This window comes from Equus caballus, chromosome 6 (genome assembly GCF_041296265.1).
Source record: "Equus caballus isolate H_3958 breed thoroughbred chromosome 6, TB-T2T, whole genome shotgun sequence".
NCBI lineage: Eukaryota > Metazoa > Chordata > Mammalia > Perissodactyla > Equidae > Equus > Equus caballus.
This window is the reverse complement of record NC_091689.1, coordinates 59374888-59441889: the sequence shown is the minus strand read 5'-3', so window position 1 is coordinate 59441889 and position 67002 is coordinate 59374888. Positions and strand designations below refer to the sequence as shown.

General features: G+C 38.9%; 1 long non-coding RNA gene across 2 annotated transcripts; it reads right to left on the bottom strand.

The window, feature by feature from the left end:
• Positions 1-20885: 20885 nt before the first annotated feature.
• On the bottom strand, positions 20886-43455 carry LOC102148025 (uncharacterized). Of its 2 annotated transcripts, none has more exons than XR_290451.4 (4): positions 43281-43455; positions 29777-29861; positions 26139-26296; positions 20886-21963 (listed from the first exon to the last, which is right to left on the bottom strand). It is a non-coding gene; the product is annotated as an uncharacterized lncRNA (long non-coding RNA). The 2 variants fall into 2 exon arrangements; XR_011439990.1 differs by lacking the exon at positions 43281-43455 and adding an exon at positions 30665-30777.
• Positions 43456-67002: the final 23547 nt, after the last annotated feature.

Below are 67002 nucleotides of genomic sequence, written 5' to 3'. Positions count from 1 at the left end.
CATGCAAAAAAATAGATGATCTGAAATAATCCTGTATCTATTAAAGAAACTGAATCAATAATTAATAACCTTCCAAAACAAAAAGCACCAAGCACTGATGGTTTCTCTGATGAATTCTACCAAGCATTTCAGGAAGAAGTTATGCCAATTCTTTACAATACCTTTCAGAGGATAGAAGCAGAGGGGATACTTGCTAACTCATTCTATAAGGCCAGCATTACCCTAATACCAAAACCAGACACAGACATTACAAGAAAACTACAGATTAATATCTCTCATAAACATAGCTGCAAATATCCTCAACAGAATCTTGACAAATCAAATCCAACAATATTAAAAAATAATTGTGTGCCATGACTAAGTGAGATCTATCCCAGGTAGGCAAGGCTGATTTAACAATCAAAAATCAATTAATGCAATCCATCGCATCAACAGGCTAAAGAAGAAAAATCACATTATCATATTAATAAATATAGAAAAAGCATCTGACAATATGCAGCAAACATTCGTGATACAATATCTCAGCAAACTAGGAGTAGAGAGGAATTTCATTAACTTGATAAAGAATATCTACAAAAAAGCACAGCTAACATCATACTTAATGGTGAGAAACTCAAAGCTTTCCCACTAAGATCAAGTACAAGGCAAGGATGTCCTCTCACACCACTCCTTTTCAACATCATACTGGAAGTCCTTGTTGATGCAATAAGATAAGAAATGCAAATAAAAGATATACATATTGAGAAGGAAGACAAATTGCCTTTGTTCGCAGATGACACTATCATCTATGTAGAAAATCTAAAAAAGTCAAACAAAAAAACCTACTGGAACTAATAAGCAATTTTAGCAATGTTGCAGGATACAAGATTAACATACAAAAGTTAATCATTTTCCTATATACAAAAAATAAACAAGTAGGATTTGAAATTAAAAATACAAACTATTTACATTAGCACCAAAAACAAAGAAATAAATATAAATCTAACAAAACATGTACAAGATCTATACGAGGAAAACTAAAAAACTCTGAAGAATGAAATCCAAAAAAACTAAATAAGTAGAGAGATATTCCATGTTTATGGATAAGAAAACTCAATATTGTTAAGATGTCTTCCCAGCTTGATCTATAGATCCAACATAATCCCAATCAAAATCTCAGCAAGTTATTTTATGGATACTGACAAACTGACTCTAAAGTTTACACCGAGAGGCAAAAGACCCGGAACAGCCAACAAGACACTGAAGGAGAAGAACAAGCAGGACTGCGGCTATCTGACTTCAAGATTCACTATAAAGTTACAGTAACTAAGACAGTATGCTATTGGTAAAAGAGAGACAATACATCACTAGAACAGAATTAAGAGCCCAGAAAAAAAATAAGTAAATAGAGTCAACTGATCTTTGACAAAAGAGCAAAGGCAATACAATGGAAAAAAGATAGTCTCTTCAACAAATGGTGCTGGAACAATTGGACATCTGCATACAAAAATAGTGAATCTAGACACAGACTTTACACCCTTCACAAAACTTAACTCAAAATGGATCACAGACCTAAACGTAAAATACAAAACTACCAAACTCCTAGAAGACGACATGGGAGAAAAGCTAGATGACCTTGGGTATGGTAATGTCTTTTTAGAAATAACACCAAAGACATGATCCATGAAAAAAATAATTGATAAGCTAGATTTCATTAAAATTAAAAATTATGCTCTGTGAAAGACACTGTCGAGAATGAGAAGACAAACAACAGATTGGGAGAAAATATCTGCAAAATATACATCTGATAAAGGATTATTATCTAAAATACACAAAGAACTATTAAAACTCAACAAAAAGAAAAAAAAAGCTGATTAAAAAATGGGCCAAAGACCTTACTGACATCTCACCAAACAAGATATGTTGATGGCAAGCGAGCATATGAAAAGATCCTCCACATCATGTCATAAGGGAAAAGCAAATTAAAATATCAATGAGATACTACTACACACCTATTAGAATGACCAAAACCCAAAATGCTGACAATACAAAATGCTGACAAAGATGGAGAGCAACAGGAACTTGCATTCATTGCTAGTGGGAATGCAAAACGGTACAACCACTTTGGAAGGGAGTTTGTCAGTTTCTTACAAAACTAAACATACTTTTACTATCTGATCTGGCAACCACACTCTTGGTATTTACCCAAAGGAGTTGAAAACACATGTTCACACAAAAATTTGCATACAGATGTTTCTAGCAGCTTTATTCAGAATTGCCAAAACTTGGAAGCAACCAAGATGCCCTTCAGTAGGTGAGTGGACAAGTAAACTGTTGTACATCCAGACAACGGAATATTTTCAGCATTAAAAAAAAAGAGCTACCAAGCCATGAAAAGACATAAATAAACGTATTTATAACTAAGGGAAAGAAGCCAATCTGAAAAGGCTACGTACTGTAAGATTCCAACCATATGACATCCTGGAAAGGGCAAAACTATGGAGATAATAAAAAGATCAATGGCTGCCAGGGGTGGGGAGATGAATAGGCAGAGCACAGAGGATTTTTAGGGCAGTAAAAATACTCTGTTTGATATTAAAATGAAGAATACATGTCATTATACATTTGTCCAAACTCATAGAATGTAGAACACCAAGAGTGAACCCTAAGATAAGCTACGGGCTGTGGGGTGATTATGAGGTGTCAATGTAGGCTCATCATTGGTTAAAAAAAAATGGATTCAATGCAATCCCAATCAGAATCCCAATGACATTCTTCACAGAAATAGAACAAAGAATCCTAAAATTCATATGGGCAACAAAAGACCCTGAATAGCTAAAGCAATCCTAAGAAAAAGAACACAGCTGAAAGCATCACAATCCTCGACTTCAAAATGTGCTGCAAAGCCATAGTAATCAAAACAGCACGGTACTGGTACAAAAACAGACACATAGATCAATGGAACAGAACTGAGAGCCCAGAAATAAAACGACACATCTATGGACAAATAATCTTCGACAAAGGAGCAAAGAACATTGGATGGAGAAAGGAAAGTCTCCTAAATAAACCTTGTTGAGAAAACTGGACAGCCACACGCAAAAGAATGAAAGTAGACCATTATCTTTCCCCATACACAAAAATTAATTCAAAATGGATCAAAGACTTGAAAGTAAGACCTGAAACCATAAAACTCCTAGAAGACAATATAGGCAGTACACAATTTGACTTCAGTCTTAGAAGGATCTTCTAAAATACCATGTCTACTTGGACAAGGGAAACAAAAGAAAAAATAAACAAGTGGGATTTCATCAGTCTAAAGAGCTTCTGCAAGGTAAAGGAAACAAGGAAAACAAAAAGACAACCCACCAACTGGGAGAAAATATTTACAAATCATATATCCAATAAGGGGTTTATCTCCAAAATATATAAAGAACTCACACAACTCAACAACAAAAAAACAGACAACCCACTCAAAAACGGGCAGAGGATATGAACAGATATTTTTCCAAAGAAGATATACGGATGGTGAGTGGGCACATGAAAAGATGTTCATCATCACTAATCATCAGGGAAATGCAAATCAAAACTACACAAAGATATCACCTTACACCTGTTAGAATGGCTATAATCACCAAAACAAAAAAAAAAAAAACCAAATATTGGAGAGGATGTGGAGAAAAGGGAACTCTCTTACACTGCTGGTAGGAATGCAAACTGGTGCAGCTACTATGGAAAACAGTATGGAAATTTCTCAAAAAACTAAAAATAGAAATACCATATGACCCAGCTATCCCACTACTAGGTATTTATCCAAAGAACTTGAAAGCAACAATTCTAACAGTCTTATGCACCCTTATGTTCATTGCAGCATTATTCACAATAGCCAAGACGTAGAAGCAATCCAAGTACCCATCGACTGATGATTGGATAAAGATGTTGGGTATGTATATGTGTATGTGTATATATATATATATATATACACATACACAATAGAATATTACTCAGCCATAAAAAAGACAAAATCATTCCATTCTCAACTACGTGGATGGACCTTGAGGGTATTGTGTTAAGCAAAATAAGCCAGACAGAGAAAGACAAACATTGTATGACTCTACTCATATGTGGAAGATAAACCAACACAGGGGCAAAGAGAACAGTTTAGTGGTTACTAGAGGGGAAGGGGTTGGGGGGTGGGCACAAGGGATGAAGGGGCACATTTATATGGTGACTGATGAATAATAATGTACAACTGAAATTTCACAATGTTATAAACTATTAAGACCTCAATACAAAAAAAAGTACCATCTGGTGAGCGATGTTGATAATGCGGGAGGCTATGCATGTGTGGGAGCCTGGGGTAAATGGGAAATCCCTGTACCTTCCTCTCAATTTTATTGTAAACCTAACACTGCTTTTAAAAAATACTTTGCTAAAAAAAAAAAGACAGAATATTTTTAGATATAAAGCCAAAGTATTTTCACATCAATAATACCTAGTTCCCAGTTCTCCCAAGGTTCTTCCTCTTATTGTACCCATGGTATTATTAATTACCTAAAAGGAGTCACCTTTAAGTTTTAGATTATATTTGAATATGACTAAGATAATTGGCTTTACTTTCAGGGAGATGAATTTTTTAATCCTAAAATCTTTCTTTTTCCTTTAAGAGCTTTAAGTTCTGAGCTTAGAATTTTACTGTAAGACATAAAGTAAAGAGGATACAGGCTACGACATCAAAGCAGCTTTCCTGTGCACAGAAAAGGAAATAAAAGTTCAAGTAGCCAGCAGAAGGGAGAAAGAATTAGAAAGTTAAAGACTAGGGCAACATGTTGCCTGGGATCCCAAAAAAGAAATCAGGGTCCACATACCACCTTCCTAGGCCACAGCTTGATAGGAACCCTGGGAAAAAAAACAAAAAAAACAGTGGAAGAAAAATCCAAGAACACTCAGACTGGAGCTCTCTTGCCCCCATGCCTGGCTAATTAGATGAGCCAAAAATAGTACTTCTATTTGCCCACAACTAGTTTTGCACGGCAAAGAGGATCCTAAAACTTGCATATGCCCCCATGGGAAGCATGGAAATTCTGAGAAGAACAATGGACTTATTAAAGGGTAATTTTTTTTCAGTATAATAATTTTATTTATAACATTTATAAGATTATTATATATCTCATACAAATATAAAGTGAACACTCAAAGATTGTATTTAACTCACTAATTAATGAGGTAACCAGTAAAATGGTACAACTGGTTCAAAGGATAATCCAGAGTGTATATATATATATATATATATATATACAGATGTTCATCGACTTACAATGGTTTAACTTACGATTTTTCAACTTTACGATGGTTTGAAAGCAATACCCATTCAGTAGAAACAGGGCTTCAAATTCTGAATTTTTATCTTTTCCCAGCCTAGGGATATGCAGTGCAATACTCTCTTGCGATGCAGGGCAGTGGGAGGAAGCTGCAGCTCCCAGCCAGCCACGCGATCATGACGGTAAACAATCCAAACACTTAGAACCTTTCTGTGCCTATGCCATCATTCTGTTTTTCACTTTCAAAACAGCAGTCAATAAATTACATGAGATATTCAATATTTTATTATAAAATAGGCTTTGTGTTAGATGATTTTGCCCATCTGTAGGCTAATGTAAGTGTTCTGAGCATCTTTAACGTAAGTTAGGCTAAGCTTAGATGTTCAGTAGGTTAGGTATATTAAATGAATTTTTGACGTACAATATTTTCAATTTACAATGGGGTTATCAGGATATAACCCCATCGTTAAGTCAGTGAAGAGCTGCATATGAATGCCTCAATAAATTTACAAATAGATGCAAAATGGATCTGTCCGCAGGGCAATGAACTATTGCATTTCATACAATTAATTTGCATTTCTATAGACAAGAATTATTTGCATCATTATTAGTTTTCTACAATTTACAGAATTGTAAAACAGTTCAAAGACAATAAAAGGGGCAGAGCTCCCACAGAATCAGATAACCAGAAGCGGATGCTAGACTATGCCTTGTTTTTCATTAAAGACACCTAGTGAACTTTTGGTCCAGTTCAAAATCTTCCCCAATGAATGGAAGAGGCCTGAGATCTGGAGAAGAAGGGAAGAGCCCGCAGAGACCTCACCTCCAGAGGTAACAGCAGATCTCATGCTCATTAGCAGCGGAGTCAGGAAGACACCCATGAACAGGTTCCAACCAGCTCACCATGAGGAGTACCTAGCTTATCAAGATATTAAGCTTCTGCTTGAATCTGGACACCATCTTGGGAAGGAAGCATGAGGAGAGACCCCTGGAGAAGTAGAAAGAGCTGGAAAGGTCAAACTTTTAAGGAATATTAATAGACATAGATTGTTTAAAAAAAAACAGGCTACTTTTAATTCATCAGTTTAAGGGGTTTTTTCCCTCCCATGCTAGTAAGAGCAAAAGCAATATGAGGTCAGTTATATAAAATGCAAAAAGTTACCTTTTAGTTTTGGACATCTGTGTAAATTTTATTCCTGTCATATTGGATGAGCTTTTCATAAATTTCAGACAAATTCCCATACCCAAAGTAGCTAATAATCTTTCCTAGTTACAATTCTTCAATGGAGCAAAGCCTCTTGACCAGCAAAACAATACGTCTCAAAAAACTCCATATCAGAAACACTTAAAAATTTGCAAAAAAAGAAAAAATAATGTTAATTGTGATTTCAAGAAAGCACCTGATGTAAGAATATCTTCTCTCCTATCTTACGCCTTCTTCTTCATAATTATCTTCCTCATCGTCTCCATTGCTCTCAAAGCTGCTTCCGCCAAAGCGTGACACTGAGAAGCCTCCAGAAGGTCTGGAAGTCTTTGTTTTAACTACTTTAACCTAACTTGATCTCATAGTACAATATACCAAGAAAGTAAGCACCACTCACTTTAGGACTACAGAGTCAGGTAAGAGCACAGTCAAGGGGCCACAGCAACAAAGGCATGTAACATGCCCATGCCGTGGACTTTATTTAATGTGGCAGAGTTTATTTCATAGTTTTATAAATGACTTTAATCTGCTATTTATACCAGCACTGGAGATCTAAGAAGATCACTTACATTTTGTGGTAATTTATTGAATCCTATCAGGGAAATGATGTTCTCTAGTGGTATTTCAGAACTCAAATTTCACAGAAGGGTTTGAGATACAGCCCTTCAAAGTTGGACAATCATCTCGACATTTATTATGAGTTTTTAAGTGAGACTCTTCCCCTCCAGGAGATAATGCCAGCACAGGCAGCAGGCCAGGCCTCCCAGGCACAGTAAATTGGAGCAATAAGACAATTACTTAAACTGCAAGTAAAAATTTAACTTTAATTTACAATTACCCTCATCTTTCTGTTCGTTAAGGTTCTGTGTTTCCAAGTTCCGAGGAAATATTTTGAAGAGCAATTCCTGGCGAAAAAAAAGATACCACCACATCTAGAAGCTAGTACTGTATACGTTAAAGGAAATGTCCAGATAAAAGATTGACAGGAGCCTAAGCCAAGTACTGCCCCAATTCTGCCTCTCGCTGAAGAAAGCTACTGTTAGATTCATGCCATCCAAACTGCGATTGAATATTTCAAAACAAGTCTACACCTGGTTAGTTCCAGGACAGGAAAAAAGATAGAATTACTGGATATATATCAGGCAACAAGATCAAAACATCCCCATATTGTTTTCTGCCCTAATTTAATTATTTATTCATTCATTTAATATACACTTATTGATGACGTACCTGACAGAAGAATGCTGTGCAATGCACTGGTGTTGGTTGGAAACTTCAGGAGTTTCCCTGGTAAAATTCAAAACTGGACCCCCATGTACAGAGGGAAAAGAGAGACCAAAGAAAGAGGCAAACCACTCCAGATCGGTAGGTAGTGGTATTAATGAGCAAGCAAACTAACATACAAGGCTTGTCTGGAGTGGCCACAAGACGAGTAGATCTCCGCTCTCGCCCACCAGAATCTTAAAGTTTATATAGAGGGCTTAACAGGGTTCAGTCACATATACACCCCAGATGGTCTTAACGACACATGACTCTCTCAAGGCTATGACCTTGAAAATGGCTCCCAGTACGGGAACAGTGGGCAAAATGTATATTCCAAGAACAGAGGAGGAGGTGAGGCGCCTCCAATTGCCCTGGTCCGGCTTGCAAGTCAACCAGTGGTCATGCGGTTTTGATGACCTCCTCCAACAACTGGGCGTGTAGTAAGAGTGAAAAAGAGAGTCCGCATTCCCAAGGTTACTTAAGGTTCGATGCAGCTGAAAACTAAGTGAATAAGCAATTTCAATATAGTGTTATAAATGCTAAGAAAGAGGTATGCATGGGGCTTTCCTAGAGATTTTGGTGGGGGGAGGGAGGTCACAGAGGTTTTCTGCAGGAGCAACTCTAAACAGGAATCTGAAGAATAGACTTTTCACCCGGTGATCAATAGACAAAACCCCATGAACTTTGGCCTGAACAAAGGTGTACCCAGGCAAAAGTGTCTGGTGTGTAAACAGTGCTATGGTAACTTCAGCAAGAAGAAAAACACAAATACTGTCTTTCCAAATTTAGTCAACTAGGGACATTGAGTCAAGCCACTTGAAACAGGCACAAAGTTTAGTCATTCCAAGGAGATGAGTATTGTCTCTTATCAACTAATCTAAAATTAAATTTCCCGTTTAGCTTTGACATAAAGCCTATTTATAGGCATTTTTTTTTTTAAAAGAAGAAGAAAAGAAGATGAAAAGCCTAAACCCAGGGCCTATTTCCTAAACCAAAAGCAATGAGAAGAAAGCGACATCTAATGGTTGGTCACTCCAAAACACCTCCAGTTTCTTCCCAAAACTCAAGGGACTAGAAAAGAGACTCTATGATACAAACTATGAGACAAAGACAGCCTCAAAAGTCAAAACTGTTGTCTAACCACCTTGGAAATGAGCTCAAGGCATTCAAGCTAATGTTGTGCTGAGCTGCTGAAAGTTTGACCAAAAGGTATTCTAAAGATTAACTGTAAACAGCTTAAATGCTTTTAGACTCCTCATAAGATTTTCCTCTTGTGAAAAACTAAAAACAATGATAAAACTACAAACATGTACCAGGTCCTCTTCTAAGGGCCTCATAGGTATTAATTCATTTGAAGATTTTTTTTTACACAATCTGTAACATTTATGCGAATGAATAAGCCATAAATTCTGTTAGAACCCTTAAGGTCAAAGGAGGAATAAATTAATGTTGTGAAAGACAAGAATATTAAATGGATTTTATTACTTCTTAGAAGAGAACTGCAAAGGAACTTGAGACGTCATAGTTTATATTTCGGTCCTAAGGAGTTGTTGAAAAATCTATCCCTCGAGAGGAAATGCCGCACTTTTATTTATTTTTACTTATTCCTTAATTCTTTCTATCCTGCTCTCTGCTTTCTTATCTTGCTCATCTGTGAAAAGTACTTTTTTCCAAGCTTCTTTATTCCATCATTAAATTTTACCAGGACTTTATAGACATAGGGTATACTCCCAAATAGTTTTTCTTCCCAAACATCATTCTTTCAATTCTTGAAACAGTTACCAGGCGAACAGTGGTGCCTGGCTTAAGTTTAATAGGTCAAACGGCCAATACCAAGAATGGGTACATAGTCACAATATATGTTTCTTCTATAGCAAAATGTCTTCCTATGAAAATGATATTATAAGCATTGTTCTATTTTGCCTACTGCAGGGAGATTTGTTAAATATTGTGCAATCACTTTAACTAGCTACTCACCAACCAATAAATACAAACTGCTTCTAAATTCAAACATAGTTTTATTTCTCATAAAAATGGTAGAAATCCCATTTGTTCTCACCCGCAGCTGTATTTGCTAATGAATTACATGTGGTCTCTTGCCTATATACAAACTCAGTCTGAGAGACAGCTTCAGGATGGAAGCTCATTACAGGACATTTTTGGTAATAACTATTCCATTGCAACTAATAAAAAAGACTAAGTGAGTCTTAAGGACTCATAATTGGTTCTGAAGCATCTTTTGTTGTTATGTAGATCATCTGCACACTCAAAGGCTAGACAGGTATGGAGTAGGGTTGACTGGTCTCCTGCTTTGAAATGTATCTTTGCTACACATGGAAGCTTCTTCTCTCATTTGTAGTAGTCAGAACAGAAAAGCATAGATTATATAACTTTACCAAAATGCACAAAACTCTTTGTTTTATGTTTTTCAAATCAAGAAAAGATTCTTTTAGGAATCAAAATTCTACATGACCCAATTGTCTTTGCTTAAAAATGAGTATTTTATGTATAATGTATTTTGCACAGAATATATTCAGATTATCCATTAACCAACCTGGTAATCTCCAGCCCCTTCCAAATCTCGTAAGGGAGTTGGTCATTCTGTAGTCCTCAGGAAAAAAGGAGCACACATTTTAGACATTTACCCCAGACGAAGCATGGAGAATTCAGCGGGGCCACTGCTGAATAGACAGAGCTCTGGCTCTATTATTTACTAGCCACTTCCAAGAGCACAAGCAGTAAGACTTTTTTTATTATTTCTCTCAAAGAGGGAGAATTGGAAAAGAAAAAGAATATCTATAGCTTTTCTTACTACACCTGTTAAACAGAGGAAGAAATGTTTCACTCAGACTTCTGACTGGAAAAAATAAGATGCTCCTGGCAAAAAGTTCAAGGATGAGCCCCACAAAATTCCCCTTCCTAGAATCCCCAAGCTCCTTCACTGCAATTCCAGACTCTGGAGTACATCTCTCAATTTCTTCCCAAATAAGGGCCTTTTCAATCTTCCTTATAAAGGTCCATCTTCCAGCCTTTACTCCAAGGATTGTTCCAGTATCTAAAAGAGTAGCTTGCATATATTAGGCCCTCAAAAGGTTCCTTGAATGTTTCTTGAGTTAATTAATTACAAGCATAGTTGTAAGTTTTTTTCCAACTTCTTTCACAGGTCCATTTCTCAAGCCACAGTCAGCCTATAAATACAGTAATTCAATTTCACAGTTAGTTTCTGGCTGTGTAGAGGGAAGCAATATACTGTTTAACCAAACTAACAACTGAGCCAGGCCTTACGTCAGAGAAAAAGGGAATGAGAGTGGCTAAGACCATTTCTCCCAAGACACTGTATAGTAAGGATTGAAAAGAATTAAACAAGGCAATAACTTGTTTGGTCATTAGAGGCCTTGGTTTTCACATCTGTGAAACAAAATTCTTGGTCTAGATGACTTCTGAAACACTGACATGACTCTTGCCACAGAGTTTAGGATAAAAACAAGAAATTAGCTATAGAAACCAGGGCGTTTTATGGTATATCCAAGAAGGAAATCTAATTCACCATTATTCAGAGTGGGAATGCTTCTCACGGGAAAAGAACTCTGAGAGACTAATTCCCCAAAATTTTCTCTTTGTGCAGCATGGCATGGATAAAGAGAAGGTTAACAGAGGACAAATACAGCAGTAAGGAAATTCTGTAGATGAAAAATCACCAAAAGACAAGCAACTTTTTCATGGCTGCCACAACAGTAAATTTTCAGAAAGGAGAAATGCTTCCTAAACTAGCCGTGGTAAACAACCAGGCTTAGAGTTTTTGTTTTTTGTTTTTAATTTCCAGTTTGTTACTAACTGATCTCTGATCTTTGTAAAAGGAGAGAGAAACATTGTGATACTTTATCCCTAAACTCTGAAAAGAAAGTAAACAGTATTGTGAACGCAATCATTACCTAGTGGCTTAGCCCCGTTCTAGAGGATTTTTGAAGAAATTTTGCAGAAGTGCATTAACAGTGAACACACTGTGAAGGGCCTACTTGCAAACTCAGAAGTTAGCCTGCTGGGGTTTTATCAATTCTGGCAGAAAACGTGACATTCCTGGATGTTGGAAACAAAAGACAAGTTATTACTCACTGCAACAGCAGTAGTCAGAGTACTAAAATCATCTATATCAATAATAAGAGGTTAAGGGACACAAAAAATTAAAAGAGGTAAAATATGATGCCAAAAACATAAAACGTGGGGGCCTAGCCCTGTAGCTGAGTGGTTCAAGTTCTGCACACTCCACTTTGGCAGCCCACGGCTATGGATCCCAGGCATATACTTACTCCACACACCAGCCACAGTGTCGAGGTGCCCCATATGCAAAAAAAGAAAGGAAGATTGGCACGGATATTAGCTCAGGGCTAATGTTCCTCAAGCAAAAAAAGAGGAGGATTGGCAATGGATGTTAACTCAGGGTGACTCTTCCTCAGGGAAAAAAAAACATAAAACATGGGAAAAGGAGTAAAACTGTACGACTTTTAGAATGTTTTTAAACTTAACAGACCATCAAGTTAATATAGACTGCTATATACATAGGTTGTCATATATGAACTTCATGGTAACCAAAAACCTGTAATAAACACACAAAAAATAAAAAGAAAAGAATCCACACATAACAAACACTAAAGAAAGTCAACAAATCACAAGAGAAGAGAGTGAGAGAAGAAGAAAGGAACAGAGAAGAACTACAAAAACATCCAGGAAAAAATGGCAATAAGAACATACCTATCAATAATTACTTTAAATGTAAATGGACTAAATGCTCCAATAGAAAGACATAGGGTGGCTGAATGAATAAAAAAAACAAGACTCATATACATGCTGCCAACAAAGTCACATTTCAGATCTAAAGACACTCACAGAATGAAAGTAAAGGGATTAAAAATATATTCTATGCAAATGGAAATGAAAAGCAAGCTGGGGTAGCTGATACTTATATCAGACAAAATAGACTTTAAAACAAAAATTGTAACAAGAGTCAAAGAAAGGTGCTATATGCCAAAGAGAACAATTCAACAGAGGACATAAAACTTGTAAATATCTATATGCCCAACACAGGAACATCTAAACACATAAAGCAAATATTAACAGACATAAAAGGAGAAATTGACAGTAATATAATAATAGTAGGGGACTCTAACACCCCACTTACATCAATGGATAGAAAATCATCCAGACAGAAAATCAGTAAGGAAACATTGGTCTTAAACAACACATTAGACCAGAAGGACTTAATAGATATGCACAGAGCATCCCATCCAAAAACAGCAGAATACACATTCTTTTCAAATACATATGGAACATTCTCCAGGATAAATCACATCTTAGGCCAAAAAACAAGTCTCAATAAATTTAAGGAGACTGAAATCATATCAAGCATCCTTTCTGACCACAATGCCATAAAACTAAAAATAAATTACAAGAAAAAAACTGGAAAAAACACAAACATATGGAGGCTAAACAACATGCTACTAAACAACCAATGGGTCAATGAAGCAATCAAAGAGGAAATTAAAAAATATCTTGAGACAAATGAAAATGGAAACACAATGGTCCAAAATCTATGGGACACAGCAAAAGCAGTTCTAAGAGGAAATTTTACAAGGATATAGGCCTATCTCAAGAAACAAGAAAAATCTCAAATAAACAATCTAACTTCGCATCGAAAGGAACTTGAAAAAGAACAAAGCCAAAGTTAGCAGAAGGAAGGAAATGATAAAGATCAGAGTGGAAATAAATGAAATAGAGACTAAAAAAGAACAATAGAAAAGATCAAGAAAACTAAGAGCTGGTTCTTTGAAAAGATAAGCAAAATTGATAAACCATTAGCCAGATTCATCAAGAAAAAAAGGGAGGGCTCAAATAAATAAAGTCAGAAATGAAAGAGAAGTTAAAACTAATACCACAGAAATACAAAGGATCATAAGAGATTATTATGAACAATTATATGCCAAGAAATTGGACAACCTAGAAGAAATGGATAAATTCCCAGAATCATACAGTCTTCCAAGACTGAATCAGAAACAAACAGAAAATCTGAACAGATAGATTACTAGTAATGAAATTGAGTCGGTAATCAAAAACTCCCAACAGACAAAAGTCCAAAACCAGATGGCTTCACGTGTGAATTCTACTAAACATTTAAAGAAGAGTTAATACTTATCCTGCTCAAACTGTTCAAAAAAATTGAAGATGAAGGATAATTCCCAAACTCATTCTATGAGGTCAGCATTACCCTGATACCAAAAGCAGACAAAGACATCACAAAAAATGAAAAGTACAGGCCAATAGCCCTAACAAACAGAGAAGCAAAAATCCTCAACAAGATATTACCAAACGAAATTCAATAACACATCAAAAAAACCATACGCCATAATCAAGTGGAATTTATTCCAGGAGTGCAGGATGGTTCAATATCTGCAAATCAATCAATGTGATACACAACATTAACAAAACAAAAGATAAAAATCATATGATCAGGGCCAGCCCAGTGGCATAGCGGTTAAGTTCATGCCCTCCACTTTGGCGGCCCAGGGTTCACTGGTTCAGATCCCGGGTGTAGACCTACAGACCACTTACCAAACCATGCTGTGGCGGGCATCCCACATACAAAGTGGAGAAAGATGGGCATGGATGTTAGCTCAGGGTCAACCTTCCTCAGCAAAGGGGAGGATTGGCAGTGGATGTTAGTTCAGGGCTAATCTTCCTCAAAAAAAAATCACATGATCATCTCAACAGATGCAGAAAAAGCATTTGACAAAATTCAACAACATATACAATAAAAAACCTCAAAAGTGGGTATAGAGGGAATATACATCAACATAATAAAGTCCATATACAATAAACCCACAGCTAACATCATATTCAACGGTAAAAAGCTGAAAGCCTTTCCTCTATAATGAGAAATAAGACAAGAATGTCCACTCTCACCACTCTTATTCAACAAAGTGTTGAAAGTCCTAGCTATAGCAATCAGACAAGAAAAAGAAATAGAAATAAAGGCATTCAAAATAAAGGCATTCAAAGTGGAAAGGAATAAGTCAAACTGTCACTATTTGCATATGACATGATACTATTCATAGAAAAACCTAAAAACCCTGCCAAAAAACTATTAGAATGAATAAATTCAGTAAATTTGCAGAATACAAAATAAATATTCAGAAATAAGTTGTGTTTCTATACAGTAACAATGAACTATCAGAAAGAGAAATTAAGAAAACAATTCCATTTACAATTACATCAAAAAGAATAAAATACCTAGGAATAAATTTAACAAAAGAGGAGAAGGACCTGTACACTAAAAACTAAAAGACACCAATGAAAGAAATTGAAGACAACACATATAAATGGAAAGATATACCATGCTCATGGATTAGAAGAATTAATATTATTAAAATGTCCATACTACCCAAAGCAATCTACAGATTGAATGCAATCCCTGTTAAAATGTCAATGGCATTTTTCACAGAGCTAGAACAAATAATCCTAAAATTTGTGTGGAACCACAAAAGACCCTGAATAGCCAAAGTAATCTTGAGAAAGAAGAACAAAGCTGGAGGTATCATTTCAAACTATATTACACAGCCATAGCAATCAAAACAGTATGGTATTGGCACAAAAACAGACACATAGATCAATGGAACAGAATATAGAGCCCAGAAATAAACCCACACCTATATGGTCAATTAATCTATGTCATAGGATGCAAGAATATACAATGAGATAAAGACAGTCCTTCAATAAATGGTGTTGGAAAAATTGGACAGATACCCACAAAAGAATGAAACTGGACCACTTTCTTACACCATAGACAAAAATAAACTCAAAATGGATTCAAGACTTAAATGTAAGAACAGCATAAAACTCTTAGAATAAAACACAGTCTTAGCAATATTTTTTTGGATCTGTCTCCTCAGGCTAGGACAACAAAAGCAAAAATAAACAAATGGGACTACACCAAACTAAAAAGCTTTAGCACCATGAAGGAAACCATCAACAAAACGAAAAGGCAACCTACTTAATGGGAGAAGATATTTGCAAATGATATATCCAATAATCAGTTAATATCCAAAATATATAAAGAACTCACACAACTCAATAGCAAAAAACCAAATAATCCCATGAAAAAATGGGAAGAGGACCTGAATAGACATTTTTCCAAAGATGACATACAGATGGCCAACAAGTACACGAAACAGTGCTCAACATCACTAATCATCAGGGAGATGCAAATCAAACCACAGTGAGTATCACCTCACACCCGTCAGAATGGCTGTTATCAATAAGATAAGAAATAAGTGTTGGTGAAGATGTGGAGAAAAGGGAACCTTGATGATCTGTTGGTGGGAATATAAATTGGTGCAACCACTATGGAAAATATATGGAGGTTACTCAAAAAATTAAAAATAGAACTACCATACGATCCGGCAATTCCACTTTTAGGTATTTATCTAAAGAAAACAAAAACACTAATTCAAAAAGATATATGCACCCCTATGTTCATTGCAGCATTATTTATATTAGCCAAAATATGGAAGCAACCTAAGTGTCCATCGACAGATGAATGAACAAAGAAGATGTGGTATATATACACAATGGAATATTACTCAGCCATAAAAAGAATGAAATCCTCCCATTTGCAACAACATGGATTAATCTAGAGGGTATTATGTTCAGTGAAATAAGCCAAACAGAGAAAGAACACCATGTGATTTCACTTATATGTGGAATCTAAAAAAAAAAACAAAACAAATGAACAAACGAAACAGAAACAGACTCATAGATACAGAAAGTAAACTGATGGTTGCAGGAGAGGAGGGGGATGGAGGGTGGGCGAAATAGGTAAAGGAGATTAAGAGGTACAACCTTCCAGTTACAAAAAAAAAAAATAATAAGTCATGGGGATATAATGTACAGCATAGGGAATATAGTCAATAATATTGTAATAATTTTGTTTGATGACAGATGGTAACTAGTCTTATCAGAGTGATCATTTTGCAATGTAAATAAATGTTGAATCACTGTGTTGTACATTAGAAACTAATGCAGCATTGTATGTCGACTATACTTCGATAGAAAAGAAAACCTGTTCTTTGCTCCAGAGGGAAACATAAGCTCCATCTTCCAGGGCTGTTAGCCATACAAACATCTTTGAGAAGATAATCCTGAACAAAGGGCAGTCAGCACTTTCCTTCACAAGACACGCAGAAAGGTGAGACGCTCATGGAAAATTCTTCCCCAAGGCCTACCACCACCTGCTACCCTTGTATATTTGCATAAGAAACTGAGTAAAGATTTTTAATTGCTTTAAATTATACATTTCCTCTCAGAACTGTTGTTTTTGTTTTATTTTGTTTTTAATATGAGATCTGAGAGAACTTGGATCACAAGGCTATATTGGGTTATAGCGGTTAAAAACGTTGGATAATTCCATGTGCCCGTGGAAAGAGAAATTACAACTCAATCTTTTTAGCAGAAGTTTCCTACTTTAATCAGGGACTAAGACTTAATCAACCAACATCAACTTGCAGAGATAATGAACACTTACAGAAAACAAGGCAGTTTAAACAACCCCACAAAGTTGGTTTGGTGGCCAGCATTGTGGGGAGGGTCCTTTGATATTTCATTCCAGTGCAAAAAAATTTCCTATGTCAGAAAATTCTTCATATTCAACCTTGAGTCTTGCTATTTGCAGCTTTAACCCGTCTCCTCTTAAAATGTCCTCAGGGATATTTCTTTCACATGATCCTTTGTACCTTCCAGAAGGAAGGAAAATAAAAGACTCTCATGATCCTCCTCCCTAATAAACTCTTCTGAAAGAAATTTGCCCTGTTGTTGATACACCAAGCCCAAAAAGAAGATTCTTTGGTAAACTTTAGTTTTCCAAATGAGATAAGTTCTATCCATATTAAGTTATTCTCACGGAAGTAAATGGAAAGGTGTTTATCACCTTTGGAGAAATATTTGCATTTCATATTTTATTTATAATAAAAGGCTAAAATAGAAGTTCCAGCTGAAGCGCCAAGATAAAAATAGGTGAAAAAAGTGGTATAAGACAATATGCAAAATTTACAACGGAGTAAGCCAAAAACCTGTTATGCGACTCTTGAAATTCTTTCTGAGCATTAAAATTATAAAAGATCAGATTGTTGGATATTGGTGAGAATTTGTGAAGAGGATTTCTTTGGAGATAGCTGTTGCTGCTCTGTGACCCCAGTCTTTCAATGTCCCCCTGGGTTTGGGGGAAGGCTGACCCTCATCTCACAGCGAGAGAGAGCTTTGAGGAGACTCTTCTGGAGGGAAGCAATCCTCCCAACTGATTTGCCAGCAGGGCGAACAAGAGTTTGCTGCCACATTTGGGATCAGCCTTCATTTTCAGAGTTTGTTTAAGCAAAGAACGTTTCCTATAGACCACATGTGGGCCTAGAGCCACCATGTGTGTTGTGCAGGTTGTGTGCTGTCAAGAATGCAACATCTAATGGTGGGTAAGGGGATAGATTCTTTTACATGGTAGTATATTTATTTTCTGGCACATGGCAGTAGAGGGTCTTGTTCTAACAAAACCAGTACGTATTACCACAATTTCCCAGCAGGTAGAAACAAAGTGTCTTGAAGAACATGCGCTTCTTTCTAATAAATACAAAAGCACCAGATGGGTCAGCAGTGGCACTATGTGGTCTTCATGTGGGTGTGTGTGTGAGAGAGAGGGAGAAAGAGAGAGAGAGCAGGCCAGCATAGGGATGGTCTTGAATCCATTCAATATAGCTACCTGGAGAGGTTCATGAGACCTCAGCAAACAGGCTAGAAGTAGACCACCGGATTGTAAGAGTCTGCAAATTGCGTAAGCAAGAACATTCAACTGGAACAAGAGAACTACAGATGAGAAACCCCCAACCATGAGAGGAAATGAGTGACAAAAGAAAGCATCCCAAGAGAGAAAGAGTTCATTTTGAATACTGGCAAATCTCCTGCAAGAGTAGATGTCAAGCAAGAACCTTCTTGCCTTCTTCCCCATCTCTCTTCCTTCCTTCCTGTTTCAACTGCCAGGGTCAGTCCCATGGGCTGGCAAGAAGAAAGAGTGAAGCCAGCACATATGTAATATGCTAACAAAGAGTGACTGGAAACCACTAGAGGAATGTTGGTCTCAAAGTTTTCTCTCATACATCTGACGCCCTCCCATGCTTAAATGACTTCTGCACAATTCCAGAATCTATCTCTCACACACACATGGAAATTATGAGTTACACTTTTCCTTCAATTTCTAAAATTTGGTAAATTTTGACATTATTTTTTATGGTGTGATCGTTACCAGCAGATAGAAAATCATGAAATAGTGCAAATTAAAACCTAGGAAGGAAAGGTAAAAAGCAATTAAGCCTAAAAGGGCAAAGAAGATGAAAAGGTAAATACTAATAGAGCAGAATAAATGGAAACAGACCGGAGCAGACAAAAAGGCCAGCTTTCCAAGTAGGACAGCAAAGTATTTTTTAACTTCATTAGTACCTTATGATAGAGTCAATGAAAGCAAGATGGCTGACAGGTGGACTGAAGACACCACCTCTAGCATCTATCTAGTGCCCCTGAGGGGATCATGGGCAGATGTGCCAATCTGGAAGGTGTATAATGGAAGATCAAGCTGTCATGTTAAATAGCTAGGAAGCCGGGCCAGCTCCAGTGGCCTAGGGGTTAACTTGGGTGCGCTCTGCTTCAGCAGCCTGGGTTTGGTTTCTAGGCACAGACCTACACCATTCATCAGTGGCCATACTTTGGTGGTGGCTCACATACAAAAAAAAGAGGAAGACTGGCAACAGATGCTAGCTCAGGGTGAATCTTCCTCAGCAAAAAAAGAAAAAAAAAAAACAAGAAAAAGAAAAAGAATAAAGCTAGGATGCCAAGGAAATGGCTGGGACAGGAGACTTGAAAACATCAGGAAGATAGTCAGATCCAGAATGGACACTGAATGGACCTACATTAACAGAAGGCAGAAAACAAGCAGCACCAGAGGTTTGCCAGTTTCTCTCAGTACAAACCAGTCAGCCACCAACATATTTGAGAGAAAGAAGGTAACTTTGAAACCCAGGCAATTAAGCGGCAATCTTCCAAGGAGGGCACATTTGCCCTGGAGGTGTGCAAAGGTTTTAGACTGGGTACAAGGTCACAGACAGTTTTAAAGGAATCAGTTTTCATATCCTCTACTTTTATAGGCACTCTTTCTATACCTGGTCTGACTGATAACACCCTCTCCCCTTTCACAGTCACTTTTCTCACAAGTTGCAAAAGAAAGGTCTACCTCTGACCCATCTCAAATTTTAAAATGGTCCAGGACCAAACAAAGAGACAATTCAATAATTCCTTTAACCAAGGCCCCACAAACAGTTTCACATACATACTCCTCGAAGGATCTAATTAAGAGATGCATTTCCTGTATATTTTTAATTTTTTAATAATTATCAAGTGTTTTAATATATCTATACCATTTTGAGCAGCTGCAGACTATTAATATAGTGATAATTCAATGCCAAAGAAATATTTTAACATAATAACTTATTATCACAGAAAAATATATGTAATTTTTAACTTCAATTTATTTTTTTTGTTGTTATTGCAGTTTACCAGGGTGAATGTATCAGTCAGGGTTCTAAAGAGAAACAGGACCAATAGGAGATATAAAGAAATTATTTTAAGGAAGTGGCTCACGTGATCATGGGGGCTGGCAAATTGAAAGGTGTAGGGCAGTCTGGCAGGCTGGCAACTCAGGCAGGAATTAATGTTGCAGTTTTGAGGCAGAATTTGCTCTTCAGGAAACCTCAATTATTGCTCTAAGAGCCTTCAGCTTAATGGATGAATCATGGCCCACATTACCGAGGGTAATCTCATTTACTTACAGCCAACCGATTATCACTGTTAACCACGTCTGTAAAAAACCTTCACGGCAACACCTAGACTAGTGTTTGATTGAATAACTGGGTACTATAGCCCAGCCATGTTGACATAGAAAGCTAACCATCACAACGAACAACAACAGAAGTGCAAAAATATGCTACATTAGGATTAAATTCCGTAAGAGAAGTGGAATGAAAATACAATTTCAAGGCATAAAAGGAATAATGCAACATTTTTTAATAGCATGAATATCAAATCTTTTAAAAGAATATTTTAAAACACGTTACATCTTTGCAAAATTTTTAACTTATGATGAAAAATCAGATGCCAACATAAAAGGATGCAAAGGACATAGTATTGATTATCAATATTCCTTTAGGGTTCATGCAAGCAAAAGGTTTGAAGACAAGCTCTAGGGCAATGGAGTGTAGGGAAACTTAGGAACTCAGTCAGCCTGTACTGTACAGACGTATTAGCTGTGTGACTTTAGGACAATTACTTAAATGGAGGTCCTTGGTTTGGAGGTGGTTGTTTTAACGTGTTATAATAATAGCACCTACTTTATCCGGTTTGGGAGATTAACTGAGATAATATTTGCAAAGCACTTAGCATTGCTAAGAGTAACTCCTCAACAAATGCTCTTATTATTATTCAGCAGGTAACATTTGCAGAATGTAATCCACCAAGACCTATAATGCAAGAGCTCACAATACCTGGCTTGTCCCACCAGACGTGCCTTTCTCTGGTTCTCCTTCCAGGTCAAACCCCAGTGTTCCATGGGTAGACACTAAAGGACTGGTCCTTAATCCCAGCCTCAGCTCATAATGTATGGGTGCTCTATTGGAATCCTCAGATTTCTTCAGCATACATTGAACATTAGTTCTCTCTCCTGTACTGGATACATAGTGCAACCAGGCCTCTTCCTAATGGTTGCTCTTGTTCCTTAAAAGATCTCTACTCACCATGACCTTAAAGCTCCTTTGCTGAGCTATTCAATTATGAGAGAGCTTGCACACTTTAAAAACAATTTTTTTCCAGCTCAAATGATTTTGTTTGTCTAGAGGAGCTGTTAATGCTTTCAGGTGGTGTGCAGTAAATGATCACTCCATTTCGACTGTCATCTTTGCAGACTGAGCATGTTTACTTTGATGATTCCTTTCCAGATTTTTCCTGACCTTTATCAAGTGTGCTGTTCTTCTCCAAACTCTTGATTGTCAGCCAAATTGTAGTTCTGTGAACTCCCTGGGGCTGCCACTCCCTCACAGGTCAAATTTTCCCTCTCAGGCCTTCTACCTATAAAAATGAGAAACTATTGAACTATCCAACTATTTTCTGGAATTTTGTCTATTCATCCTAATAGACACTTTTACTCATACTAAATTATTTCTCCAAATTTAAGATTTGCTGTATTGTCAAGTTGAGCCCAGGAAATAGGCCTCTTCAAAGAGAGAACACGCAAAATATCACTTATTTTGATTTCATCAAAGATTTCTGTCAATTTGATCTTCATAGGGCATGGATTTTCTGAATCAATCTTGTTCATTTCCCTATTTAAATTTTAAAATTAAATCTTTTTTTAAAAAATTGCTTGAGTAATAATGCACTTTGGAGAAACTTCAGAGAAATGGAACAAAGGGGGAAAAAATCACATTTCCATCACCCAAAGACAACCATTGTTAACATTTTTGGATCTTTGAGCGAAAAACAAATCACCTCCCCCACTACATACACACACACACACACACACACACACTTTAAAAATAAAGGAGGAGAGAAAAAAACAGATCCCAATGTGACTTTCTGACTTTAAACCTTTGCAAACATTTGCACTTATTACCCCACAACCTTCATTTCCTTAGGCCACCAAAGAGAACAAGAGGCTTTCTGAGCAGGCTGAGCTGGTCTTAACCTGACCTCCTACTAATGAAATGCCCAATCTCGTCTCTCACTTTTGCTAACCAGACGGGCCTCCTACCGTGTCTGTCCTTTAGATGGCAGCACGATCTCTAACACTTTACTGCCTTTTTTCCCCGAGGTATACAATTCTCACAATCAAAAAGAACTTTAAAGTCGAACTATCTGAAGGAGTGCTGAGGAGTTGGAGAGAAGTTGAGAGCGGACGGAAGTCGTTGAAGGTGAAGATGTGGAAAATGAAGAAACCAGAAGCTGTCTGTGGGATCAAATGTTTCCAGCTACCACATCTATGCCAAAGACAGCACAAGTGGATTATTGTCATCACATCCCACTCACTTGCAAGATTCTGACTGACAAAATTTGCTTGTTCCTTCACTCATTCATTCAATACATACTTATAGACTTCTCACTGTATGCCAGATACAGTAGGGTAATAGACAGTACTAGACAGGAGTACTGAGTACTAGTACTACCAGGGTAGTAGCTAGCACTAAACAAAAGTATTGTCTAGCAGTAGGGTGGTAGACACGGTAGACACTGGGATACAGAGATGGATAAAACAGATCGTTCTCATTTACTTATTCTACCCTCATTGATCTTATATTCTAGTGGAGATAAACAATTAAAAAGTAAACAAGGAAAAAAAATTTTTCTATGTGTGGTGATGGATAGACTTATTGTGGTGATCATTTTGCAACATAAACAAATATCAAATCCTTATGTCATATGCCTGAAACTAATACAATGTTATACGTCAATTACACCTCAATAAAAAAAAGTAAACAAATAAGTATACAATATAAATTTAAGGAGTGATAAGGTCTATGAGGAAAAATGAAACATGGTAAAGGTTAGAAAGGGTAAAGAGAGTGGCCATATTAGACAAGAGTGTCAAGGAAGGTTTTTCTCTGGAGGTGCTATCGGAGCAGAGACCTGACGAAGCAAGCAAGAGAGTGAGTTCCTGAAATATCTGAGGGAAAGGAAGGCAAACGCCGTTGTGTTCACACATCCTTGACTTGTCTGAGGAAAAAGAAGAAGCCAGTGTGGCTGGAACAGGGTGAGCAAAGAAGGAGCAGCCAAAGAGATGAGGCCTTATAGGGCCTTGCAGGCCAAGGAAAAGGTGCTGGGTTTTATCGTAAAGTTTATGGAAAGCCTTTTGAAGGTTTTGAACAGAGAAGTAACGGGGTCTAATTTCAGTTTTAAAGGGATGACTCTGGCTCCTGCATAGAGCGTATCCTGGGTTTGGGGTTGGGGGAGGCAGTAGTGGAAGGAGAGAGGCCAGTCAGGAGGCTGTTGCAAAAGCCAGTGGCAGGATGGTGGTGGCCTGTAGTGGAGGAGGGGACGGAGAGCCAGAAGACTGAGGGACGATTTGTTTCCTGGGAGAGCCAAGAAGGGTGTGGCAGGGAGGGGCCAATAGTTCTGTTCCGGGCAGTTGAGTGTAAGTCTCTATTAGTGGTTCTATTACAGATATCAGGTAGGCAAATGGATACACAAATTAAAGCTCAATGGAGAGGTCAGAAGCGGAGGAAACATGGGAATCCTGTATATGTAGGTAATATTTATAACCAACTAGCTGAATAAGATCACTCAGGGAGCAAGAGTGGATAAAGACCCAGGGACAGAGCCCTGGGGCACTCCAACATTTGAAGGGACCAGCAAACTAGGAAGATAACCCCAGCAATCAGGTGTTCCAGAAGTTGGTATCTCAGTAAGGAGGAAGTGATCAACTTTGTCAAAAGCTCCTGAGATTTCAAGTAAATGAGTACCAAGAACTGATCACTGGTTTTAGCAAGATGAATATCACTGAAAAAGAGAATACCAGGCAAAGGACATTGAGTAAAGAAATCCTGTTGAGGAGTTCTAAAAAGAGGAACAGCGCAATGAGGGAGAAAGTGGAGAGAGATGAGGGTTCTAGGAAAAGCTTTTAAAGATGGGAGATATTTCAGCACACTTGTGTGCTGGTAGAGATGATGCAGGAGAGAGAAGGAAATAATTCAGGAGAAAGGGGAAGGATATTTGCAGGAGCAGAACCAAGTGAGGAGGAAAGCCACTGCCCAAGTGGAGGGAAGGGCCTCAGAGAGAAGCTGGGACAGCGGCTCCAGAAAGGGAAGCACAGTTGACAGACCAGAATCTGGACCCTATACAGATGCAGTGGCCGGAAGATGAGGGAGTTCTCTTCAAATTGCTTCCATCATCTCAATGAAATAAGTAGCAAGATTATCGGCCAAGAGTGAGGTGGGGTAGGGAGTGTTGAAGGTTTAAGGAGCAAGGAGCAAGTCTGAAATTTCCTCTTTGGAATGGGGAAGGTGAATTCGTCAGGGAGAATACAACAAGACTTCTGGAAAGTTCAATAGGCTTACTTGAGGTTTGAGGTCACAGAGTGAAAATGGTACCTGTCAGCACATGTTTAGCTTTTTGACTAGTCACATGAAAACGGATCAGGAGGGTCCCCTGGTTCTCCACAGGCCTCTCTTATCACTCCTCTGGTTTCCTCACTTCCTTAACTTTCTCTCCCCTCCCCACTAACACAAGGGTCAAAATGTAGTGTTTAAAGGAACTTTCTCTGCCACCTTCTCTTATAGCTAGGCACTTGCCCTCTCGATAATTTCATTCACTCTCTGACTTCAGCTATCTTCTCCCAAATCTAGATCGCAATCTCTACCTTCTGTCCAAACGGAAATGTCCGTCTCCTGGACATCTCCATCTGAATCTTCCACTGACTCACAATGCTCAGCAAGCACTACAGCGAGGGACTGGGCACAACCACCATGCAGCTCCACAAAGCCTGCTCTTCATAAAATGCTCTATTTCATTTCATTTCCTCCACCCAACCTCCAAGACAAGAGGCCTTAGAACTATCTTCAATGCCTTTTTCAGTTTTCTTTATTCCCCTATGTCTAAGCAGTTGCCAAGAATTTCTATCAATTCCACTCCCATATTGCCTTTCAAATCTAATTTTAGAATCACTACCCTCATTTATGCTGCTGTTTCTCCTTAAATCTACTAATTTCTACGGTAACTATTATCTTCTTTAAGAAGGGTTTGCTAGTAGTCGCTCGCTGCCCAAAAACTTTAAGGTATCCCTAATAAAGCTTAAAATCCTTAGCCCAGAATTCATATTCTTCCTCAATTTATCACAGTAGACTTTTCCAGCTCTTACCTCCCCTTACTCCCATCCATGGTTGCACAGAATTCCAAACTCTGAGCAGTGCTTCCTCCTACTTTTCCCCCATGGCAACACTCTGGCGCTTACCAATATCCCTGGGGGCATCTACAGTCCCCAGCCCCCTTTGCAGTAAGAACAGAGCCAAGTGATCGGTTCTGCTCATGAAATCTATCACTTCTAGACTGAAGCAGTTGAGAGCCAAGTGCCTCCTCTCCCTCTTTCCTCGCCTGCCAGTCATCTTGGAGGGCACAGGTTCCAAATGGCACAGCTACAAGACGGAGGAAGATTGCCTGACCCATATCAGACTTTTTGTGAGTGAGAAATAAACATATTTTGTTATGCCACTAGGATTTGGGATTTGCCTAATGAAGCAGCCAGTATTACTTACTCCAACGGTCTATCCCTGCGCCTTTGTTTATACAGATGCCTTTGCTAAAATCCTTTTGCTTTCTTCCTGTCCATGATTTCTGGCTATTCAAATCTTCTCATCCTTAAAGGTTGCACTTCCCAAACTCTGGCGTGTAGATTGGCTGGTCCATGAAGAAACTGTACCAAAGTCAAGGAGCCGGGGGAAGAAAAACGACAACGTAGTGAGATTCCATAAAAGCAAATGATTGAACTTAAAAGTACTCTCCTTGGGCTGAGATAACTCTTTTCATCTTCAAGTGCCTTCTTTTATAAAATAATGGTGGTATTAAGCGGGAGAAGGAGGTCCCTAGCCCCTCTACCCCCCATCATTTGGCAAAATAAAGTTTGGCATCTGAGTTTTGTTTCCAATGTTGTTTTCTAGAAGTTATCACTTTATAGTATTCCCAAGTCTGGAAAGCACTACTGTAAAGCATAAGTCAACTTGGCCGGGTGGCCTTCCATTATCCCCCCAGACCCAAAAGGACTCTGATGTCATTTATTTTGCTTTGAGGCTTCACCCTTTCAGTGTATCTCTCTCCTCCTGGAGAGGAAATCCCTTCCGTGATCAACAAAGTGATCTTTCATTATTATCCATACCAAGCAGCTCAGAAAAACGTATGCTGATACAAATGAGAAAACTGAGATCTAGAGAAATGAAATTACTTGGAATTTAGAATTTCTAACATTTACTGAGTGCCAGACATTCTTCTAAGCATTTCACATATATTTACTGATTTCATCCTCAGAGCAAACCTATCTGGGTATGTTACCATCACCATAGCAACTTTGGAGAAAGATTCTGCAGCCTGCCCAAGGTCAAACAGGTAGGAAGTGGTCACTTTGAGGTTAGAATCCCAGTAGCCTGGCTCCAGAGCCCATGCAGGTAACCTCTACTCTCCAGGAGAAATGGGGATGTGACTGTTTAAAATGCAAGCCAGGTCTCCAAGTTCTCTGCTGGCACTCTTTTCTTCCATAGAAGACCAGAGCTGCGAAATCATTTTTTCTACAGTCTATTTTTTAAAGTATTTATAATTTCAAGTAACTTTATCAGAGGATTCAACCTCTTTTGTAATGTTCGATCAGTACTTCAGCATAATTATTTCAGATTTCCCAGTCTACATTTTAATTTTCTCCATACATCTGTTTAGCTGTAGGGTTTTCCTGTTTCAATGGAAAAGGTATTTCTTTTCCACCTATTCCCCGAGAAAAAAAGTAAATTAAATTAAGTTATCGAACATTGTTCGGGCAACTGTGACAGAAACTCAATAAGGTAGGAAATAAGCCAATAACATCAAGCTTCCTTCATTAAGATTTTCAATGCCTATTTGGTCAGGCTTAAATAAAACTGGATTCATCTGACAGCCCTGGATTTTAAACGCAGTGGGTCTCCCCTACAGGTTGAATCCTCTGGATGGTAGGTGTGCCATTTCACATTTTAAAAGTCCAAAGAAAATTTTGGATTTCAAAGACAAGGAAAACACCAGTGCTACAAAAAATCAAGAAAAGAGTGACTGTCCTATCAAAGAGGCCCAAGCTATTTTATCTTAAGGGGGTTTCATATTTTATTCACCTGAGGAAGTCCCTTTTAGAAATCATAGGAAAATTTTATCATTGGACAGCCCTAACATGACATCATTTCCCTAAATATGGATCATAGTGGCCAATATGTATCAAAAGTATATTTTATTATAAGAAAAAATCAGCAAATGTTTAGAGAAAGTCTAAATTACCTGAATTTACACACTTCCTCAATGTCAGTGTGGTAAATATCCCTATTCCCCTATATCAGTGATGGTCCCGAGATGAAGACTCATTTTACACCAGAGAGTGCTCCCAACTCTCTGCCTGCAGACTCCTGCCCAAAAGCCTACTTGCCGCCTCCTCCATGTTTTTCTTCCAAGGACCCATTTTGCAGCACCAATGACTCGCCCTGGGGCTAGCACAGGAGATACCTTGGAACTTTCCTGTTCTCCATTCAGGAGTACAACCCTGACAGCTGAGCCCATAATTTTTAACAACAAAGAGGACCCCTCTTGTAGACCTTTCAGCTTTGATCACATATCAGCTGCCCCTGAATGCCAGACTCACATGGAATTGGGGACCCGGTGTCTTCTCCCATAATACACATCACCTCTCCATTGAAAGACTCCCCCTGCCCCCAGCTACAGAAGATCCAAAAGCATTCGTATTTTGTAGAGAGGGTGACAGACGTCACTATAACCCAAGTAGGCTTCTCGCCTCTCAGTGAGGTTGTTGAACGTCTCTTCTTTAAGAAATATGTTCTTACACTTACTAGGGAGCTGGGGCAGGCTGTCACATACTTTTACAGAAAGATAAAATATTATATTGCCCTATTAAGGAGATATTCTACCAACGGATATATGTGTCACTAATTTGTTTTTTAAAGATTTTATTGTTCCTTTTTCTCTCCAAAGCCCCCTGGTACATAGTTGCGTATTTTTAGTTATGGGTCCTTCTAGTTGTGGCATGCAGGACGCCACCTCAGCATGGCCTGATGAGCGGTGCCGTGTCCGTGCCCAGGATCTGAACTGGCGAAACCCTGGGCCGCCAAAGCGGAGCACCGCGAACTTAACCACTCGGACACGGGGCCAGGCCCATGTGTCGCTAATTTTTAAGAGGGCTTTTTATTTTGTTCAAAGTCACCATCTACACTGATGTTAACCTAATACGTAAACAAAGCAACAACTTCTAGAAATATGTGGGGAAATTCCCAGAAATACACACATCCAGTATTCTACACAAACACATGGTAAATACAACTATATTTACTAAAAACAGATGATATGCCATTTTTCAGTCATCAAGAAGCATTTACAAAATTCAACTATATACTAAGTGAAAAAGAAAACCTCATAAAGCAGAAAGTTCAAAACAACTCCAGACCACAGTTATTGATCATAATGAAACAACAGGAGAAGTTAATAACTAAAGTAAAAACCAAAGACTTGTCAATTTAAAAGCATTCGCCCAAATAACTTCCAGGTGATGATATTTTTAATTATAATATCAGAAGAGGTTTTTGGTATGCATTTTTTAGGCCAAAGCCTACATTTCAGATGTAAACTTTTCAAGGCCAACATTATTCACTATTTACAAAGAAATGTCACCATGGCTAGCCACAGACCTTCCCATGGTTTAATTATTTCCGTTAAAATTAGTTTGGTTTCCATAGAAATCTCCAACAGCTGACCCTTAAGAGGAGCCTGCAGGGGATAGATATATATATGTTATTGCAGACTTTAGGATACATCCAGGATGAGCCTAAAATATGAACTCAGACCCTGTGGTAAGTCCTATTACAAATTCATGACCTCTTTAAAGTGTGTGTTTAAAAGAAGAATCCCCAACTTGAGTGACTTTCTGCTAACTCACACCATTTCTCCCAAATGGTATTACGATCAAGAAAATTGCCTCTAACTCACTCTAAGATAATTTCCCTACAGCATGCTCTTCTAAGCGCAAAGAAACTCATTTAGGCTGTTAATTAAATCTGTCCCCCAAAGATGAGGCAAAGAACATGCAGTGCAATTCTAAATATACCCTCCACGTCCTTCTCAACACCTAAAATATTTTAACATTTCTAAAAGACATACTTACATAGAATCAGCGAAAAATACGGAAGTATTCCTTATTCTCATTCTGAACAGGCCTCCAGAATCAAAAATAAGAGGAACACAACAAACTGAAAAAGAATGGAAGAAAACTATATGATTTAAGGGTCAAATAAAATTATTCTGTGGGCACTTAAAAGCTCAGGCATTTTCAACAGGCTGAGAGATTATTTTCTATAAAGGAAAACATATGTTATCCATACAAATCTTTTCACTAAACCCCAAAGTCCCATCGATTCGCTGGCTATAAAAATTCTACATATGGAAAGAAGGTTTAAAACCACTGAACTTGAAATTCAACGTATGCACATAGACATATGCACATAATTTCCTGGGTGTACAACTTTAAGCAGCATGTAAAATGCCTTTGTGGGTCTTACTTTTTTCAATGTTAAGTGATACTGAGTTTCAGAGCAACAGTTTCATGCCTGGGTTTATACTTTAACAGGATTTCTTATTTTCTCTGGCCACACACAGTTGGAGGAAATTTAATTTGGCCCTAAGAATCTAAGCATGAGACACTAGTGCTTTTATGTACCTCTCAAATAAACTGTACCACCACAAATTTAATCATCTGTAGATCCTTCTACATCAAGGGATTGGGCCCCTGAATAGCCTAAGTGGCAGAGGGGAAAGACGCAGAGGACTCGAAATCAAGTACCTTCACCACGCAGCAAGTGGCTCTGTGATTTAAGGCTCCTAATGATGCTAAATGATACCTCGTCTGTATTAAACGAGAAGAAAGATTTCTTCCCTGCTACCCTACAGGTTTGTTGCAACAGAAGACATGAGAAAATGAAGGGTCAACACTCCAGAAGCGCAGGCTCTCTGCTAGGCACCAGGGAAGTAATGATGAATAAGACATGGGTCCTACCTTGTAGACTTGTAAGAGCTTCCTACATTGCAAAGCACGATGTACACGAAGAGCATCATCATGGACCACTTGCCCCCAAACAAGCGTAACTCCCCTCCCCCAACAACGGTCAAGGAATCTGATTCACAGTTTGGATCACTCTGCTCCTCGGTCTGAAAGGCTTTTCTCCAGAATTCTCCAGGACTCACTGCCTCATCTTCCCAGCCACTCACCAGCCCTCACCCTTCTCCCAGGTCTCGACTTGGACCACACCTTCTCAACAAAGCTGCCCCGACACTCAATTATTTTGTTAATTTTTAAATTTAATAATTTGATATGAATTGTTTATATAAGTTTAATACCTTAATTAACTATTTTGTTAATTATTTTTGTAACTGTAGATTTGGGGGTTTTGGCTGTGTTTTGCAATGCAATCCTATTGTTTTAATTTGTGCCTATTTAAAATGCTATTATTTTTATTTATTTAACTTTTTATTGGGGCGGTTTTCAAACATGCACAAAAGTAGAGCAAAGAGGTTAATGAACCCCCACATACTTGTCACTGTGCTTCAACACTTAACACATCGCCTCCTTGTTTCAGCTATAACCCCTTCCTGAGGCCCCGGCCCAATTCTAGACTATTGTAAAGTAAATCTTAGACATTTTTCACCATAATAGCTCTGTATACTTTACCATAATACATCTGTATATATCTCTAAATGATAAAGGCTTTCTGTTATTAAAAAAATCACAATTACATCATCACACCCAAACCTCACACTCTGTTTAAAATCACAGAACCCCCGGCACATCCTCCCTCTGTACTTCATTTTCTCTATTGCCTTGTTGCTGACTGCCTTACTATACATTGTACTTATTTATTCACGTCTGTCTCACCCACTAGAACATAACCTCCCTGAGTGCAAGTATTTTGTCTGTTTTGTTCCCTGCTGTATCCCCAGTATTTATAAAGGTGCCAAACCCATTCAAGGCCCTCAATAATTTGTTTCTGAATAAATGAACCCATCGAAGTCAAAAGAACAGCTTGGATGCATATTATGAACTTAAGGCAAGACTCTATCCTGACTGGAAATGTCCGCTAAGCTTTTGACAGGAGCAAGATTGCAGACTATGCAAATTTGCTCTTTCCAAGGAAAGCTGAGATACTGTATTCCTATGTAATTGCTCAACAGTGTATTCACCCCGATGTTACCCCCAAAATATCGCACATCTGTGAGCTGCCAGGCTGCCTTCTCTATGAGGAAACCAGTAGGGCAGCAGCTAAGAGCAAATCCTTAGGAATCAATTCAAGCTGGATTAATATCTAAGTTCTACTGGTTACAGGACCTTCAGTAAATTAAGTAACCTGAGAGTCAATGTTTTCATTTCTAAAATAAGGTAAAAGAGTGAAATGAGAGCATCTGTGTAAAGCATTTAGCACAATTTCTGGCATTTTGCAGCAGTCAAAGCAGCATAATGATCAAGAATGGAGTCAGACTACCCGGGCCAGAATCCCAGCAATGCCATTGACTCCGGGATCTTAGGCAAATTTTTAAGCTTTCTTTACTTCTATTTCCTCATCTATAAAATGGAGAAAATAGGGAGCTGGCCTGGTGGCGTAGTGGTTGATTTCACGTGCTCCACTTCAGCAGCCTGGGGTTCACAGGTTGGGATCCGGGGCACGGACATACGCACCACTTACTAAGCCACCCTGTAGTGGCATCCCACATATAAAATAGAGGGATGTTAGCTCAGGAACAGTCGTCCTCAAGCAAAAAAAGAAGAAGATTGGCAACAGATGTTAGCTCAGGGCCAATCTTCCTCATCAAAAAATAATAATAATAAAATAAAATGGGGAAAATATTAGTACCTACCTCATAGAGTTACGACGATTAAAAGCATTACTCCCTATCAGGTGCTTAGAACCTCATCTAACACATTATAAATTCTCAATAGGTGTTAATTATTCATTAATTTTAACTATGCATGTCATTCCTCACTTTTCCCAACATATTTCCAAGCCAACTTTCCATATTCCACAACCCCAGACATTACTCACTTAACAGGATATTAAAATTAACATTTCCACTGAGATCGCAAGAAATAACAATTGTAAAACTTCAAAAAGAGATGCCAGGTGATCATACCCAAAATTTACAAATGAAAACTCTCAGAATTGGTTTCCCATGAGGAAGAGAGCCAGCTTTAAACATCTATCAGGCCTGGAGAGAGTGAAGCCAACCAGCCACAGAAAGCTCTTACCCTCTAACGAGGAACACATCTAGAGAGTGGCGGAGGATGGAGAGTAACTGAAGAACCTGACCTTGCTTCCCTTTAGAGACCGCTAGTTCCTTCCCACCTGCTCCAGACCAAGCTACGGTGGAGAAAGGAGCCCATAGGAGACCCTGGCTAAAGGATAGATGAGAAAGAGTCTTATCTTTGAATGAAGACTGAAATGTAATGAATACATTAAACTGAACACTTGTAAATACAGAATTGGGACTGCGTGTATGCAGCCTCAAGTAGGAAAGTCAATTTACTCAGGGCAAGCAGAAAAGTCACAGCCCTCAAGGGTTCTCATCCTGAGGCAAGGGGATTTTACCCCACTGAATAAATTATACAGGGTCAGTAGGAGACAAAAATAAATCTGTGTTTAGTTGACATCTTACGTATTTGCTTACTGAACATACAAGCTATCTTTAAGTCGCACTTGCCTCCTGTGTCCCACCATCCCTGCATGTGGTTTAGGAATGCCCCGGTAACCCTCACCCTACCTGCGTGCTCTCAACCTCCATCTCCATCTAACCACAGCAGATCTTAGACTCACTTTATGTCATGTCCACCATAAAGCTTTAGCCACCCAAAGCTCCCCTCTATTCCAGCAGAGGGCATATGCACATGCCTCATTGTCTGCACATATGCATCCCTCTGTTTGCAATGTCCTTTCCCCTCTTCTGCACCTGGTGAACACCTACAAGACATCATCAACAAGGGCATCACCCTAGTGGACCCTTTCCCAATCTTCTTCAGATAAATTTACCTCTGCCTCCCAGAGGCATGTTGTATGTGTCCCCATTACATTTTTTTTTAAAGATTTTTATTTTTTCCTTTTTCTCCCCAAAGCCCCCTGGCACATAGTTGTATATTCTTCGTTGTGGGCCCTTCTAGTGGTGGCATGTGGGACGCCGCCCCAGCGTGGTTCGACGAGCAGTGTCATGTCCGCGCCCAGGATTCGAACTGACGAAACACTGGGCCGCCTGCAGCAGAGCGCGTGAACCCAACCACTCGGCCACGGGGCCAGACCCCCCCCATTACATATTTTTTATACTGCATTGGGTGGTGTGACCACCTCACTGGGCTGAAGGATCCATAAGGGCAGGGTCTTCTTCATCTAGGTAGGCTCATTAACTAGCGCTGAAAAGGCTCAATCTGTGTTGACTGAATTCAAATAAGGCATTTTGTCTTATTCATAATGTTTAAGTAGTTCTTTTCATAATCTTTCCAGTCATTTTTCATCTTTAATATTTCATACCCGATATAAATCAAATATTTCCAAGTACAACATCATTACATTTGATTTCTGGATGAAACACAAAATCTTCTAAAAATGAAGATCTTCTAGAAGAGTCAGATAGCAGTGAAGAGTTCCATTTCAGAAGACTTTGTCATCCGTTTCTTTTCTCACGGCTGGGGAAGAGCTCCACCAACAAGGACCTCATGCCCGCAAGAGTCTGATGCGACGGTCCTTTCCATTTGGAAGGCAGCACATGCTTCCCCTTCCTCTCAGACTTTTGTCCAGAAGCAACAAAGCAGATAGCCTTTAGATACAGAAAATTTTCTCTGGTTTGTGTTGGGGATCCCTGCACAGATTTCTCTTTCATGTGCCTTCACAGCATTTTCTTGTCTGGCCTTAAAAACCCCTGGAGATACTTCATAAGACTCAACAGACAAAGGCAAGGTCAGCACATTCCAACCTGATTGAAGAAAGAGAACAGATGATGTGCACATTTTTCCAAGGCCACATGTACCTTTTTTCTGCTTAAAGGGTTACCAACTAGGGGAAGTTGAGCCTTTACTAAAAGTGAACAGTTTCCATAAGTCCTGCTAATAGTCAACTGATTAACTCCTAATTTGAAAGGAAGTCAAGACACTGCAACCTACATGATATTTACACTTGCTTTGTCATTGCGGGAAAAAATAATAAATCACTAAAGATAGTTGTATTGAAAAAACAAATATCATTTCCTTTCTGATGTTTCTATATCCTGAGCATGACTTATAACATTTCACACTTGCAGTCCAGTTCTATCAATTCCATATGAGGAAAATTCTCTCCAGTGCTCATAGTTAAGCAACTGAATTCACTCTTTTCCCAAGTGTACCTTTTTTCGGTTTTTTGTTTTTTTAAGATTTTATTTTTTTCCTTTTTCTCCCCAAAGCCCCCTGGTAGATAGTTGTGTATTTTTAGTTGTGGGTCCTTCTAGTTGTGGCGTGTGGGACGCCACCTCAGTATGGCCTGATGAGGGGTGCCATGTCCTCGCCCAGGATCCAAACCAGCAAAACCCTGCCACCAAAGCGGAGCTCACGAACCTAACCACTCGGCCACAGGGCCGGCCCCCCATGTCTACAGTTTTATTATGCAAGTGGTATCTGGCTGTGCACTGATTGCACTAGAGACAGAAACTTGGGGTTGGGAAGGGCAGACAAGGCCAAAAGGTAGAGGAAGAGGGACTGGACAGTGACAGACACTGTTGGCTGTTTACCACATGGTAAGTACTCAATGTTTTCTGACTCTATGTTCTACATGTAGATTCAATGATACAGTAGTGAATGATGTTAATTATCACAGAACACTAAAGCCCAGGAGTGTTATTATTATCAGATACACCAGAACACTGCATAAATGACTAAAAACAAAAGATGAAAGATAACTCCATTACTAGGACATCATTTGCTGGCCCACATATCACCCCCAAGGCCCTTGCCAAAGCTTTGAACACTGACAGTCATTTACAAGTCCCTGATTATGTACTCGAAATTACTAGAAGTTGTAGCATGACTGATGGTATGGCCCCTTCTGCTAGTTATCAAAAGAAAGCAGCACTACAGCCTCCTGGTTCAAACCAGTATTCAGAGATCTTTATTTCTTCTCCACATTTCCCAAAACTCAACAGGGTTGCAGGAAGAAGGGAGAAAGTAGACTTCTGCACTGACACAGTTACCTGGTTTTCTACTCCAACGAGCAGAGCAGAGAGACAGTCTCCGCAAAGTACCCTCTTGCTGGTAAGAGAGGTAAGTATGAGGTAAATATGTTCTATACTAAGGCTGACAGTGATACATCGCTATTTAAGGCATGCCTATGACTCTCACTCAAAGCCCTCAATCATTTTCTCTTTAGAGAGGTTCACCTAAAATGCCCCAACTACAGCTCCCATAAAAGCTCCCACAGCCAGAAGAACAAAATTAAAATGACCCTAGGACTTGAATTTCCTTTCTTTCTCTAAAGGCACCAAGTCCATCACTGCAGTTATTAATTCAGTACAATGGGAGTGGGCATCAGCTTTGTTTCACCTCTACAGTAAATCCTAGGCATAGTGATTTCTATCACAAATTCCACGAGGCAGCTAACTTTTTAAAGGCTTTTTCTGAACCTTGCAAATGTAACTGCCACTTATTTTGCTCCTCGCCACTTTCTCCCTTACTCTTAATAACCTCTCATCATACCCAGGTAATTATGGGCACCTCAGAGTGTGTTACAAACTCCCTACAGGCCCAAGTAAGACATAAATGCCCCCCACATCTCCAGGGCAAAGCCCCACTCTCCCTTCACTTAGGGAACCCCCTTCCAGAACAGATGCTTTCCATTATGGCTGGAAAGGCAAGGACAAGTAATGCATTAAAAGATGTTTTCAATGCCACATCAGTGGCATATCTTTGAGTTATAATAAAAGATCATCTGGAAATCAATCTGTATGATCGGGAGTTGTATTTACTGTAAGGTCTTTTGGGAGACCTAGCACATTTCATGCCGTGATTGTGAATAGAAGTCCAATCCATTAACTTTAGACTAATGCCAGTTGGGAAGCCAAGTGAGAAAACACAGAGGCAGGGACTTTTGAAATAGTTTCCAGCAAGAAGCTCTATTTACTGTTACTTCCCCTCCCAATAGCGAAATAAGGAGAAGGGAAAAGAAGAGAAGAGAAGAAGAGAAGGGAGGAGAGGAGAGGGTGAAAGGAAAGTGCCGGGGGCAGGGGGGAGGGAAGAGAGGAGAAATAAACACAAAGAACAGAGTGATAGGGAGTAGAAAAAGAGAGAATCTCTACACTGTTAAAGGTGGGGGAAGAACTGTGTTGTTGTAGACATCTCTTGGATGCAGAAAGCTTGGTTAACATTGGACTAATGCTCTGTATAGTAAGAAGACTCTTTATGGAAGTTGGTGGTAGAAATTGTCTCTGGAGCTACCCCATCTTGACATGGCTTGCTCAGCATGTGAATCTGTGATTTGGGAAATGAATTCTAATGATATGCTTTTGATTTTCTGAGTCAGCTGCCAGTGCCTCTGCTCAAGGTGAGGTGAGAACACCTAGTTGTCATGGCTGCACCCTGGGATCCCTTTTTGACAGGTGCATATTATTTACTGCTATAGTTAATGATCCTCTAAGCACTATCTCAGCACCCTATTTTCCACTTCTGGACATTTCTAATAAAAGCCTTTCTCATGTTCATCTTACAGGTTTGCAAAGGCCAACTGATATTTATTATATATATATCCTATTTCTAGGAATATCTTCCCGCTTTATAATCTTAATACACAGTGGTCAGTGCTCCAAGGTGTCGTCAAAACAAAGATGGGGTCATTATATGGTTTGATGGAAAGGAAAGAGAAGCCTCCAGAAAGTGTCCTTCTTCACATCACAAAAAATCCCCTTTAAGAGGACCTTGGCATAAATGCCTTTATGTTACTAAAAGCAGAAACGTTTATATTTCTCCTTGAGGAATTGGACTGCTTTTATCCAACAGACACTCTGAATTGTGTATCTGATCAAGTTTCCCCCTTTGCATTTTGATTTGATAAAAGGCACAAAACCTCAAGAGAATGCGAAGACAAGTCACAGACTGGGAGAAAATATTTGCCAAAGACACATCTAATAAAGAAATACTATCCAAAACACACAAAGAACTCTCAAAGCTCAACAATAAATAAATGAACAACCCAATTTAAAAGTGGGTAGAAGATCTGAACAGACAACTCACCAAAGAAGATATACAAATGGCAAACAAGCATATGAAAAAGATGTTCAACATCAAATGTCATCAGGAAATTGAAAATTAAAACAATGAGATACCACTACACAACCATTAGAAGGGCCAACATCCAAAACGCTGACAACATGAAATGCTGGTGAGGATGGAGAGCAACGGGAACTCTCACTCATTGCTGGCGGGAATGCAAAATGGTCAAAACACTTTGAGAGACAGTTCATCAGTTTCTTACAAAATTAAACAAACTCTTACCATATGCTCCAGCAATTGTACTCCTTGGTATTTACCCAAAGGAGTTGAAAACTTATATCCACGCAAAAACCTACACACAGATGTTTACAGCAGCTTTATTTACAATTGCCAAAACTTGGAAGCAACCAAGATGTCCCCTAGTAGGTGAATGGATAAATAAACTGAGGGCCATCAAGACAACGGAATATTATTCAGCACTAAAGAGAAATACACTATCAAGCCGTGAAAAGACATGGAGGAAACTAAATGCATTTATTACTAAAGGAAAGAAGTCAATCTAGAAAGGCTGCATACATACTGTGTGATTCCAACTATATGACATTCTGGGAAAGGCAAAACTAGGGAGATAGTAAAAAGATCAGAGGCTGCCAGGAGTTAGGGAGGAGGAGGGTAAATACAATTAAAATTAATTTACTTATTAAATTCATTTATTAAAACAAAATTTATTTTAGATTGGTCGACATCCATTCTCTTTATCATGAAAAGAAAACCAAATAACAAGTAAAATACATCAGGAATTCTAAATTCCATAGCAAAGAAAGCCCTGCCCTGGCATTCTAAGCTTCCTAATAGCTATTGCCTTAGTACATCTTACTACACACCCTGTATAGTGATTACCTCTCCCAAATGTGAGACAGCAAGTTAATGTGATGGTCAGATCCTCCCACCTCAACTTTTTCTGGAGTAAGGATTTTACTTCCTCCTTGACTGGCTGTACTGTTCGTCCTCTGCCCCAGGCTGCTGAGGGAGTGTTCCTCCATGACCGTCCACTGTGCCCGGCACCCTGGAACAGTATATGCCACAGGGCTCTTGACACAAGCATGTCCACTGCCTATTTACTCAGACCTATATCACACTGGTTTTTCAATATATAATTTTGATGTAATTTCAAACCAAAAAAATTGCAAGAAATTCTCTTTATTTCTGCTTTTTCTCCCCAAATACTCCCAGTACATAGTTGTATATTTTCATTGTGGGTCCTGCTAGTTGTGGCATGTGGGACGCCTCCTCAGCATGGCCTAATGAATGGTGCCATGTCTGCACACAGGATCCGAATTGACAAAACCCTGGGCTGCTGAAGCAGAGCACACAAACTTAACCACTCGGCCACGGGGCTGCCCCTATCAAGAAATCCTATATAACTTTCAATCAGATTCCACAATTACTATCATTTGCTTCTTTGTCTCTCATTCTCTCTGTGTGTATGTGTGTATTTCACGAATCACTTGAGAATAAGTTGAGATATCATGCCCCTTTGTGATATATTTCCTAATAACAAAAATTTTGTTATTTTTGTAAAATTATCAAAATCAGGATTCTAACATTGATTCAATACTAGCATATGGTATATTCCATAGATATTTGAGACAGAAACAGAGACTTGTCCAGAAGCCAGGATCACAAACTGCTGTTAGCTCTCATGACTCTTTAGGATTCTTTAATCTGGAACAGTTCTCTAGTCTTTCTTTGTCTTTCAAGACCTTCATATTTTTGAAGAATGCAGGCCAGTTATTATGTAGAATATCCCTCAATTTGGGTTTGTCTAATGCTGCATTAATCATGATGTTTCTTCATGATTAGATTTGGGTTATGCATTTCTTACAGGAATACCACAGAAGTGATATTGGTCCTCCTCAGTGCATCGTATCACAAGGGACATGATACTATTTGTCCCAATATTGGTGATGTTAACTTTGATCAAGGTGATGCTCCCCAGGTTTCTCCACCATAAGATTATTACTTTGCTCTTTGTAATTAATCAGTAATTTTTAAGAACATACTTTGAGACTATGTAAACAGGCAATGCCTCATCAAACTTTCATCATTAGTAACTTCTGATGATTTTTGCCTGAACCAACTATTAAAATGATGGTCGCCACCCTTCTTTATTTATTAGTTGGCAAACTATTATAATGAAAATCTTTTCCTTATTTCCCATTTATTTCTATCAGTATGACTTACAGAGCTTTATCTTATTTAATGGGTTATATCTGTTATTATCATTATTTATTTTGATGCTCAAATTGTCCCAGTTTTGACTAATGAGAGTCACTCAAGCTGGATTCTATATCTTTCTGACATGTTTCCATCATTCTTTGAGTATTTCCTCACTTTTTAGCACAAGACATTCCAGATAAGACTACCTAGAAGAAATGGATAAATTCCTGGAAACATACAACCTACCAATATTGAATCATGAAGAAACAGAAAATCTGAACTGATTGATAGCCCTAGGAAGGAAATTGAATCAGGAATCAAAAACCTCTCAACAAACAAAAGTCAAGGACCAGATGGTTTCACTGGTGAATTCTACCAAATATTTAAGGAAGAATTAATACCAATCCTTCTCAAACTCTTCCAAAAAACAGAAGAGCAGAGAACACTTCCAAATTCCTTTTACAAGGTCAGCTTACCCTGATATCAAAACCAAACAAGGACACCACAAGAAAAGAAAACTACAGGCCAATATACCTGATGAACATAGATACAAAAATCCTCAGCAAAATAGTGGCAAACTGAATTCAACAACACATTAAAAGGACCATACACCACGATCAAGTAGAATTTATTCCAAAGAGGCAAAGATGGTTCAACATCTGTAAATCAATCAACATGATACACAACATTAACAAAATAAATAAAGGATAAAAATCACATGATCATTCATCTCAATAGACACAGAAAAAGCATTTGACAAATTCAACATCCATATGATAAAAACTCTCAACAAAGTGGGTATAGAGGGAACATACTTCAACATAATAAAGGCCCACATACGACAAGACCACTGCTAACATCATACTCAATGGTAAAAAGCTAAAAGCTTTTCTTCTAAGATCAGAAATAGGACAAAAATGTTCACTCTCACCATTTTTATTCAACACAGTATTGGAAGTCCAAGCCAGAGTAATTAGACAAGAAAAAGAAATAAAAGGCATCCAAAATCACCAAGAAAGAAGTAAAATTGTCAATATTTGCAGATGACATGAAATTGTAGATAGAAATCCCTAAAGACTCTACCAAAAAATTGTTAGAATTAATAAATGAATTCGGTCAAGTTGCAGGATACAAAATAAATATACAAAAAAACTGTTGCATTTCCATACACTAATAAAGAAATATCAAAAAGAGAAATTAAGAAAACAATTCCATTTACAATTGCATCAAAAAGAATAAAATATCTAAGAATAAATGTAACTAAGGACGTGAAAGTCCTATACACTGAAAACTGTAAGACACTGATGAAAGAAACTGAAGAAGGCACAAATAAGTGGAAAGATATTCTGTGCTCGTGGATTGGAAGAATTAATACTGTTAAAATGTCCATACTACCCAAAGCAATCTACAGATTCAATGCAATCCCTATTAAAATTCCAATGGCCTTTTTCACAGAGTTAGAACAAACAATCCTGTGGAACCACAAAAGACCCCAAGTAGCCAAAGCAATCTTGAAAAAGAACAAAGCTGGAGGCATCATGCTCCGTGATTTCAAACTATATTACAAACCTATAATAATCAACACAGTATGGTATTAGCATAAAAAACAGATACATAGATCAATGGAATGAAATGGAGAGCCCAGAAATAAACCCACATATATATGGTCAATTAATTTACAACTAAGGAGGTAAGAATATACGACAGGAAAAAGAGTCTCTTCAATAAGAGGTGTTGGGGAAAATGCACAGCCACATGCAAAAGAATGAAACTGGACCCTATCTTACACCATACACAAAAATCAATGCAACATGGATTAAAGACTTGAACATAAGACCTGAAACCATAAAACTTCTAGAAGACAACAGAGGTAGTGAGCTCCTTGACTTCAGTCTTGGTGATAATTTTTTGGATTTGACACCAAAAGCAAAGGCAACAAAAGCAAAAATTAACAAGTGGGATTACATTAAACTAAAAAGCTTCTGTACAGCAAAAGAAACTTCTACAAAATGAAAAGGGAACCTACCAAATGCGAGAAAATATTTGCAAATCATTTATCTGAAAAGGGGTTAATATCCAAAATATATAAAGAACTCATATGACTCAATAGCAAAATAACAAACAAACCAATTGAAAATTGGGCAGAGGATCTGAATAGACATTTTCCCAAAGAAGAGATCCTGTTGGCCAACAGGTTCATGAAAAGGTGCTCAACATCACTAATAATCAGGGAAATTCAAACCAAAACCACAATGAGCTATCACCTCACAGCTGTTAGAACTATTCTCAAAAAGACAACAAATAACAAGTATTGGTGAGGATGTGGAAAAAGGGAAACTCCTGTGCGCTGTTGGCAGGAATGTAAATTGGTGCAACCACTAGGCACTAGGGAGCTTCCTCAAAAAATTAAAAACAGTGCTCCTATATAATCCAGCAATTCTACTTCTGGGTATTTATCCAAAGAAAACAAAAATGCTAACTCAGAAAGATATTTGCACCCCCATGTTCATTGCAGCATTATTTACAACAGCCAAGATATGGAAACAACCTAAGCATCCATCAATAGATGAATGGATTAAAAAAAACTGTGGAATATATATACAGTGGAATATTATTCAATCATAAAAAAGAAGGAAATCTTGCCATTTGCAATGACATGGATGGACCTTGAGGACATTAAGCTTAGTGAAATAAGTTAGACAGAGAAAGACAAATACCTTATGATCTCACTCATGTGTGGAATCTAGAAAAAAAAACTCATAGGTACAGAGAACGGATTGGTGGTTGCCATAGGCAGGGGGTTGGGGGTGGCCGAAAAATGGTGAAGTCGGTCAAAAGGTACAAACTTCCAGTGATAAAATATGTAAGTCCCAGGGGTGTAATGTACAGCATGGCGACTATAGTTAAATAATACTTTATTGTATATTTGAAAGTTGCTAGGAGAGTAGATCTTCAAAGTTCTCATCACAAAAAAAAAAAAAAAAATTATAACTATGCATAGTGATGGATGTTAATTAGACTTAATCGTGGTGATCATTCCCCAATATATATAGATATCAAATCATTAAGTTGGACATCTGAAATTAAAATAATGTTATATGTCAATTATATCCCAATTAAAAATAATTTTTTTTAATTTAAAAAAATGAAAATATGAGTTGTCTTGTTAAGAAAAATAACTTACTTGGGGCCCGCCCAGTGGCATACTGGTTAAGTTCACTCACTCTGATTTGGCAGCCCAGTGTTCATAGGTTCGGATCCCAGGTGCAGATCTACACACAGTTCATCAAGCCATGCTGTGGCGGCATCCCATATACAAAATAGAGGAAGATTGGCACAAATGGTAGCTCAGGGTCAATCTTCCTCACCAAAAAAAAAAGAGAGAGAGAGAGAAAAGAAAATAAAAATAATTTACTCAAAGGAAGGAAGGCCAGATTCAAAGAGCTGTCTTATTTTTTAGGCCAGTTTTGATTCTAACACAAATATACTTGTGCTTCTTTTCATTTCACTGTCATTCCAAGCTTAAACTAGGCCTATGATTTTTCTATTCCTTGTCAGGTTCTTAGGGGTGTAAAAAACCGCTTTTGGAAATTAAGCAGAACAAATTTTAAAGAAAGTGATATTGTTTTTAATCTTTGCCCCATTTTTGCTGAATATTTGGAAGAGAGTTTAATTTTTTGGTGCTTAGGACCACACTTCATGTTCAATGAACGAAAGGACCCACCATATTTGTAAACTAACTGGGGCATGGCACTCAATCCAGATTTGTAGCAAACCTTCAGTCATATTGCAAACAAGGAGGAAAATTTAACTATTTTACAGCATCTAGCAGCTGTCTTCTTTTGGTGCTCCTATGCCTAGAGTCAAAACCCACAGCTTGCTGTATGACCATGCTTAGAACTCAAATTTTTCTAAGAGTTCTCTTTATTCCCTTCTAAAATATTTTTAAAACATTAACCATCACGATAGTACACAAAAATAAACAAACAGGGAAATTCCTTCCAAACGTAGCCCTGAATGTATGCAATAGGTAACTTCATTTTACTACGAGATGCTCACAAATGTTTTGCTATACAGTTTGTACACAAATTGAGAATAAAGATCAATGAATTGCCCTCCTATGTAATTCATTGCTCATTAGAAGACTGTTAGAAAAGATCTAGCAACTAACCCTTGCTGGCCGGAAAGACCTACATACGGTTCATCTCTTTGTGGTATGCACTAAATCAGAGCTTTAAAGAGAAATAGGTAGGGAAACTAAATTGAATGTTCTCATTACAGAAGACAAATGGCAAAACAGATGGGGGAATATAAAGCAATTCCAGCTCTTCGTCACTTTGGTTCTTCCAGAATTAAACATTTAGACCATAATGATTTGAAAATATATCCAGGAAAAAGCAGGAAAAACAGAATGGCATGCAAATTTTCCTGGAATGCAACCCACAGTCACGACGGTGGAATTTGTCTGGGCCTCAATAAAATCAGAGAGTGTGAAGATTGATCTTTTAATACAAAATTAACATATGACCCAAAGCTCTCTGACGCTTTCTGGTACTCAAAGGGAAACTGTTTTAGCAAGTAAGGTATTTCTTTTTAAGGCTGACTCAGCTGGATGGCAATATTCAATTCACGTCATATACTTGACCAATTTTTGTAACGCTCATTTGGTAGTACGAGCCAAGAGCAGCTGTAGAATAAACAGACTAGGAAACCCTCTGCTTCAATTTCACTGTGAAATTTCACTGTGAAATGTGGTCAGCGATCTGTTTGCAGAAAGACATTAACCAGTATGACTTCAGTTTCAGTCTAAAGACTCAAGAAGGGTAGTGAAAAGGACAATGGAGAGGAAGGAGAGAATGAATGAGAGAAGGCAGAGGAGCGAAGAAAAACTTGGATCTTGGGTGCCCTAAATCATTGCTGTGAATGAACCTGATAACAGAGTCATTCAAAGAACAGAAGTGTACTATAAATACACAGTGTACCAGCCTGGCATTCCTACACAATTACTGCTACAACATAATTAATGGGGTATTAAATTCTTTCTTTCCTTAAGCAAGAGCAACATCAAGTGATTACAAAAGGGAACTGACTTCAAATAAAACAGAAAATTATGCCACAGTTCAGCCTTAAAGACCATAAAAGTCAAACACAATAACAAAGGCAAATTTAAGCCCTACATCCCAACACTATCATTTCTGAGGGATTCCTCTGCAGTGGCCTCAACCAATAAAGAATAGCATTCTCTCAAAAGACTAAGCTAGACGAGAATCTTCAGCCCTACTGACACCATGCTGCCCAATCCTACTGGTCTGAGAAGGGACAGAGATGCTGAGAGAAACAAACTTTTAGGCTATTGGAATGCTCTCCCTCCAGAGTTCCAGGAAAAATCAGAGATTAGGATATCCTGAAGGAAACAAAGGTTTCATTTTTATTACACACTTAGGGACAAGCAAAAATGAATTATGGAATAGGAAAAGCTTATCTTTTGGGCCCTGATATTTTTGTTTCCTTCCTTTTAACAAAACAAAACAGCAAGGCTCTTGGGGACGGAAGAGAGTGATAGATTTAGGGAAAGAAACACTTAACTCTGCTACTTCCTAACCATGCATCATTCGTAAAGTTACTTAATCTCCTCATCACATTATTAAGTTCTAATTCAGGAAAGGACATAAAACACATTTATGCTTAACCCTGACTTCCAGCCAGGGCCGTATGAGGCAGTGCAGTCCAAGAGATCATCTCCCCTCTTGCATTAGCCATGGAGTTTGGCATGGGCGCATTGCCTGTGTGAAATAAAGACACGTCTATCAGCAGAGCTAGGGAGCAATTACACGGCAACACGAAAAGAGATGTAAGAAGCAAATAACATGCTCTATAGTAAAATGTAAAGAAAGTTGGAGCTCACGTAAGACACATTTAGGAAAGGCAGGGCTAAGGGTTCCAAGCTGGAAAAGTGAGTCACCTGTTCATCTCAGAGAATCTTGCCACTCCTGACTGCCTCATCAATCTCAGTCCTCAGGGTGCTGCTCTCAGCTGGCTGCCAATTCTCCTCCCTCAGCTATCAGCAGTCTTTAAGTAGAGTTCCTCCCTTGGTGTTCACGTATGTGTAGTCAAAGTTTTGAACTTTCATAGATCATTCATGAAGTCTAAAAAGCTACTAGATCTCAAAGGAATGAATCTCTAATTGTAAAATTTTAGAAAAGATTACAAAGCTTCAGGAGTTTGGGAGATTAGGGTGTCTGTATGTTGAGATACCTCTCATCTCATATCTGTGAGTAATTACATTCTCTTACCAACCGTAAGACCAGCCCTTAAGGGGTTGTTTTAGCCTGAAAATCTGCAAAGAAAAGGTGACCTTTCACCTAGTCAGCTCTTTATTTTTTCATTTGCTCATATCGAGTTTGCCTAACTTATAAATTATTTTCTGCTTCCAAAAAGCCTAACACAGTGCCTTGTAGATAATTACGTGATTGGTAAAAAATTCATTATTGAGTTTTTAGCCATAAGATTTCCAATCAATTCAAGAAAACCATTTCCATTTCTAACCAAAGAACTGAGGGGTGAGGCATTATGGATGCGACCCTGAGCTTCTCCAGAGCTCTCCCAAGTTTTGCGAGTCATTTTCCAAAATGGCAGCATCAGCAGCTCAACCACTAGCATTACTACTCTTGGAGCGCAGCCCCATAGAACAGGAAGTAGTCTGCAGGCACGAGGGCAGTGGTTATACCACAGTGGTTTCAAAGAAGTCTTTGGGCTTGGAGCTGCGTTCAAATCTCAACTCTCTCACTTAATGGTTATATGACCTTGGTCAAGTTACCCAACTTTGCCAAACATCAGTTGCTCTATCTATAAAATAGAATTAATACCCACTCATTTTATTTGCAGCCTAAGCTTTTCCTTGTTTACCACGCACAAACTTTCAGGCATTAGAATCCCCTAAGGCCATTACGGATTATATCTCATTGAAGTACACACCCAGGAACTTGCAAAATGAAGCCACAATAGACTAACATGGAAAATTAATGTGAGGAATCACTGACTCACTTTTTATGCACAATATTCCAACAGCAATTCCTACAGTGGGAGCTATATGATTGGAAATGCTAGTCAGAAATTCATGATTAAATTTTTTTCATGGGTCAAGTCTAAACTGTTTGGCTCAAGTGACAATGAACTGCAAATAACTCTAAACTTTCTATTAACTAGAAAAGGTGGTATCTATGCCATTGCCAAAACTTCATGGTGCACCTGGTCAGACAGAACAATTCACCTCTAAACAGAAGGACATGGCCACCTGGCTCTCCAAGTTAAATCCCAATAAGCCTGCACGTGTGTTCTTGACCCAGGTTTGGTAATAGGGAATCACGGCTTTGAAGCATTCTGCAAAGTCTGATGCTCTTCATCTTTGTGTACATCGCAGGTGCCAAATGTAGACTCTCCAGTCTTAAGTGCTATTACATAGCCACTATCAAGTCAGATGACCCAACTAAAGAGACAGGGTCAGATCGGAGTCCACTTCCAAACTGGTGTTTCTGAGATAAAGGTGTCATCTAAAGATCACAACAGGGGTGGACATCAGGAGTGGCTGTTTTTCTGGCCAATCCTCTGCCCTGGCCAGAAGATAGCTAAAGGGAGTGTGTCGGGGCTGAACGCCAGAACCACCACTCCCATCAGTTATACGATTACAACTGCAGAATGTTTTGTGATTTGAATAACACTTCGTTCTTCTCTCCCATATTTCATCTTCCTTGCATCTACCTTCACTTTAAATAACAAAGCAATCCAACAACTTACCCAAGCCTCTAATCTCATCCTAAGTATTTCTGAGGCCAAACTATAAGTAATACAAAACATGCAGTAATGAGAAGTCATTTCAGAATTATCTGTGTTTGTCTATGTAGGGTAAAGTTGGAGCAGATTTGTTTACAATTCACTATGAAATATTGGAGTTTCCTAAGCTTAGAGTTCCTCAGCTGGAACACAAACCCTCGCACACACAATATCCACATGGGCCACTCCACGTCACCCCTGTGAGACTTGAAAGGGCAAGAAGAATTGCGCAAATGTGAAGCTCACGTTGCTTGTTGTGCCACAATTAATAAAGTCCTTTGTCTCTGACCCAGGAATCTCATGTCTTCTGCCAGCATCTGTGAAACTGCGGCAGGCTAACTCGTTAGCTGGCAAATAGGGCAAAATCTCAGACCCTTTGCATTTTGTGTGATAAATGATGCTTTCCCATTTGTCATTACTTCTGGAAAAATGGAGATGGTTGAACAAAAGCTGGAATATTGTCAGTTTCAGAAAATACACATCCCAAGACTATTGTTGTTTTGGATAGAATGCAAAAGCAAATAGGGTCATGAAAAACAAAAGAGTGGTGTGTAGTGTATATTGGGGTGCACTGCCCAGAGTCCCCCTTCAGCACCAAGGGAGTCATTCTCCCAGTTTCCAGGACTCTTGGCTGTGTCACTTTCTAAGAATTGCCCTCAGCAGAAGAAATGTGCCTCACCCAAAATTGCCCCCTCCCCAGGGGCAGCCTGCATTCAGTGACGGGGTACAAAGGCTTGAGCCTTTCTCTCAATTCAACACATCACCAAATGGCCATCCTAGAGCCATAATTCCCCATGGGATCACTGAGGCCACTGCTAAAACTCCATCACAACTGAACTCCTCCCTCCGCCCAATCCTGCTTCCTTCACTTCTATTCAGGTATGATTTATGAGAAAATAATCCAAAAAACTTCCTGAACAGAAACCTCAGAGTCTAGAATCTACTCTCAGGAACATGCCCTGAGATGGGGAAAGCCGTTGATTCTGCATATCCACAGGATTCTCACCAAGACTTTGTGACAAAGTCTAGACCTTAAAGAGTCCTCTGCAATTTACAACTTTCTTCTACACTTCAATTTCACATATGCTCAAATTCCAGACTAATCCACTAATAAACAAAAAACTCACCATTAGGAATTTTTAATTGAGGTCACCAAAGGGTATATAAATGACTTGAGATGGGTCTCTTGAAAAACCTCCTGGATGGAGATGGAACATCACAGGATATGAAACTCAAGGCAGATTAAATAAAGATTTGGCATATGTTTACATTTCCTGAACCTTGTACATTTTCTAAAATGATGGTCTGCTTCTAAGAGAACAGACCAAAAGCTGTTGAGGCACTAGCATCAGTAAATAAGGAGGGAGGGAGAGAATTGAACAATTATCTGACCGACACAGCCAGAATAAACAGCCAATATAATTAGGCCTTCTGGGGGCCTGCCCCACAGCCAAGCGGTTAAGTTCGAGCGCTCTACTTCGGTGGCCCAGGGTTTCGCTGGTTCGGATCCTGGGTGCGGACATGGCACCACTTGTCAGGCCATGTTGAGGCGGCATCTCACATGCCACAACTGGAAGGACCCACAACTAAAAATATACAACTACGTACTGGGGGAATTTGGGGAGACAAAAGCAAAAAAAAATAGAAGATTGGCAACAGTTGTTAGCTCAGGTGCTAATCTTTAAAATAAATAAATAAATAATGAGGCCTTCTTTTCATTTTTGTTTCTTAGTATATTAAAGGATTTTTTTTTTTTTTTGATAGAAGCAGAGTTCCTTTGCCTGAAAGATGTGAATGCTGAGACCCTGATCACTTAACCTAAAATCATCCATTACCTGGGTATTTTTTAAAATTCCAAAATCCTATGCATAGGACTCAACAGGCATTTTGAAAGGAGTATAGAAAACAGTTTTGTCAATGTTCACGTAGTGAAGATTTTGCTTTAATGAAAGAGGAATTGGGTTTTTATCTTTCTGCTAACAGCTAATGGAGCTGGAAAATCAAAAGGCGCTAGGGTAATTATTTTCCTTAAAAAGCAAAAGCTTTTAGCACCAACTCTTCAACCTCAGAGCAAAAAAATCTGCTTACTATCAAAAACAAAAGTTCACCCAAAGGTAATTCAGAGTCAGATGCCAGCCTTTTCGGGCAAAAGAAAGAACAAATGCATAAGTCGCTGGCCTTGTTACAGCACAGTTTTTATAAAAGATTTAATGCAGTGTTTCCTTGCCAATTAAAAGTGAGTGTAGGATTTACCTTTCAGTTTTAATATCTTTGCCCGACTCTTATACTAGTAATATGAGCCAAAGGGATTAAGGAAACGACTGAATACATGTTTCTGCAAAACTGTCTTCACTGGAAATTATCTTCAGGGTAAAACAAAATGATAATAGGCCCCTGAAGTAGGGATAGGCTGGATTTCCTTCAGATATAATTGGTACAACTTGAAATGTATTTGTATTTCTAATGTCGAAGCCTGATTATCTGGCCATCCCAGAGAATCTGTGAGCTATCTAATACCCTTTAATCAAGCCCTTTCTGTTATAACCAGCAAGAGAGGATTCAAACTAAGAACAGGAAGCCACTGAACAACTGGGCCAAAGAATTTGCAGTCAACAGACCCTCAAAGAAACAGGAATCTTTGATTTTCTTCCCCAATTGGGTTTGAAGGCTGTGAAGATCCCACGACCATGAAAGGACTGGTAGTTCCCTGGACATGGGGCACAAGGGTTACTTACATGGTCACCTGTAGTAACTGAACACAGCACCTGCTGTTGGCAAGACTGTGTGTGTGATCCCTGCTTCCGCACAGGAAAGCTTAAAAAAGGAAAATGCCAAGCTCAATATTTTAAATTCTTGGCTCAAGTGCAATCACCAAATAATGGGTTTCTACAACTACCTAAAAAAGAGTCTCTTATATCTTGGCTGAGATCACTGAAAGTCAAGAGACAGAGTGTGGTCTTAAATTGCACAAGTGCAATGTAGGTTCAGTGCACAGCCCTTCTCTTAGGTTAGGAAATTGATTGAGAAAGAGTGAGGCCCTAAGGGCTAGAATGGAGTCCACTGGTACCCCCAACTCTTAAAGCCACTAATCGTCCCTTGCCAAATGAAATAGTTTCCTCTTCCATCAAGTTAAGTCTGTTTCTGACCGTTACTAGAGGAGCCTTGATTATAAATACCTCGCCTAAGGTACGTACTTCTCATGGGGTGGCAATGCTCCCCATATCCCACTCCTCGTTGCTTGTATATCTACAACTAGAAACAGATGCCAGCATGCCCTTTGAGGAAAACTACAAAGTCAACCCATGGAGTACACAATGAGAAAAATTACAAGAACTGGCTAATTTCTATCAGCAGAAATCTGGAGAATAAATGTGAAAATGGATTCTGAAAATGCTAGATCAGAGGGAGAAGAACATAATTTTAGATTTACTAAAGTTTTGAATATGGAAACAAATGCCAAAAGTGCTGGATCCAACATACCAGTTCTAGGCAACCCAGATTGCTTCCAACTGTATTCTTGGTTGCTTAACTCAAACCTCGATTCAATAGTGGCCTATGCTAAATGAGGCTCACATACCAGATTAGACAATGGAATGAAAAGAAAATACAAAGATCTGGAGAGACAAGAATAACAAGCTAAAATTATCGTATACAACTTATTTATCTGTCCCCAATTATGTCTCGTGTATACAAGGTCAAAACATCTACAGGGTGAAAACAGCTGTGAGATTAGAATACTGAGATCAATTGTCCTGAACACAGGAGACAACACAAGTGATGGTTTCCCCAAAGAAGGTCAGTGCCAAATTGACTTGCTATGTATATAGACCCAGAACCAGATTGGGGTTATGTCAATTACTTTTTTAAAATTATCATTATTATAAATTATCTTTAGAATGATTCTAAGGGGAAAGTTTGGTTCAAGAGTCTCAGAAAGACGTACAAATACACCCAAATCTTCCTTAAGAAACTGCAAGGTGCCACTCCTTGAGTCAGAAATTGTTACTCCAAAAGGACCCTGTTAATTTCAAAACTATAATTGTAAATTGTCTCAAAAGTAACAAAGAGGAGGCTACTTGATACCAAACCCATGGGCCACAGGTAAAGCTATACTTAAATCCAAAATTATACCATAAATGCCTTAATATTTGCTAATATTAAAAATAAAATAAGTTCTAAATGTAAAAAGTTAAAAATATCAAAAAAAACTAAACTAAAATAAAGGAGGGAATTATTAAAGATAAAATTTAAATTTTGATCAGAAAGCAGTAATAATAAAGAATATGTAAAACAGACAGCTGGTTTTTAAAAAATTTTTTAAAAACGTTAAAAATCCCTGGCAAATGGGCCGGTCCGTGGCCGAGTGGTTAAGTTCGCGCGCTCCACTGCAGGCGGCCCAGTGTTTTGTCGGTTCAAATCCTGGGCATGGACATGGCACCACTCATCAACCACACTGAGGCGGCGTCCCACATGCCACAACTAGAAGGACACACAACTGAGAATGTACGGCTATGTACCTGGGGGCTTTGGGGAAAGAAAGGAAAAAAATAAAATCTTTAAAAATAAAATCCCTGGCAAATTAGATTAATGGAAAAAGAGAAAAAGCAAAAATATACATCTTTAAGATAAAAAAAGGTGAGAACCACAGATATTTCTTATTTATTTTTAATACTGATGAAATCACAGATTTTTAAGTGATTTAAAAATCATAAAAGAAAATGTATGCCAATCTATGGAAATTGTTTCAGACACATTTTACGCACCACCTCAGATTCTCAAAACAGCACCTGTCTCCTGGAGGACTCAACCACCGCCTGCCACTTCTGCCATCACCCCTTCAACTGCAGGAATCTCTGATTATCTCGTTCTCTCCTGAGGTGAGTACCAGACTCTGGAAAGATGGCCTCCCTCACCCTTCCCATCACGCCAGGAGCCCCAGAAGCTCTGATCACCTCAGCACAACTCAATCACATCCACGTAGCTCTGATTCCTCCTACCCCTTCTGGACTTCAACGGGGACTCCAAAATATTGGCATTCCACAGAGGAGGGATCTGGCTTCTGCAGCAGCCACCAAGGAGGCCAGGGGATGCAATCTGGAAGGGCAGGGAGTGAACGCTCCATGGGACAAACATTGACCAATGAGGGAAAGGCGATGGGAGGGAGCTGGCAGATAAATACAACTCCCTCTTCCTTCTAACAGATGACTCCAACACATAGTTTCTGTACAGCCTGTCTGAATGAGTGTCATACTCTTCACCCTTCGGCAAGCAGTGGGCAGCTGGATAACACGCCAACTTGCATTTGCCTGCCATCCTTCCCTGTCTCCTTTTTCCCTCTCTCACTGTCCCAGGATTGTGCTTCCCAATAAAACATTAGCACTCAAGCCTTGATTCAGCCCCTGCTGTCTAGGGACCCCAAGCTAAGATAGTGAGAAATTTGAAAATTTAGAGAAAATGGTAGGTTTTCTACCAGAATAAAAACTACTATGTTTGACCAAGTAGAAGGTAGAAAGCTTGAACAGATTAATAATCATAGAAGACACTGGAAAGTGAAATAAAGCTCTACCATTTCTAAAAAGACACCAGGCCCAGGTAATATAACAGCTGAATTATATCTAACTTTTAAAGTACAAATAATTCCTATTTTATCCATTCTCAACCAGAAAATTCATTTTATTTAATGTATTATCATATTCTTATTAACATAATATAATAAATATAGTTCAAAAAAGCTATTGGCAAATTTCATTTATGAATAAGGATGCAAACATTTTTAAATGATATCAAATAAATTCTGGCAGTACATTAAAAGAACAATTCATCATAACTGATTTTTAAACCATTAGCAGGTCACATCAATGTCAACATGTATAAGGGAATTCAATAATTTTCTCAATATAACCAAGACCCTTCAAGATCTCTCTCTCTGGGCCAGCCCGGTGGCACAGCAGTTAAGTGTGCATGTTCCACTTTGGCGCTCTGGGGTTCTCCGGTTCAGATCCCAGGTGTGGACATGGCATCACTCGGCAAGCCATGCTGTGGCAGGTGTCCCATATAGAAAGCAGAGGAAGGTGGGCATGGATGTTAGCTCAGGGCCAGTCTTCCTCAGCAAAAAAAGAGGAGGATTGGCAGCGGACATTAGCTCAGGGCTAATCCTCCTCCTCAAAAAAAAAAGATCTCTCTCTCTCACACACACACACAGAAGCACTGTGACCACATGAATAAAACATATTAAAGATACTTCTGGTTCCTCCCAAAATCTTTTCAAGCCTTCCTTGTGCTTTTTCCTCATTCCTCAACCATTGGCCACCAGAGTGTCTTTGAGGTCAGAAGGCCTAGCCCACAGCATATTCCAACATGGGTAGAATTGGCATTTGAGGAAAGACCATTCTACTCTGTGTAAGCCTGACTTGAGCATTGTAGTATGTTTATCATTTCTGACCCTGGGCATCAAATTTCATAGCGGTCCAAGTCACTGACAATGGAAAAGCCCTCATATGTTTCCAAGTGTCTAATGAGGATGACCCGTCCCCATTAAAAGCCGCTGGAGGGAATTCCACAGACAGCTACGCCTGCGCCTATATCCCACTAACTGCTAAACTCCCTCCTCCTCAGATGACCTATTACCAGCCTTTTTCCCACCTCCCCATTCTAACCTACCCTCTTCAGAAACTGAAGAGGGCACCCACCATTTTAGTTCTCTTAGCCTTTCCCATCTGAATATGCTAGAACATCAGGGCCCAGAAAATACAAATAACTGGATAATGAGGTTAATATGAACCTCCATACAAAGTGCAGAGGAAGCAGCAATGTCCACGGGGTATTTGTCATGTGGTTTTGTCAATCTGTAAGGGCACTGGAACAAGAGAATTTCCACAGAATCAAAAATGACAATCTACCTTGACCTATTAGGTCAAAATATTCACAACGCACTGGAGCTCTTTTTCTCCTCTGATTCTCAACATAACAAATGTTAACGGTGCAGGCTCTGGAGAGAGACGGATATAAATCCAAATTCTACTCTTCTCTTTCCTCTATACACCCTTGGGCAATTTATTAAACAATCTGACTTTAGTCTTTCTCATCTATAAAATGAGGGAAACAGAACCTATCTCGTAGGGTTATTGGAATAATTAAAGGAAATAATGCTTGTAAGATGCTCAGTACCATAGCTAGCACATAGTAGGTGTTAAATAGCCTTAGCTCTTTGATTCTCTCCCTTAAACATCAGGCTAACACTTACTTCCACAGGCAGGTTTCCAAATTTATGTTTAATTCTAACCATTCAACCCACTTTAAATGTTCCTTTTAGATATTTAAGGAACTTCAGTGTGACAAGACACAACTTACTCTTGAAAAAGAGTTACAGTTGAATGACCATCTCCCCAAAAGACCGTGAGTAGAGATGGCAGAAAAGGGACCACCACAATGAACCCAACAGCCGCCATACTGTAGACACTGAGTAGCTATTTATTAAATGTGAAATGAATGAAAAACGAAAGCTCAAAATCATATAGTGCCTCAGAAGGGCCCTCTACTATTTTAAATGGATTATTTCTGATAGTCACAACTACCCTGAAAAGTGCATGGTCAGCAACTGACTAGGTGTACCACGGCCACAGAGATGCATCCTAAAAAAAAAAAAAACAGAAAAAACCTTAAAACACACTAACAGTCATGTAAAGTAACGATACATATGTAAATCGTCAAAACTCAATAAATGCTACACTCAAAAGTTGGTCATTTCTCAGTATACATACTTTACAATACTTCTTTTTTTTAACTAAAAGAGCTGTAAACAAATATTGAAATCTAATTAATGATATGCATACTGAAGTGTTGGGAAGTAAAGGGCACTGATGTCTGTGACTTACTTTGAAATGCTTCTAGAAGTTAAGATGGATGATGAATGGATAGAGGGATGAAAAATGAATGGATATATGATAAAGTAAACATAGCGAAATGTTATTTGTAAAATCTAGATGGTGTTCACTGTACAATTCTTCCAACTTTTCCGTATTTTGAAATTTTTTCACAATAAAATATTTGGGGAAAGATGCATGCAAAACTATGGCTATTTTCTAAGCATACAAATAGAAACAGGCTATATACTGAACACATTAAAACTGTGCCTGGTAGATAGCAAGCAATTCATATTTGCTATTACCAGAGCGGGTTTTGTAACGTTTTGTAAAAACATGCTTTGTAGAAAACAATGCTTAATATGTCTTACCAAAAGATGATTAATATTTCCTACCTTTATGCAAGCTTTTTGCTGAGTCCTCCATACTTTTTTACCTGCATCTTTTGCTAATTTGCTTTGCCTTGAATTGGTCTTTCCCACTGTTTCCACGATTCTTAGCCATGCCGCTGGTCTCAATCCTTTGCAGGAAAGTAATATCTGCTTACTCATGTGGAAGGATTTCAATCTAAAATGTAACCGGAGGATACGAATGGAGAATCTCACGCATGCGTCCTCAGGAAAACGAAACTAAAGGAGTGAGAGATCGATTTCCCTTAAATGCCTGATTTACAGAAAACCTACACTCATCCCTCAACCAATGAATATTCACTAAGAACCTCTCGCCATCCTCAAGCCAATGAACTTGCTGCTTGGACTCTAGCTAAAATCCCCCTTCTCTGCGCTCGTTGCCCATAAATACAGCCTGCCTCAAACCCTCGACGGACTCACCTGTAGCTTGCTACAGTTTGCGTGCGCTGTATTGCAATTCCTCTGCTTTTCTCAAATAAACTCAATTTATGGTAATTTGAGCTTGCCTCAGTTTACCTATTTAGGTTGACACTCGCTTTAGAAGCACTTCTCACTTCAGGAATGACAAGAAAAGACCCACTTCCTGCTGTATGGTAGATAGTGAGGCAGTCTGTCATAGCGGAGAGCATCATATTTACCATCAGCAGTGTCGATCAGATCGGATCAGAATTCCGATGCCACTCTCACTGACTGTCTTAGGAAGGTCACTTAGTTTCTTTGAGCTTCGTTTTTCTCATCAAAAAATTGGAATAATGCCTATTTCACAGAACTGTGGTAAAGAACAAGTAAGACAGGGAGGCTATAAATATCCTGTGCATGGGGTTAGAAATGATCCCTGAGCTGGCTTTCATTCTCCACAAAGTTTTAATTTTCTCCATGTTCTCCTGGATACTTTCTTTCACGTTGATAAACAGCAGTCATTGAAACAGTTCCTGAGAGAAAGTTCTGGAACCTCACAATTGTTGGCATAAAGTCTCATGCATAGGAACTTTGTCTATACGCTGCATCTGAAAGTACCTCATGATTGTTTAGTAGTAATACCTTTAATCTTCTAAAGTTACTTCATTGTATCAATTCTCCCTTTAGAATGAAGCATATCCAAAAGCTCTAATTCTTACCATGTGCCCTTGGAAATCAGGGTTGTTTTGGACAAGAGAAAATGAGTCACAAAACATGTGACAAGATTTCATACGTTCGTGATGAATATAAGTCTGCTATTGATCTTTTGTTCTTTCTTTAGAACAACAATTTCCAACATGGGCTGCACATACTCCAAGAAATAAACCAACTGATCCCCTGGAGGAAGAAAAGAAGAAAATATGAGAAATACTGTTTATATCTTTTGCTTTATTCTTTGGAATTTCCATTTTTGTGTATAGCACTAATAATACACTAACAGTATATATTAATCAAAAAAGTTTAGAAGGTACTGTTATGAATATATAAAAGCTTTGTGCTTCTTGATTCATCAAATGAAGTTATCATAACCAATCTACAGGGACAAAAGAATTTCAAATATTAAAATGAATCATTCCATTCATTGGGCAGGAATTGTTCTTCAGGACTGAAGTCGTGATTTTTCTTGATTAATAACAGTTGCCAGTATTTTCTATCAATAGTCCTTCGTAAGAGAATAGTACAGATGAATTAGCCAGATTTTCCAACCCCAAAGTCAGAGAAATGCCTGTGAAAGCCTGGAGTGCAACACTTTCGGGATTTTCTGTGAGAGGAGAACGCTCCTCTTGGAAATAAGCAGAATCACTTCACTAAAATGTCCAAGGTCACGTAACTAGGAAGGAGGAGAGTTGCACCTTGAGCCCTCATCTTCTCAGTCCCAAATCTACTGTCGTTGTTTTAATTTATGCTATAGCTGCATCTTTCTGGGTGTCTGAAAACTCTGCTATAGCATGGGAGCAACGTGGCGTAGAACGAATGTGGTTTCATGGAGGGAGGAAACTGGAAAGCCTTCGGAAATGAGCTTTAGTCCTCCTTCTGCTACTAATCTGTAAGTGACATTTGAAAGTTATTTTAATCCCTCCAAACCTCAATTTCCTCATCCTATAAAGAGTAGACATTAATCCCTACCTTGCCTAACTCAAAGGGCTGTTAAGATGCAATGATATAAAGAATGTCAACGTACCTTACAACCTGTGAAGAATTTACAAAAGTCAGGCGTTGTTTTTAGGCATTCTCATTCAGAGGTTGCCTTGGGCAGCCATGAAGCCAGGACTGTCCTGGATATTTCCTATCTACGTAGTGGAAGGCAGATACTCAACTCCAGTAATTTAAACACCATTTAATGTGGAAATTGAATCCCTATTCAAATTCAGCTTAAGATTAATCCAAGCAAAGAATTCAAGAAGGATGCTAGGAAAAGCTTTACCCATCTGTAGTTATGGAAGGCAACTTACGTATGCCTTAAAATTGGAAGGAAAATAGGGATGAAAAATGTTCAGTTTTGGTATTCTTGGAGAAGCAACTGTGTACATAATTCAAAAGGAAAATAAATGTTCTCATTCCTAACTCATCATCTTCTGGAAGGAAAATCAGAGCCATGTCTCTTCTTTCAAGCCAAGCTCAGAAACTGTCATTTAGTCTTCTTTATGAGAAGTAAATGTAACAAAAGAACTGCTGGAGGAATATTAAGAGCTAATACTTTCCTTGGACTCAATTTTATAATATGCAGATGGAATGTTTATTTTAATAGCCATGTAGAGAGTATTTTAATACTTTAGAAATTTTCCCTAGAGATCTCGGCAGCTCACAGTTTACTATTCAGAAGAGTGAAAAAAGTATGACTGGTAACGCTGACAATCAAAAAAGGAAAACATTCTCCTCTCTCACTACCTTTTTATTGCTCATGTGGATTGGCCTGAAGGGTTTAATGGCCAAGGAGTTAATTAGAAATGTCTGTTCTGGTAGAAACATTGCTGCTATTGCTGTAGTTAGTGATTTCTCTTTTAACATAATTTTTAAAAGCTAAATTATCACCGAGTCGTGAAATGCTCTCTCTTGGTAGATTCATCTTCATTATTCTTACAAATTAACTGCAATTTCAGAGAGAGTTCGGTGCCATTTTCCCAGTATGTTGAGTAGGTAAATGATCCAAAGGAGCTCGTAAGATTTCTAAAAGTCCTGCCAAGCCATTCCTTCCAAACCTGAGACCACACACCAGGATGGATACTGAGATTTCTTGCTTTCAAGACTAAGACAAATGATAAATAAGCCAAGCAAAATAAGATGAAGTGACCACTTTTAGGCCAGTTCCTTGCCTAAAATGCTTTTGGAATACAATCACCATAAAGTTGTCGAACACTCCCCAGACAGTGACCTGGCATTTCTTATGAGAAGAAAACCACCTCAGCCTGACAACTATGGGGAAGTGCATATGCAGTCCAAGGGATCAATAGGCATATGGAGAAAGTCAATGACAATGAACATGGTGACACAGGAAACCAACCAAATTAGAACCTTAATGAAGTGTTCCCCCAAAAAAGTCTATCATTCGATTCAGCCTCTTCAGAATCAATATGAGTGGCATAAATTAGGCACTCAATATTAACTGAATAAATAGGATGGAAAGTTTAGCCAGGCTGCAAAATTATCCAAAGATTATTTTTCTCTACAAATTTAACTTTCAATCCTTAGCCTTAAGGGCTGGAGAATGCTACTCATATTCTTAAAGAAGAACATAAATAATAAAGAACAGACCTCTGACTCAGACCAGAATTAGCAAGGCCTACCAAGCAGGACATCAACTTACATTGCTTTGAATGGTCCTCAGTGTAGTAACAGATGTGTCTAGAATGTAAATACATTTCAGTGACATCAAAATATCCCAGCAATGAGAAATGCTGTATAGAAATACCTGAAAAATACTGTTTTCAGCTCTCCAGTTACTGAAATAAGTAAACCTGGAAAAAATATACCGAGTAATAAAATATAAGCTTTCTGGGCCTCATTATCAGCAAATAAAGCAAAGAACTAGATGGTTGAGTGCCCGTAAAGTTTTTTGCTATGAATCAGAATTAAATCACACAGGAATTTGTGTTTTCTTTTTCTTTTTCCAAATAAGCTTGCATCCCTTTTCCAAAGGGTCTTACTGGGTCCATGTGTGCTACCAATAACTTTTATTGTCCTTCCGGATGACAAACCATTGTCTCCTCCCTCCTTGATGTCTAGCACTGTCCGTTCAAGTGAAAATGTCCGTTCATTGTGAAAATGGGATACATGAAAAAAGACTGAACTCCAAACTAATGCCATCGTAAGAAGAAGGTAGATGGGAACAAAGAAGCAGGATAAAACTTCTCACTTGAATAGCAGTGGAGAGAGTTTTCATTCATAATGAAAGGCATCCACTGTAATCTAGGGAGTTACCATCTGTTTTTAAGATCAACCACTGAAATCTGTGTGCTAATGACTCCCAAATTTTTCTCTCTAGTGTACCCCTCTGCCTGGACATATCTGATTATCTTCCTGCCCTGCCCCAACCCCACTGCACCTGACCCCATGCATGCCTTCTGGAGTAACCAACTGGTATAATTTCTGACATTGTTTCTAAGGTGGCAATTAATTTAGCCCTGGAAACTGGAATAAACTTAAGGAGGCTAGAATTAACAGGAAACTCTTATATGGCAGTGTTTTGAGGTCTTTACATACATTAATTCATTTAATCTTCATAATCCCATAGAGTAGATACAGTCATTCACATTTTTATGGACAACAGAATTAAGGCGTAGAGGGATTAAGTAGCTGGCTTAAGAACACTCAGCTAGAAATCAGTGGAGCTGGAATTTGAACCCAGGCACTCTGGTTCCAGAACACATACCGTCACTCTTGTCCTAGGCTACCTCTCAAAAATAAACAAACAAAAATTGTGAGATGCTAAGTAGTCTCTTCATTCCTTACCTACTTGACACTGATTATGTTTGGAATTTTTCAGTTCCTTCCAGTTTGGTCTCCACGTGTTGAAGAAGATACGCAAAATAGGAGATGAGCAGAACAAAGCCAATGGAAATAGTCAATACAAATGTGTTGAATGAATGAAATGCAGGGACCCTCTGCTTTCTCACAACCATCTGTTCACGTTAGTTCTTCTCAGCCAGCAGGCCTAATGCTTCCCTGTTGTTCTCCCTGCTCTGGATACAGGTTTGCTACGACCTCCTTCTATCTTTAGCCCTTGTTGTAATGAACCTAGAGGAAATTTGGCATTTGTCTTTTGTCATGTGTTCTCCTCTTGGGTCCATCTGCTCTTTTGAAGCTGCATTCCTTGCATATTCACCAATGAAGCCACATTGGTTTCTGCTTTTTATCATTTTGGTAAAATATTTTAGGCATATGAAAAAATAACAAACACCACTCAGCTAAAGAAATATAAAATGCAAATGACTGCTTCAATTGAAGCCCCTGTGAATGCTGCAAGATCCTTGTTTCTTCGCTCTCCCCTGAATTAACCACTTCCCTGAATTTGGGGTACATTTTATACTTTTAATATGAATCTAGTAACAATATGTAGTTCTACATGATTTTAAACTTTATAGAAATTGATACCAAACCTCTTAATCTCAAGTTCATGTGCTGATGCGCAGTAAGCCAATCACTGAGACACTGGTGCTTGGAGATGGTGTTTGGAGATGGAGAAAGGTTTACTCCAGTTGGCCAAAAGGAGAAGGCAGAAGATAGGTTCTCTCAAGTCCACCCACACAAGAGAAGAAAGCAGAGGGTTTTATACAGCTAAGGGGCTTGGGAGCAGGAGTTTCAGAGAAACAAAGAGGAAATCTGTGTTTCTTTCACTCCAGATAAGCTCTTGGGCAATCAAAGGCAGTTGGGGCCTGGTTATCTGGTGATCATAACTTCCTTGAAGGCATTCTTTTTCTTCTGCAAAACAAGCTCATGAATTCTTGTAACCCATGAGTCACCCCTCATGTTAAACAAGAAAACGGCAAATTAATGAGACTAACACAGTCAAAAGATAATCATGTTCTTATTGAATATTTATAGTAACCCTCAGGTACTCAGCTTCAGAAATGATGTCATGTTGTAAATATACGATTCCCTCAACATTATGGGTTATTTTAATAACAATCATTTCTAGAGTGAAAGACTTTGTCCCCACCACACAGGTTAAGAAAAAGAACATTATTATTAGTATGGAAGCCCCCTTGATTCCATCCTGCTCCTGGACTCCCAGAAGTAACTATTGTCCTGATTTTTGCATTAGTCTTCCACTTAGTTTTATAGTTGCTATCACTGTGCGTATCCCTAAAGCAAGTATTACTCAGTTTGCCTGTTTATTATCTTACGATGTTTATCTATATTCTTCTAATGACTTGCTTCCTCCACTCAATATTTTGGGAAGTCTCCCACGTCAGCTCACATAGCAGTAGTTCCTTTATTTTCACCACAGTAGAGGAACACGTTCTATAGCAATGCCACAAACGACCTATTCTCTCTTGATGGGATTTTATTTTATTGTTGTTTTCATCTTTTTTTGCTATAAATATGCTTGACCACACCCATGGTATATGTATAAAAGAATCAGTCCATTATTATTCTGTGACTCAGGTTTTCTGGGGGAGTAACTTTAGTTATTTTTCTATTTTCTCAGTTTAGATATAAGCTCTGTCAATTTAGGATTTTCCTCTCTGATTTTTTCATCAAAGGGGGAAAACGTAGTCCAGGTAGCCTCAAGAAGAGCCATAATTTAACGTGGCAAGAAGGCTTCTGGTCCACTATCAAACTCTGTCTTCCACTGACATTCTCTGGGAACTATTTCATCCTGGTTTTGTTATTTTTCTTCTCGTTTTGGTTTTGGTTTTGGCCATATTCTTTGTTGACATCGTCTGAGAGATGTCATATATACTTCTCTCAGGGACAAAAAAAGCTTCCAGATTGGGGCTGGCCCCATGGCATAGTGGTTAAGTTCACGCACTCCACTTCGGCGGCCCAGGGTTCACAGGTTCAGATCCCTGGCGAGGACCTAGCACCACTTGTCAAGCCACGCTGTCGAGCATCCCACATAAAATAGAGGAAGATTGGCACAGACGTTAGCTCAGTGACAATCTTCCTCAAGCAAAAAGAGAAAGACTGGCAACAGATGTTAGCTCAGGGCCAATCTTCCTCACACACACAAGAAAACTTCCAGATGCCTTCCCATACCACTCTATGACCATGAACAACTGGACTACCGCCTTAGGTCCTCTCTTCCTAGATTCGCGTTGACCAAGGAACTTTCCACAGTCTTTACGTCTCCTCTGACTTCATCAGGAAGAGAAGATTGGCATTTACTGGTTTCCTAGGGGCACTGGGGACAGAAACAATAGAATTATCAGCAAAGTCTGAGGCTGCAGTGAAATTTCAGTCTATCTTGATGGTCTGGGTTAATTAGCTTAATTCCTGGGATTACTTGGAAAGCAAAGGAAAGACTGCGCCCCTTGTGGAATAAACCAGTGAGATAATCCATCACAGAAAATTCTATTGGACAACACTGTCTTAAGAGGATCCCTCCATCAAAGAGAGCCAAGCGGGTATTCTAAAGGCATTAGAATTCAAATAGCAGGATTATTGATTTTGGCACTAGGCATCCAGATTCGCAACTAGACTAACCTGGTTTCACCTCAGCAACAGGGAGAAATAAAGGCCAGAGGGGTTACACCAGGGGTAATAGGCAGTCTTTGAGAGACCTCAGGGATCACGCCTTCCCTTGAGCTAGAGGGAGAGACAGGGGCAGGGGCTGTGTTGTGGCTCATCATTAGGCTGATCTGAGTTATGCAGGAATGAGATTGTCATTATCTTTCACCCTGGCTGTTCTCCACGTGGCTGATACCTGCTACAAAATGAAGGGAGGAAATTTCTCCAATGGAAAATGTATATACTTTAATAATACAATATAGGCCCATTTCACCAAGCCTCCATGAAATTGATCGAAAATTTCCGTGTTTCAAATGTTTATATTCATTTCATTTGCCATTCTCTGCACTTGGATATATAGACTTGTTCATCACTGCATAGCAATATATTTTAACTGTAAACCTAAACCCTTCTCCCTTTATGCTCTTTCTTTCTAAACAACTTTATAAAAAGAAGTTTGGGGGCTGGCCCCGAGGCTGAGTGGTTAAGTTCGTGCACTCTGCTTCAGCGGCCCAGGGTTCACTGGTTCGGATCCTGGGCGTGCACCTAGCACCGCTCATCAAGCCATGCTGAGGCAGCATCCCACATAGAAGAACGAGAAGAACCTACAACTTGGATACACAACTATGTACTGGGGGGCTTTGGGGAGGGAAAAAAAAAGACAAATATTGGTAAAAGACATTAGCTCAGGGCCAATCTTCCAAAAAAAAAATCAAGATCCTTTAAAAATAAAATAAAACAATAAATAAAAATGAAAAGAACTTTGTATAGTTCTTGGTTATTCAGTTTAGTCTCATACTTTCTTCTCTCTCATTGTACCAAGCTTCGCCTGTGAGCCCTCAGATGTCAGTCCTCTCCCCTGCCCTGGCCTCCTCTGTATAGGAGGGTGCTGGCCCTGCAGACTGCGTTTCCAACGTTCCCCTGTGGTTGGAGGATCTAAAATCGGCCAGGGGAGGTACTGGAGAGAGACTGGAGACATGGAGGGAAGAAGAACCTGGGGTATCTCTCCCACTCCCTCTCTGCCTTCAGCAGCATCTCCAGCAAGGGCTCGGCTCGTCTCCTCCCTCTGTAGTGCCAGCTCACACCCCGCCCCGAGGCCAGCAGCGGCTTCGCTTTCCATAGAGTGATCCTGCCTCTGGGTTCTAGTAACACTAACTCGTCCCTCTGTCACTCCAGCCTAGAAGTAAAGTTAGCTTCCTGCCACTGTCAATATTAGGTTTGGCTCACCATCTCCTGTTTGACTTCTCAGCAATTCCGTCACCTGTGTGACCAACTCCTGCACTAAACTTCCCCTGTCTAACTGTTCAGAGTGGTTTCTGTGTTTCTGGTGGGCTCCGATACATTTCTACAAGTCTGCTCAAGCTCACATGGGAAAGCTGGCAAGCATCTTCCCCAGTTATTGCAAAGTGCTGCCGTCCCTCCCAGGAGTACATCAGTCTGCCTGCATAAGCCAAGTTCACAAAATTAAGTCCTCCCCCTAAACTGCATGCATATAGGGCTGCGTGTGTTATATCCTGCTCTGTTCTGTTTTTTTTTTTTTGTAATTATAATCTTCAAAAGCAAGAACTCCAAAACCTATCCCTGGCAGGCCACCATGTTTAGTGATTAGGGTGTGCCCAGTACAGTGGACCCCTGCTAGGGGAGTATAAGAGAAGGCTCCAAATTGGCCCTCTGACCACCGGGCCTTGTGCCCTGGCCCAGGGCTGACTTGGTCCACCCAGAAGAATGCCACTTTCTGAATCGTCTTTGTGGGGGTTTGCAAGCACAGTTTGCAATTTGTCTCTCCAGAGGGGTTTCTCTTTCTAACTTGCACAAAGGTAACGTTGTGCTAGAGGTGGTCCTATAACTGTGTCTTCCGTTTTCTTATCTCGATATACGTAGTACTGTAGATCTGAAGTCATCTAATTAAAGGCGTAAATTTCTGATGAGGTGCACCAGGGGTCCCGGGCTCTTCCATTAAGAGGGTCCCTCAATCAATTTAAAACTATGGACCAAGAACAGTTTAGTGGATACCAGGGGAAAGGTGGGGTGGGGGGTGGGCACAAAGGGTGAAGTGGTACACCTACAACATGACTGACAAACATTAATGTACAATTGAAATTTCACAAGATTGTAACCTATCAATAACTCAATTAAAAAAAAAAAAGAGGGTCCCTCAATCTTCTGCAAATCTACAGTGTTTTTATGTTCTGGATCACAATGCACTATCATCCATGGGTTCATCCACCATCCACATTGACTGTGAGCTCCCCAAGGGCAAGGACTGGGTCTTTTTCAGCTTTGTGTCTGCAGGGCTTACCAATGTGCCTGGCACACAGCAGGTGCTCAGTATCTGTTTACTGAAGGAAGACTGAATGGTGCTTCACAGTTTACAAAGGACTTTTACATATGTTAGCTCATTTAAAGCTCACAGTGACACTCTGAAGTAATCTAAGTGATTTTTCAGAGGAGAAAATTGAGATTTAGAGAAGTCAAGGCTATGCTCACAGTTAGTGATGCAGAAGGGACTTAAACTCAGGCCTACATATTTCCCAGCCAATGTCCTATCGCACCTATCCAAGGACTCCTCCTGGTCTGTATTTGCACTAACTCTGCGCAAGACTTTTAATGAATTAGGAAAAAGCACCCCCTCTACGTGGATGAATCACAAGCTCTTTCCTCTGAGTAAATAAATCAGAAAAAGAGCCTCCTTCCTCCTGGCTAGGGCAGCCCCACCAGAGCACAGGCTACCTTGGCCAGAAGATTCTGTGCAAAACCCACCCACCCAATCATACACGGGCATACATACAGCACGATTTGTCACAGCCCATCTGTAGCAAACTTATAGGGATTCGTTTTGATTCCTTTTTTAATTACAAAGGAGCTTTTTTTATTCATTCTAAGACATATTTATACTGTAAGAATGCTTTTCCTGGTTTTGTTTGTTTTTGACCTTTTATAACGTATTTAAATTCAAAGCATTAATGGCAGCAATATTTTTATCCACATCACAATGAAATAGCAACTCTAGTTAGCTACTTTCTTATCCTTTCTATCCCTATCATCTTGAAATGCTTACAGCACTGAGCGAGACTTTTTTTTTTTTTTTTTTTTTTGAGGAAGATTAGCCCTGACCTAACATCTGCTGCCAATCCTCCTGGGTTTTTTTGCTGAGGAAGACTGGCCCTGAGCTAAC